This window comes from Alligator mississippiensis, chromosome 5 (assembly GCF_030867095.1).
Source record: "Alligator mississippiensis isolate rAllMis1 chromosome 5, rAllMis1, whole genome shotgun sequence".
NCBI lineage: Eukaryota > Metazoa > Chordata > Crocodylia > Alligatoridae > Alligator > Alligator mississippiensis.
The window spans coordinates 23,995,428-24,067,516 of NC_081828.1; the positions used below are offsets into that span (position 1 = coordinate 23,995,428).

Consider the following 72,089-nt stretch of genomic DNA (forward strand, 5'->3'; position numbering starts at 1 on the left):
TCTTGAAGTGAAGCAGGAATGCTTTCTCATGCAGTCAGACAAAATATTTGATGAAGCCACTAGTTTAGCAGGATCAAAAAAAAATAGAAAGCCTTCCCACCACTAATACAAATTTTGAACATGCATAAAGGCCACACAGTTCAGAACGTACTTAGGTGTCTAACTATGCAACTAAATATCCAGGTACTCTTGAAAAACGTCACTGAAAACCTATTCATGTTGGCAGGCACTAAAGAGCCGTTAAAAAGCTGTGCCTGAATGATTTGGGCCTTGCATATGCTGCCTCTCTGGTACTAATGCTAAGGCTAAGGAAGCCTGCCCTGTACACTCACTCCCACTCTGTGCATGCCTAAGCCACAGCTGGGCAGTGATTATGCCTTAGAACAAAACAGTTCAGAGAATGTGCTCTGTCATTTTAGGGTTTGCTGTTTTGGGAAGCCCTGAGAGTGGTGCTGAGGCACATGTTCAAGGCTGCTGATAACTGTCTACATCACCAAATTGTTGGGCTTGGGCAGCTGCAGTGTAGGAGCAAGTGGATGACCCTTACTACTTTGGCAGTGGTTCTGAGTTCATCAGGGAGGTAATAATTAAGCCTTTATCCCCTCTACAGTGATTAGAGAGCTATGTCAGTGAAAGTAAATGGGATACTTCTGAACACTCCACTCAGTGCCATGGCGCAGAGTTATAGTAGAAGATACTAAAATGCAACTTCCCCCATCCATCCCAAAAGAATTCTGGCAAGTGCATCAAACCCTCATGCATCAAAGCTGAATCTAACTTCAAAGTATTGAAAGTTAGGGGAAAGTTGTACCATAACTGCTTTCTATTCTGCCCTGGTTATTTATTCCATCACAGGGTGTCTGCCTTGCAAGATCTCTGCATTTTATGTCAAACATTGATGTCAAATCTCTACTCTTAACTAAACTGAAACTCCTCAAACACTCACCTACAAGCAGGTTGAATCCTTTGGATTAGTACAAGTGGCCTGGTAACTTTGCAGTGTGAAAGCAGACAGTCCTCCCAGTTTCAGTCCCAACTGTCTCCCGTCGGTGTTCCGTTAGTGACCTGTACTAGCATACTCTAGTCCTTCTGCCTACATGTTCTCTCTACTATAGATGCACCTGAAACTACCTGTTAATGTGCATAGATCTTTTTTTGTAGGGCTAGAGTGTTGTAACTGTGATGGTCCAGGAGATGTCAACTGGCAAGGCTTTTTTGTGATCTTTTATTGGACTAACTGTTCAGTTTGGAAAGTTGTTGGACAGGCTTTTGGGTATTAGATGCTTTTTCCAGTCAACTAATGCACCTGAGAGAGGGCACACAATACCCAAAAACTTGTCCAACAGCTTTCCCCAATTATAGTCTTGATCCAATAAAAGATATAAAAAAAAAAATATCTTGCTTCATAGATTTTTTTTTTTTTTTTGGCATTTAATTCTTCACTTTGATGTGGCTTGCTCCTACTTAAACAGCTCAATAGGTCTGTTCCAAATTAAACTAAAGATGTGCACAAAACATGGTGCTAGCTGGCCACAAGAGGATACCAGAGTCCTAGTTAATCTCTGGCATGAGTACTTCCAGATCATGGTTTTTAGCAAATGCCCTGTTAATAATTATTTCCAGGCAATTGTTTTGAAGAGGCTGATAGGGTTATGTTTTAGGGAAGGGAAAAAGGCAAGAACTAGTGGTGTGCAGTCCAGGTACTTGATGCAGTTTTCCTCCAAGATGAAGGATATGAACCATAGGTCTGAAAACTTGTGCTCTTGCTGCCTTTGCTTTGAGGAGCTTTACCAGGTGCTTGCTACTTCGCTTCCCTGAGCACATCCGAAGATGCCTTCCTGGATGATCTTATTTTTACACTGAAGGAAAAGAGCTGAGATAGCCGCAGACGATACCCCTGGAGAGTTCTGGTATCAGCAACTGCTACAAAGCTAAAAGCCCATCTTGTCCTGCTTACCTGGTACAGCCTGATGGGAGTCAGGTAAATTCTGTGAAAAGATGGTTGGGGATAAACCTGAAGAAGGAGAGAGAACAGCTCTGGATCAGGAACTGGTTCTGTAGCATGGTAAGTGCTGTCTTTTGTGTTCATTTTTGTCTTGTTTTCATTGTTTTAATGCGAAGAGGTTTCTGTGTTAATACCAATTATCGTATTAGGTAGCACTTGTGGTCTGGGCGAAGTGGAAGCTCTGACTTCTGGTTTCTGGCTGCAATCATGAATGTGAACACACAGCTGCCATCAGCCACCACACTTTTGCCCCTGCTCCTATTCCCTGCCCCCAAGTTGGCACCTGGGACAGTTTCCCCCCCTTTCACTTAGTTATGCGACTGTGTTAGTGAAGTGTTTTAGCTTCAGGTGAGAATGAGGCTAAGCTACAGCCTGCTTACGGAATAGCCCTCCTGTTCCTCTTTGGAGCCTTCCCATGACTACGTGTCATCCAAGATGAACGCCAAATAGGAGGAAAAAAGCAACTTGAGCACACAATTTGTTAATCTTTCAAACTATCACCCATTATATGTTACAAAAAGTGAAATCACATAAGAGTTGGAAGCCTAGAAAGCAGGACTGTATGTCTTTGCAGTACTGTTTTGTGACTGCTATGCTAATGTAATGATACGGTTGCTGGAGAACTCCTTGTCCTTGTTTTGTTTGTTCATGGGAAATTGGCTAGAGTGGCATAGAAAAAGGAGGATGCATGCTACTACTAGCAAGCCTCTGCATCCTAGTTCAGCAGTCAGTTAATTTTCCTTCACTATTGGTTACACTTGCAAGCTTTTAATTCAGCAGGTTCTCTAGTAGGTTGCCTTGCCCAGGAATATACTTGGACTTTCTGGAACTACCTTTTGGGAACTTATTAACCTCTTTGTTCACTGACAAAGACACAGTTAGCTATGTTAGTCTGAAGTCAAGTAGAAGGCAGGGTAGATTTGTACCTTATAGAGTAACCCAGTGCCATAGCAAGGGGGGAGGGGAGAGCGAGCAGGGCGACCACCCCAGGTGCCAAAGCGAAGGGGTGCCAACAGGCACTGCCCAGCTGGGGTGGGGCACAGGACAGAGCTGCAAGTGGTTTGTCTGGGGGGGTTACACGCAGGGAATGGGGGAAGGGCAGCTCCTGCCACTGCATGCACTCTTGGGCAAGCATGGGGGGGGTCGAGTACCTCCCGAATTTGTGTGTGGGACAAGGGTGGGCTGCCACTGTGGGCTTTGCCCTGGGTGGCAAACTTTGTTGCTACAGCACTGGATTAACCAAACTGGGGGGTGTATGTGCGTGCCTTGTTCCATACATAGCATAAGCTTTTGTGGACTGAAGCTCACTTCATCAGATGCTGTGAAAGGATGTGCACAAAGCTGTATATAAGAGAGAAATTTGAATACAAAAGCAGAAGTGGGCAATACTGGGAGAGGCAAACATCCCATAGGAACAAAGGAGTCACAAGAACTAATCCAGGTAATGGGATAAGAATCCATAGTCCCTGTTTAAACCATATTTACCACAATCCAGTCTGTGGATGATTTGTTTCACAATTGCCAATTCTAATCGGCTTTTAAAGGTTTGCTGCTTGAGAATAGCTACCCTCAGGTCAGTCTACAGACAATGAAAAATCTCCTTGGTTTAGACTGAATCCCACCACTGGCATGGAAAACGCTTACCATGCTGGTGCAGTAGAACCTGGATCATTCCTGTTTAAGTGCCTTGCAACCCACTTCATTCACAATTGAAGAATGAAGGCTCATCTGTGCAACTGTTTGCTGTGGCTTTTACTTCAAAGAGTGCTGTTTCTCCACTCAGCTGGAGCACATCACTATCTTGTGCAGCTGATTGGAGAAGCAGCACCCTTTATAGTAAAAGCTGTCAGAATCAGCTGGAGCAAGCACAATTCAGGAACCCTATTCCCCGAAAGCTGGGGCATTTTTTGCCAGAGAATGAATCTCTTAATAAGCTTCAACAGCCCAACGATTTGCTTGCCATTTCCAAACTGGTTTGCAATGACCTGGTGGCAGTCTGGAGTACCCAGCTTCCAGAAACTGGTTTTGATTCTGTTGATTGAGTGTTCTAACATGGGAAGGGTGGGAAAAGCTTCTTGATGTAGCTCTAAGAAATTCTTTCCTCATGCATACATTTTCGAACCACTGCTGAATCTCCCACATCTGGATGGCTGTGATCCCAGCAAACCTTGCCTTTTCTCCTATAATGCCAAAGGCACTGGTTTTGCAACACTGAATCTGCAACAGTGGCTACATTCAGTATGTGTCCAGTCTTCCACCCTTTCGGTCCTGCATTTCAAAAAGAAAAAAAAACTTTCCAGAATGCCATCCAACCTCTTGATGAATGTTCATCCACTACGTAAACAATTTAGCTGCAGACAGGAACAGCTTATCCAACATATCTGTAGCCTGTCCACAGAAGTTTGGAGCATAGAGTCAAAAAAGCTAGATATAAGGGTAAGTTAAAATCTCTTCTGCACAGAGGTCTAGGAAAGATAGACAAATACTTCCACAGTCTGCCACAAACCAGTTCCTAGAGTAGCTGAGAGTAAGAAACTAATTCTGACATTTGCCCAGTACTAATCCTGCTACCAAAAGGGTAGCTGCACCCTTGGCAGGTAGGATATGAGTATATAGGATGTGTCCAGCCCTGTAACCTGAACTTTTAGAGAAAGGTTCAGCTAACTTATGCCTGCATGTACATGAGCTAGGACGGATATAAATAACCTTCCAAAATGTTAGAAGGAACATGGGACCAGAAAAAACATCCTGGGTTATTGAGGTCAGTCTTCTACTGTGGACAGCTATGCCATACAGTCCTATTTATTAGACTATCTCAAAATGAGTTAGATCAGTATGAATATAAATGCTACTGAAAGGCTGTCTTTCAAAATGTATTCCTTGAAGGGTTACAAACCTTAATTTCAGCCTAAAATTCATGGTCTGTTTATATTTACTTATTTTTGTGCCTGCATTGTCCTTTTGCTTAAATAGCTCTTAGCTCTCCATTGTGTTTAGCGTCCCCCTACCCCTACTCCCCACTTTCTTATCAGAAGAAATCCAAGTTGCCTTTAGCCTTCACTTTCATGCCATGATTTTGGCATGTCTAAAACACTGCAGCTGCAAAGCCAAGCAACAGGCTGTTGGCTGCCCGGTGGCATGTACCACATGATGTTAAGCTGAAACACTATTAATAAGCAACTTCTGTTCTCTTGCCTCCTCTAAAACAGAGCAAATATTAAAAAAGATAAATTAGGATTTATTTAAATATAGAAATTCATATTCTAAACTAATGAGAAATACTTGTCAAACTGTGTGATTTTTTTTTTTTTTCATTGCTTTTTGGACCCAAACTTTCCTGAAGTTCTGAATTCAGGTTTCTGATCCAGCTAAAAAGTATTTATGCCAACATTATATTACTGCTGTTTTCCTATTAACTACACATCTAAATAAATCTAAGAATGAATTGTTATAATCATTTTCAATTTTGATCCACTAATGTAATTACTTGTTTGGACTCCCATTGCCCTCATATTAGAGATGACTAAATCCAGATTGTTTTCCTCTGCTGATTACTTACAATGAAACTGTCAATGAACTGCATGAACACAGAAACTAACAAGTTTATGGAATATACAGCATGATAGGAGAGAGGAGTTCTTGACCAATAATCAGAGCATATGATATATGGTCTCAGGTATGTAGTATCCCCATTATGGGGATACCAAAGAAACTCGATCTCTGTGCAGGAGGTATCTGGCAATCCATATTTGAGGTCTTTTGCGGGTCAACTGCAGGGGTCAGGAAATCCACCCCACCCCCAATAATGCATTATTTTGCTTCTTCCTCACTTTCCTCTGAAATATTGGACATTAACAACAACTAGAGGTTGGAGTTTGACTGAAATGTGTTGGTCCTGGAACTCAGACGTGCTGGGCCAGACCATCTCATGCACTCTTTTGTACGAAGGATTCTCTGTCAGTTCTGGGGACTGGACTTGATGGACCAGGAGACTTCTTCCAGTTCTTAGTCTTTAACAGACTGGTTTTTATTCTTTTGATTCTGACATATATGGATGTACTGTATTTTATTCATCTGGATTTGCTATAACTGATGCAGGGGAATACTGTGTCTCACTGTTTTAATTCTATCAACAGCTTTACCCTGTGGTCCAATATCACACCGCAACATTTTGACAAGCTGTCACCCTTTTTTTGTGGATTGAATAGAATCCATGATCTGTACGTTCCCTGGTGTTACTACTAGTTTAGCATCACATGCTCATGTGAGGTCCATAAATCTAGTTGTCTTCTAAGGAATTAGAATCTCAGATAAAGTATTTACATTATCAAAGCAACAGGTATGCTAAGCAGAAAATTTTCAGTTTTTCAAACCAATATGTAGCTCTTGGAACAATCCTACCAGAGAAGAGATTTGTCAGGCTTTCCAATGTCATTTTGTTACTTGAAAGGGAATTGATATGATAATGGTGATTTGCAGGTTTCTTGATTTATAGCTAAGGTGTAACAAATGAGTCTTCTCTGTCTTAAATAGGAAAGATAAAGGCAAACTAAAATTATAGGGCTCCACATTATTTGCAGGCTTAAGACAGTGCTAGATACAACTCACTGGATTTTTGCTGCAATGCTTTTCCTTTCTCCACATGAAGCATTCAGTTTCACAGATTTCATAGACATTAGAGACTGGAAGGGACCTCACAAAATCGAGTCCAGTCCCCCTGCCATAGGTAGGAAGTCTGCTGGGGTCAAATGATCCCAGCAAGATAAACATCCAGACTGTACGTTAATGATTGTTTTATTTGTTCTAAATATGTCTGCTGAGGCAGAATAAATCATACAGTTGTTCCATTTCTCTGATTCATAGTGAAGAGAGCTCAACATTGACACCTTGCACACTAGGTTGGGGATAAAGTGGTAAGATCCAGTCCCCAGGATCCCTTTTGTTACCTGTGAAGACAGCCTGAGAGGTGGACTGGTTAGGGTGGCAGTGGATTGGAAGAAACCTGGACTTAGAATAAGGGTTTTTGTGGCATGGGGTTTGTGGAAAAAACCCTAGAGTGCTCCCAGAGATAGACCCTGGTTTGTGTCAGCTTATCACTCCCCTATTTTGTTGAATGGATACCCCCAAGTTATTAATTTTGCCTGGAAATAATGGCTTAAAGCAACAGAAAAACAGAAGGGCTTATTTACAGGAAGAACACATGGGATACAAAGAAGTGATCAAATGCTTTGACAACCAAGTATGGTAAAACAAAAATTGACTAAATCCTTCCCCTTGGTTATGCTACCACCTAGCCCTCAAAAATTCCTGTGAAAACCCCCTATGGATCAACCTCCCCTCCCTACAGTCACCGCTACCTTCTCGCAACTGGGGACCTCCATTCCCCACTTCACAGGGAGCCTCACCCCCTAATGGTCCCTGCCTCAGGAGTGTTATGGACAGTCCCCCTCCAGCTACCTTCAAGGGAGCCAGAGAGAGTTTGCAGGGTGCTCCTGCCTGTGGATCTGTGACCGAGTTCGTGCCGTCTTGTCTTGGAATGGGTTGATCTTACTGTGGCTGGACAATTATGGCACCCCTGTGTTCGGTCTCAGTGGACTTTTACACTGCCAGTGTTTGTGGCAAGGAACTGACAGAGGACTTGGCACCTACATTTGTGTCTCCCGAGATTTCCTAGACTAAACTTTAAGGTCAGCAGTGTTGAGACCGTTTGCCATGGCACTGCCTCCCAATTATCCACTTCCTCTTGTGCTCCTGCCTGGGACTGCTGTTCTTTTCCAGACACCCTGTTTTCTCTCTTCTCAGCGAGGTGGTTTCTTGAGTGTAATTGGTGTAATGCTGTCTCTAGCCATAACCCTACAGGTGGGTCCTGATAGTGTGCAGGGCTGCTGCACGGAAAACCTACCCTTTTGCACTCGGGAATGGAATCCATTATACTGGATTATACAAAATGGGAAGCAACTCCATTGAAGTCGATGTGATTTTACTTGTGAGAGAGGAAAGCCAGACTTTGTACTGGAAAAGCGTTACAGGAGCAGTATGGAATATTTTTTGCTAATATTTAGGTAATGCATTAATGTATTCTTACTCTTTATTCACTGAGCTCATACTTCCATTTTTGCTTCAGACTGATGTTAAGCCTTTGAAGCAGTGCATGTTAAAGACCTTGGATGGCATAAGAATTGCATTGCCTCCATTTGAGGATAAATGATTTATGTAAGCAAGGGCTGGCAGGAATCCTGGTCAGCACTAGTCTTTATTCTTGCTATATCCAGAAGCCCGATATATTTTGCTCGATACAAGTATTTCATTTTAAAAGGAGGAACCGAAAGCTCTTGCCAAATGGCTTGGAAGACAGTCTGCCTGCCCTCTCTGCAGAAGCTAAAAGTGGAAGATGTGCAGGCTGAGGGCAGGCGTTCCCGTTTCAGGCCACGGAGATCTTTGGATCTGTTTTTCGTATGTCCCCTTGCTCTTTTAATGTGGCTGGCTTTTAAGTGGCATTCAGCTTCTGCCGCTTTCCTCTCAAGACCATGCCATGCTGGGCAGCGGTGTTAGGACGAGCTTTCACGCAAGGAGTGGGCCAAAGAGGATGGACACGTAGAAAGTGTTACTGCCTGCCAGGAGGAGTTCCCTATCTATCGGCTCCCCTGTGAACTCCTGTGGAACATGAACTTTCATTTCTACCCAGGAGAACTTTTACAGTCTCTTCTCCAGTGCCTGAAGACGGGTGTTTGTGCCCAAAAGCTTGCAATGAAAGAATTTTGGTTGTTGCTGCTGTTGCAAAAAAATCCTGTTGGGCTAATAAAAACTATCATCTCTACTACGAGTCCTGATTGCCTTTTCCTCTAGCCCAATACGGCTCCAACCTGGCCGGCTTCAGGGGACAGCCCTCGGCTCCTCTGGCCCGTGCCCCTCGCCGCCCCGGGCCGTTCCCTGCGCAGCGTCGCGTTTCACGGGGCCGGGCGGGGCGCGCGGCTGCCATTGGCCCCGGGTGCCACCACCTGGCGGCGCGGGAGGGGCAGAGCCCAGGCCGCGGAGAAGCCGCAGGTGGCCGGCGCCGGCGGGGAAGATGCCGCTGGGACTGCGGGGCAAGAAGAAGGCCAAGTCCAAGGACACGTCCAAGCTGGTGGAGAGCGAGGAGGCGGCGGCGGCAGCAGCGGCCTCCAGCGCGGCGGCGCAGCCCCGGGCGCGCCTGCACTTCCACACGCAGCTGGCGCACGGCAGCCCCACGGGCCGCGTGGAGGGCTTCTCCAGCGTGCGCGAGCTCTACGAGCGCATCGCCCACGCCTTCCACATCGCCCCCGCCGAGGTGAGAGCGGGCCCCCGTGCGGCACCGGCACGGCACGGCACGGCACGGGACCGGCCGGGCGGGCGGCGTCCCCCCTCCGCGGCTCGCGCCCGGGCGGTAACCGGACTCGCCGGGATCCTCTTACCGCCGCGCTGCTGCTCGCCGCGAAAGTCCCTGCTGCTTGTGGACGGGGACGAGGACCGCGGCGCCCGCCGTCCTGCATCTGGTGTCGCCGCGCCGGGAGCGCCGGCACCGACACCCCCTCCAGCCGGCCCGGGGCAGCGCGGAGCCCCCTCCCCTGCCACTCCTAACAGGATGGTGGTTTCTGCCTTGGGGCGGTGGAAACGCTGTTTCTCCCCGTGGCCGCTTCGGCAGTCTCAGGAAAGCCAAAGAAACGCGTGGGTGGCTCCGGCTGCGATGTTCAACGTGGCCCCAAACTTGTGTGACTCTGGCTTGTCACCTGTTGTGGGGAGCAGGGGGGAATTGTGCTTGGCAGGCTTGATTTTTTTTTTTTTTTTTTAATTGGTTTTTGCATCCTGCAGTAGGAGATCTCCCTGGGCAGGAGTTACTGATTCTTTGCGGCCTCGCAATCAGTAGGCCGTGCAAGGGGCAAAGGCCGCAGAGAATGCTACGCCAGACTTGAGCTTTGGTTTTAACTTTGAATTTAGGGACTTGGTGACAGGTTAGAAAATGCTTTCCAGCCGGATAATAGTAGGCCCTTTAAAACGGCATCTCTCAACCCGTGAGTCGCGATGCAGAAGTGGGTCTCAAGGCTAATGTGAAAGGGGCCTGAGCAAACTTTAAAAATGGATTCTCCTTTCAAGGAGGGAAACCCTGGCGTTTCTCTTGCAGGCTGGCAGATTTCCTGGTTGCAAGGGTTGCTTGGAGCCTCCCCTCGCTCCACGCACACTGGGGGTGTCGGGCAGCAGGTTGTGAGTGAGGGGCATTGGGTCAGGACTGGCCAATGATGTTTGCAAATAGGACCGGGTACAAAAAAGGTTGAAAACCACTGATTTAGAGTCCTAAATCAAACCTGCAGTTAGAAGGTCTGACTTTCCTTTAACAGCAAGCCATTCATTCCTATTTCGAGCCAAGCTGAAAATGGATTTGTTTAGATTATGGTTTGTTTGTCAACTCAGTTTTCCTCTTAGTTACAACATGGTGGTCTATCTACCCAGTTTCTCCATGTATCTGTGAATATGAAGCTGTAAATAGCAGAGCAAGTGCAAATATTTCAGATACCTGCATTTGATATCTTACACTTACCATTTTAATTTACTTGAATATGTAAAGTTCCAACTTTATGACTTATCATGTTTCTCTGGTTCCTTTAAAACTAGTGTAGTGGAACAAATAGTAGGCTGATCTAGAGTGAGTGAGCAGGAGACCTAGCAACGTTTCAAACACTGCATTAAATTATCAGGAAGGTATGTGGTCCTCATTCAGTTTAATTAGATAATGAAGAGCCTCTCTTAAATTTAGTTTCTCTCTCTCCTTAGACAGTTTCATCCTCTCATCCCCAGGGTTCTCATATTTGCTGGATCTCTTTCCTGTTCTATTGTTTCCTGCCTTCAGTTTTGCAACTGATTTCTCTCATCCTGTCTGTGACCTGAGAGAGAACAGCAAAAGGCCCTGACTTCCCTGCACAGAGCCACCTGCCCAGAAAGAAACACCGTTTTGATTAAGGACTTTGCTTACTAATCTTTTGCAGCGCTTCCCATTCTTCCTGTAAACATGGATGATCAAAAGGACCCCACTGTTGCCTGTCCAGGTGCAGCAAATCTTGCACTACGGCTAGAAAACAACTGTGTTTCTCTGGATGTTGAATTTCTACAAGAATAGTGATTTATTTGCAGGAAGGGGGATGGACGGTATTGTGTTGAGGGCTCTATGTTTATTTTTACAAGTCAGCTTCATTTCCAGAAGGACGGATTTCAGCTAAATTGTGTAGAATTCAAACAGCAATAAAATGACTTTCTGGTGTAAACCTGGAAAAAACTTTGATGAATTGGCCTCTGAAAGACTTGTAGAAGCATTTTGAACAGGGGATGAGTAGAATGGGTTGGTAAGAAGCACATATTAATTTGTAGCCAAAGCTGCAGGTCCTATCAAAAGGTATGATTTAATTCTGAAACATGGTTATATAAAATTAGGACAAATAAGGTCTTACCTGTATCATAAATTTGCACCATTTAAACGTAAGCTGGTATAAATTGCTGCTGAGCTTTGTGTAGACATTCCTTTTTCCATCTGAGAAGTACATCAGTTCAGCTTAATTTACTAAAGAATACACCCGGATATTTCTCTCATTCCTGAAAGTGATGTTCCTCCATAATCAACCTAAGGACATTTTCCATGTCCCTCTTATCTTGCAGTGAAGGTGCTTCTAATATTTTAGGATAGCAGTTACTGGTTCATGAACATGGTTCACATAATGCCATTATCTTTTGTTTGTATTTCATCTGCTTTGGATTTTTGCAAAGCAAAAATTGTTTGTTTTCCTGCAGGGTTTGGAATAGCCAGGTCACTAAATCAGCTAATGCTGCATTCACTCAGTCAGTTTGCAGGTATAAATAAAAGGACACCAAAATCATTCATCAAGCATTAGGAATACTGAAAAAAATAAGTCAACTTTAGAGAGAAAAGACTACTGTGGCAGCAGGCCCAAAATGTATATGTAGGATTCTGCTTGAGGATCAAGCCACCACCCTGTTCGTGAGCCATGAACATGAGTGAGTTAGCACTGTGGAGTGCTGAGACTGCTGAATATGTCCATAATTCAATGATTTTAAATGTCATTGTCAATCACAACTGGTACTGGACTGGTTGGTGCACCAGAATGCACAAGCTTGCTCCTCTGCAAACTTGAAGCCACAGAAGTATTTGAGTGCTGCAGTGAAAGTGTTACTGATCTAAGAAAGTCAGTGGAGTCTCAAGTAGGATGGTAGGTAAGGCATTCTTCAAAATGAGTATGGTTCCCTGACCTAATGCCTGTGGAAAAAAGACTTTTTGTTGTTGGAAATTCCTTTTCTGGAGTGGTCAGGATGACAAATGTGAAAAAGTTTAATGTGATGGGTATATGGAAAATGAGTACAGAAATCTGAATTTACTCTTTCCTATGGAATTTAATTGTCAGGGGATTCAGACCAAAGAGCATTGATTAGGACTAAGTTCCTCATGAAAACCATTGTCATGGCTCAAGGGTGAACTACACTTGGACTCTGTCACTCCATTAGCACTCCTTTCAAGTGAATACCTTCCCTTTTATCCAAGTGAATTCATCCTACTTCTAACAGGACCATTGGGTTCTATTTCTGAATTGCATAACTGCCCGTGGGGTTGGCTCTTTCCATGCAATCCTCTCCAGGAGCCGTGACCCAGCGACAAACAGCTTCTGAACAAAGCACTAAATCCATAGAAATAGGACAGGCACAAAGAAAACAGTTCAAAGTAACAAAGATCTTACACATCTTACTCTTTCTTTATGTGCCCCAGTCGCTGCTTGTGGGTTTGAGGTTCAACCTACATCTCTCCAGACCATCTTTTTGTCAATGTGCCTCTGAGTTCTCAGGTAGTCTCTTTTCTTTCTTCTTTCTGTGCTGGGATCTTGAACTTGCTTCAAGCTGAATTATGTTTCTTCAGAAGGGATGGGAGAGAGCTTTCCAGCAATAGAGTAAGTTCCTGATCGATCTCTCTGAGCACTATGCATGTAGAAGCTGACATTAAGTTGGTTCTTGAAAGCCAAGGCTAACTAAAATTGAATGTATATCTGTGTGTGTGAGATGTACAGTTGTAAAATTAAAATTAGCACTGGTATCTTCACGTTCTGCAGATGGGGAATGAAGTGTGTGCACTTACAGGAAAGCATTCCCTTGATTTGGTAGAATGATATCACGTAGGTGACTTCTGGCAAAGGATGTGTTGACCCTCTTTTGTGATTCTTGACCAGGTGACAAGTCTGACAGATAATGACAGACTGAAATGGTTTATGGGTCCACCTGATGATTTACTGATATACTCCCTTGGAACTGCCCAGAAAAGTGATTCTGGTCAGTATAACTAATTATCACCAGAAATGTGGACGCCGAAGCATGACGAACTCAAAGAACTTCTACCTTGTTCAGTAAATGAGGGAACTGCGAATAATAATGCTATTTCCTTCTGAACAGCAGTTGCCGGTATGTTGGGCTTGGACTTTGGCTCATAGATTGTATTGTCATAGTTGATTCTTAAGATTATTTTGTTTATGTTGTAGACACAAGGTTGTGTAGGAACTGTTAATAGTTGGGTGAGCAGCTGTTGCTTAGCCTGCCTATTACCTCCAGGGTGTGACTATTCTCATTCATGTAGGAAGACTCCCTCTCTTAGGAAGTAACACAAAGAAAGTTCAGAGATATGTTTGTTTTCTGCAACGGAAGTGGGGAAAGTATACTGGTAGTACTAACAGTGGGAGGGGGGCTGCCTCTGTACCTTCTTGTATTAATAGATACAGGACTGAACTTATTCCAGGGGTTCTGCAATGGACTGGTGCTCAGGAAACCAGGTGTCTCTTTCTGATTGCCACTGACCAGAGAGAACTCACTTCTGTGCCTCAGGTGCCCCTCTATAAAGTTGAAACTGGCCTTCTATAAAATGCTCTGAGCTCTAATAATGAAAACTGCTAGATTAAAATGGTACCGGTGAAAAGGATTAGATCTTATTTCACTATTTACTTAATTACATGATCTGTCAGTTACTTGGGTTAAATTTTGGAAAGTGTCCACTGAGGTTTTTTAGATGCCTCCATTTGCTTCACATTCTGTGACTTGAACTTGCGATCCTAGGATCACAAGGCTGGAAGGGGCCACATGGAATCATCTGATCCAGCCCCCTGCTTGAGTCCTTAATAAGGTGATTAATAAGGTTCATTTTGATAACTATTTGAGGAACACTTTTTTTTCCCTTGGCAACTATCACTTCTGTAGCCCTGGAATTTCTAAGAAGGGAATATTCTATTTTAGTAAGACTATCTAGATCATCTATATTTTATAGAGTTTATACATCAGCCCATAGTGTCTTCCAGCCAAATGGGATTTTCTTCTGTTCCTGGAAGCTGTATAAGATAACCCTGTTAGCAAAAGAAGGATCCTAGATACCTGCTGGCTGATGTTGCTGCTCCAATTTATAATGCTGTTAGTAAAGCTGGCATGAGAAGTCTGCTATGTAATACTATGCTGGCTGAAAATCGGATGCTTTTAAGAGATGGGCAGGAAAAGTGCAGGGTAAGGAGAGAGTAGAAGAACTAACAGGAAAGTTTGTACCTTTTGATTTGTTTTTTTAACATTTCCCCCCTATCGAGAAACTCAGGAAAACCATTTTAAGTTGCATTATTGGTTTTGATTAAACTTATGTGAATATGATGGGAAAGCTGTAATCATTTTTAACATAATAGTATTTTTCATTGGAAGTACTTCATGGTGTAGGTATACAAGTGCACTTTAATTGATATGTGGTGACAGCACACATTATCTTATCTAGATGAACCTTCATTATTTTAGTGTTTTCCATGAAGCTGTACTGAATACAGCAGTTGTTCGCAAACAAGGAAAGAGTGTAAAGGTTGATGCAAGTTTTATTTTTGATTAGATGATGCTCTTCCAGGCTGGTAGCTAGTGACTCATACATACCTAAGTTCTCCAGTCTTATAGGCTGTGGTGGGAAATACCACCCAGATGAAGGTCTAAAAAGAGAAGCTCTGGATCGTGTTTCTAAATATCACATTTCTGTTCTGTTGCCAATTTTATCTACTCAAAGGTGCAAAACTAGTTTCTAGATGACTGTCCGTGTTTGACAAGGTCAAAATAAGGGAACTGTTTTGTAAAGTAAAAATTCAATAACATTTCCTTTACTTTGCACTGGAAGAACAAGAACAGAATCGCAGTTGAACTGAATGAATTATCTACGTTAAGACACAAAGTTGGGGACCTATCAAAATGCTTTTAGAATTGCATTCCCTTGGGAAATCACTTCTTTGCTGATGAGTTGAAAAGAATTTAGATTATTGGTTAATGGAGTTTTGGTAGTTGGTGTGATGTTAACCCACAAAATATGTGGGTTACACAATAGAATAAAATGTTAAACCAGAACGTTAGATGAGTAGTCACTGGCTAGCTGATGTGAAAGACTTTGACTCTGGCTGCTAAAATAGGACATTCAAATATAGCAGTTGTTTGGCCTATGTGAAAAGATTTAAATAAAGCTCACAAAAAACCCAAAACAAACAAACAAAGAAACCCCCTTCCCTTTTGCAAAAAAAATAAAAATAACAGTTTTAAAAACAATCATCCTGACTCTGGATCAGGGGTGTGCAAAATACAGGCCATGGACCAGATTTGGCTTTCTGGCTCACGGCCGGTCCCTCAGTCCTGCCTGGCCCAAGTACGTCATGCAGCCCTTTGGGGACACAGCGGGGCTGGCTCAGCTCCGCAGCTGGACTGCCTTTATAGGCAGACCAGGAGGCAGCAACTTCTTCCATTTGACACCGCCGCCTGGTCTGTGTAGAAAGGCAGGTCAGCCGCGGAGCTGCCCCAGCCTTGCTGCATGCCCAGGGGGTGGCAGGATGTGCCGCAAGTGAGTGGTACAGAGCAGGTGTAGGGCAGGCTGGTGTCAGGGTTGTGGCGTGGGTTCCAGCTGGTTTGCTTCCTCCGGAGTGAGGCTGGAGTAGGTGCAAGTTGGGGCTGTACACTGTTGGCAGTGGCGGGGAGATGCTGCAGGGCACGTGGGCTTTGGGTTGTTGTGGGGCGGGTGCTGACCAGCTCAGGGCTGGGCACCAGGAGGGGGGCCTCCCATGCACAGCCTACCATACACACAAACCCTTCCCCTCAAACACTGCATCCACTCACACCTTCACCCACATCCCCCACAAGCCCCAGATGCCTGTGCGCATCTGTGGGGAGCCTCGCTCACTGCTATGCATACACACTCCACTACACACGTACCCCCAGCCACCCTTCCCCTCCACAAACCCCAAACCTGCCCATGCACACACCCACATATTCCCACAAACATCCCCCTCTGCAATCCTGCCATACCCCCCCAAAATCCCCTGCAATATATGAGTAAGGCTTCATTTTGACCTATTATGCAGTCACCTCTACATACATGATGCAAACAGACAAATCAGGACAAAAAATATATATTTTAAATAAAATTAAAATGTATTATTGTGGATGTTTTATTTTTAATATGTAACTTGGTTTGTTTTTTTTCCAGGTCCAATATGGCACCCCCCACTTCCCAAATGGAGTAGTTCCAGGGTGAGGGGAGGGACTTCTGATGGCAAAGGTCAGGGGTTAGGGGGTGAGAGTTCTGGTCCAAAGTTAGTGACCAGGGGGTGGGTCACCTGTCAAAAGGCAGGGATACTCTTGTGGACCTCAACAGCTCATCAAAACTTGTTAAGCGGCTCTCTAGCTGAAATAATTGCCTGCCCCTGCTGTGGATGAAAGGTGAAATATTGGATTTGTTGTGCAGGATCGACATTCTAAAAGAATCTATTTCACAAACAGACATTTCATGTTTTGAATATAAAATGAACTATTTGACCTCGAACAGGAAATGTCCTTGTGGCCACTTTCATTTGAATTTCATGGTATTGCTTATAGTTGAGAAGACAGGAGTTCAAGTGACTTACTGAGTTGGGGGGAATAACCTCTAAACTTTAATAAATTCAGTAGTTGGGTATGAAGGGGAAGAAGGAAAAGTGGTGACTATAGAGAGGGGAGTATCAGGAAGGCTCCTGTGGGTTTTTCCAAAGGTGGCTTTAGCAGTCTAAAATCTTGGGAGCAAATCAGCTTGGTAGGAGGGAGCTATATCCGTCTACCAACCATGTTGAAATCCCACCCGATACACTTAAGTCTTGAGGTGTCCCAGATTCTGTCCACCCTGCTAACTTGCACATTGTTATTTGTCTCCTGTTTTGGAGTAGGAATAGGTATGGCTGTAGGTGAGCACGTGTGCCCTTTGCAGTGAAGGCGGACAGAATCCATGGTCCTGGACTTGACAAAATCATTGGAAAGCACTTAGGTATATTGCAGTAAAAGTTTACTCTGCAGCAGATTCCATGTCTCCCTTATTAAAAGGGCATTTAACTAAATGGTAGCAAGATGTACAGGCAACTCCAGCTTAACACTATTTCGCTTAGCACTATTTCGCTATAATGCTCATTTAAAATTGATACCTGATTTCACTTGGTGCTCAGCGAGTTTTGTTATAACACTCATGGTAGTCACCTTGGATGATTAAAAACAATTGTGGTTGCCATCTTGGGTCATCACATACTTCTGGTTTTGCTTAACGCTTGTTTTGCTTAATGCTGAGTTTCTCAGGAACCGATTAAAAGTGCTAAGCAGGGGTTGCCTGTTCTGGCAAAGTGGGGCTCCCCAACTGGCCACAGCACTAGATTCCCCACCTGCCTTTGGGCACACCACCCACCTGTCTTGTCTGTCATGCCTTGTTGTTAATTAATTAGGATATTAAGGCGGGAGGCTGCCCATTCTTGCCCCGATGCCAGGGGGCGCTATCTGCAGCTCTGATCCTCCCCTACACCACAGCCCAAGCCTCGCAGATGGCATCCAGATGACAATGCTCCTGGCTTACAGCTGAACCAAGCTTAGGCCTCGTTGTCAGGCCTCAGGCACACACACATTCATACCGCCCTTCTCTCACTAGGGCCTCACATACTCCATCCCCTCTCTCAGGGTCTCTTTCACGCATCAACAACTTATACTGCCTTGCTCCCTCTTGGAGCGGGCCCCTTAGGCCATGGGCTTTAGCTAGTTCATACCTTGGGTGGCAGACGTACCATCTTTTGGGTCTCTCCCATGACCCTCACCAGGGTAGTGGCCAGCCAATTACTTGACCAGGTCTAAGCTTGCCCTGGGTCCTTCTGGGGCAACACTATATACTCAAACATACTGGGCTCCCAGCCCTCTGGTTTTTCTCCCTTCACTGGGGCTCCATGCCACCCCCTCACTAGGGCTTCTCATCTCTGTTCCCTCACTGGGGCCATAGGGCTTCCCTCCCCAGTGGGCTCAGGTGACTGTAGCCATGCCCAGCCCCAACTGCCTCTCTTTGGGGTCCTATACTGCACAGGGCTCAGGTGTCTGCACCCATGCCTGGCCCCAACTCTCACTCCTTGGGGTCTTGCACCCCACAGGGCTCAGGTGGCCGCAGTCATGCCAGGGCCACAGTCATGCCTGGCTCCACTACCTCCAATCACAAATGGTATTTCCTGGGGGCTCCTGCACCACTGGGAGCACCACCACGGCACCCACTCCCAGCAGGGTGCCGTTTTAGGTCGTGCCTAGGACCAGGAGCCTCCAAACCATCCCGCACAGCTCCTGCCCTTACCTCCAGGATGTTGCATGGAGCCTTGCAGCTAAGCTATGTTATTGCCTGGCCTGCCAGCAGCGAACTGCCCTGTTTATAGAGGCCGCCAGAGATCTAAAATGGCCGTTGCAATCAAGCACCTGCTGACTGCTTGGCTCCACTCAAAGTGGCAGGCACCAACAGTGTCCTGCCACACCTGCATACAGGTTTCCCTCACCAACCATGGTTTTGACTATTCATACTTGATATTCTATATACCATTTTGGATACTATGGTATATGGTTTTGAGTAACCACGGTTTTCCATGGCCATACACCAGCCTGCCACCTGCCATTTTTCCCATAAGCCTTTTGTCTGGGCATCCACGGTTTTGCCAACCACGGGAACTTTCAGGAACCTAGCCCCAATGGTTGGTGAGAGAACCTGTACTTTGTGACTGTGATCATGATCAGAGTGTTTTGTAGTCTTTCAGTAACTCTGTTCACAGGGATGGAAAATAGCACTAATGCTGTCCTCAGTACAACTGGAAATGTTGATGACTCTGCCTGTTTCATTTTGCAGAAAGGGCTTAGGGAATTGTGGCTGATGGAGACTCTTGCTTCTGAGAAATGCAGTGTGGTACCTGTTTTTCTCCCACCATGTCCAGAGCAGGTGGAGGCTGTGGCTTTGCCCCTTATCTGGGAGCTGTAACTAATAATGTTAAAAATATCCTTTCTAGAAGTAGAACAAAGTTTTAGAAGAAACTGATGCCAGAGTTATTTCATTGAGTCTTAGCTTCTTCAAGAACAACTTCTTTAAGTACTAGATTTCTCATTATTTGTCCTCTGAGTTGCTGACTGTAATTCTGTGGATGTATCTCTTCAGAAGATCAAGCAGTGTCAGTCAAAGTGGATTTTGCTGGTCTTACTTTGACCGTGTCTGAAATCTTGTTTTTTTTTTTTCCTCCCTCTCTCATGGTGGAGCCTCCCCTCCCTGGTTTGCCCTCCTGTGCTGGGTCCCACCCACTGGGCTCCCGCCCCCTGGGGGGAAGAAGGCTGGGCAGGGAGCCCCGAGACTGCAGTGGACCCCCTCCTGCCCCTCCTCCTTCTCCCCCTGATGAGCTCTGCTCTGGCCATGGTGCCCATCGGGGGAGGAGGCATTGATTTTGTGTGCATCATTTTGAGGTTGCAAAAAAAGTTCCAGTGTTTAAATGACAGACAAGGTTCTTTGGGGAAATATGATATCTTTTATTAAGCCCACTAAATAGTTGGAATAAATTTTCTTAGCAAGCTTTTGGGTTTAAAAACCCTTCATCAGGCTGAGGAGATGCTTTCTCAGCTTGACAAAGGGTTTTTAAACCCTTGCTAAGAATTTTTTCCCACTATTTAGTTGGTCTAATAAAAGATATCAGATACACCCAAAGAACCTTGTCTGCCTATGTCCTTAAACCAGCATGGCTACAACCTACACCAGTGTTTAAATGAGGTGATGCAGAGGAAGAGGTTGGAAAGCACTATCCTAGGAGCTCTGCTGACATGCTGGTGAGCACTGAGAGCTCATTGTGCACGCTACTCACAGTCGAAGAGGGTTGTGGTCGCAGCATTGTACTGCTTCTGATTCTGTCCTTGTTTTGCTTAGGGTAGTTCCCAACCAGAAGCAATATAGTTGTATTTCCACCAGGCTGCAAATGTGGTTTTTCCTCTTCTGGTTCAGGAAGTAATGCCTGTAGAGCACTGCAGGGTTGTGGCCACCCACAATGCTTGTGGCCCAGGAGCAGCAGCAAGTTTGAAAACTGCGCTTCCTGACACAGCGAGTTTTTGGTACGCCGCTTCACACAATACAAGACCACATGAGGCAAATGTGGAAAACTACCTAGAGTCTAGAACTGAAATCCTGAATGGGGAAAAACAGGAAATCTTCAATAAAATAACTGTAAACTCCTTGTTTTTTTTTTTCTCCAAGTGGTTCAAACCTTTTTAATTGATTTCAACAACATATGGTTTTGATGAAACACCGTTTTTTGGCAAAAACTTTTCATCCAGCACTACTTTAAACCATTCCTACTAATGTAAAATCTCTTACAGCAGTAGAGAGGTGCTCGAATTGCAAATCAAAATGAATGAGGGATAATGCATTAAATGGGGCTGACTGAAGTTTGCTCATTCAAACCCTTGTTAGCTTGCAGGTGCTAATGAGGTAAAAACAGCAAAAACAATTTGTCTGAATACAGTAAGCATGTTCTGACTCAATACCCACAGGGAGCACACTGACTGAATAAGATGTAATTACTTTTCAGGGTCGAATTTTTTTTTTAAAGATTCAACTCAATTTTGTTATAAGGCAAGGAGTACCTCTACTGATTACCGTATGCATTTTAAATTATAATTATCTTTTGTAAAACTGAGTGCCTGAGTAACTCTGTTACAGGGGTGTAGATTGTAGCCATGTTGGTGTAAGGACATAGGCAGACAAGGTTCTTTGGGTAAATTCGATATCTTTGTCAGACTGAGAAAAGCACCAACTGCAGATGCTTCCTCAGCCTGATGAAGGGTATTTAAACCTGAAAGCTTGCTAAGAATAATTTTTCCAACTATTTGAGTTAGTCTAATAAAAGATATCAGATTTACCCAAAGAACTTCGTCTTTCTATCACTCTCTCTCTTTCCAGAGTATTTTCAAGATAGATCTAGTCTTTACTTTGTAACTGATTTTAAATTAGGAATTAGGCAGAAAGGTTCTTTGGCTAGAAGTGATATCTTTTATTAAACCAACTGAGTAGTTACATTCTTATGACACAGTCCAAAGGATCTTATTTCATAGGTATTTTTTAGGCTGGGCTCCCAATAGTTAACTTCTTCCTGAAGAGTCACAGCTTGTGCTTGCTTAAGTTGATCTGAATTCCTGGGTAACATTCTTGCTGTGTAACAAGTTAGGCATCTGATTCTGATCTGACAGTTTAATTTGGCTGACCTGCTGGAGTTATTCCTTACTTATGCCTGTGAAACCAAAATCTAAATTAGCCTGAAGGGCTGCTATCAGAATAAGGAAGTACAAAGTCTGCTGGAGATCAAAGGTGATTTTGTGAATGGGCTGTCAGTCAGCGCTAAACTCCAGAGTAGTTAGGGCTTATGGGCTTTTCATTTTTAATTCACACTTCCAAAGGGTTTACTAGTTTCACTGACTTCTCGGCAGCAATTCTCTGCAAACTGGCATATTTCAGCGACTGATTCTAGTTGGTGCATACTAAGAATTTAATGCATATTCTTGATTCTTTGAAGACGTGATACATAAATGTACAAAGGTTGTGTTGCTAAAACAAAAGTTGTCTTTTGTTTTCTTTAACTTTTTAGCAGGCTGCTGGCTTTTAACATTTGATATTTATGGATATTTGAGAACAAAAAGGTTTCTAGCCTGATATTGTGCTAGTAAAACAATTCAGAGATATCGCTGCTATTTTGATATAGCAAAATGATTGTCCCCAAAATCTTTTTGTTTCCCTCCCCAACAGTATCCATTTTTGCATGAGAAGAAAGCCTAAATTCCACTTTACATAGTGGACAATATATTCTTCCATTGATTTGTTTTTTAATGGGAGTGCCTGGGGAAATGTGACTGCATAATAGAGCAAAATACATATTGGTATGAATAAAAGAAAATGGACTGCGCCCAGTTTGTTCTTGGAGCCTGATGGAACTTATTTCAAATTCCTTTAGGGCAGTGGGGCTGACCTTTTTTTTTTTTTTCAGCAGGTGTTTCACTTTATTCACAAATAAAGTCTCTTGCTCTTCCTGAGTGCCACTTTGATCTCCTTCCTGTTCACGATCAGCCACTTTGATTTGTGCTCTCTGCCCTATCTGCTACTCCGTCTACTGCCTCCCCAATCTGTCGCGTGCCACACACACAGGCTGCTAGTGCTACTAGTAGCAGTTATATTGTACGTTGGCCACCCCTGCTGTATGGAGCAAGAGGAAATGCAGTTAAGCCAAAGCTCCACTCTTGAGAGAACCTGACTGGATGTTGATGTTCGTTTATTTGCACTTCTGGAAATACTCCCACCCATATCGGATTATCTTGGTGGGCATATGGCAGGTGAAGTGGGATAGGAGATGCTGACCAGTTGCATCTTGTGATTGATTGGAACCTAATGAAGCTGGTAGCTGGTTTGGATGGGAAAGGATTCACTACCATAAGTGCAGCATCTGTAATGTATTGATCAGAAAATAAATTCTGAATAACATGCAGCTTGGGATGCTTTAGTCTTGGCCCCGAATTTTGAACCCTGATTAATAGAAGCGCTGAGATGGGAGGGAAGCTGGGTTGATAGTTGGTTAAGACTGCCAGGAGCTCTTAAATAAGAAATTGCTACACTCCTGCTTAGGACACTTGCTGTTAGTGCTGATGAATCTTCCCAGATTAATTTACCCTATTCAGCTCAGCCTTCTCATAGAGGCCATGGAGAGAGACTGTCGGAAAACAAGTTCTCTCTTTCTTCTCTGCGTCTTGCTGACTGATCTCTGCAGAATTGTGTGGGGTTTTTTTGGTATGGTACCTGTCATGTAAGTGGATGTCAGCACACACAGCCAGTAGTGCAGGTGATTTTATGTGAAAAATGAGAATCCTCACTGAAGATCATAAATATATATTTATTTTAAACTTATTTTGAAGTTGTGACAGAAATTCAGAGAAACCAGAATGCTTTCTGCCCTTTATTTTCCTGTCGTTTACATTTGGGTTTACCAGGGCTGGTGCAACACTGAACTTGGACATAATTTCTTTTTTTTCTCCTCCCCTCCTTTCTTTATAGATCATGTTTTGCACTTTGAATACACATAGAATTGACATGGACAAGCTCTTAGGAGGGCAAATTGGCCTTGAAGATTTCATATTTGCACACATAAAAGGACCAAAAAAGGAAGTGGATATTCTTAAATCCGAAGAGTCACTCGGGCTTACGATTACAGACAATGGAACTGGCTGTGCCTTCATAAAGGTAAATTTAATTACTAATGGGATGCTTTTGTTCTGGGCAAGGGTCTAATGACACTTTTGCCAGATTAGTTATTATTTGAATGGTCCTTTAGAATGGGTGTCTTTGTTCCTATTGGGCATGTTTCAGAAGTAAAAAAAGAGAGCATCAGTCACTTCTCTGAAGGAATGTTGCAGATTGTAGTGTAATATAAAGATGGAAAGCATTGTAGCTAGCACCTGTGCTGCCGTATTAATGTAGCAACAGTGGGAGTCCTAAGTGTAGATATATCACCCATAACTGCTGGTACCTTTAATAACGTGTCAGCTGGCTGGAACATTTTCTAACAATTGTAAAAGTATTTATGTTTTAAACTGAGTCAGCAAAGCAAGCAGTTTTAAAAGATACTGTTTAATCAGTGGGTGTATTAAATAAGAGAGAAGACCTAAATATACAAAAGGAAAGAGTTGTATCTTGCTACAGTTCAGTGCCACTCGGATTAAAAAAATGTAGTCCCAGGTATATTACAAAGCAGAGACTGTATCTGGTTGAATAAACAGCTGTATTTAGGGGAATCACTTTTGTCATGTATAGTCTTTTCATTTAAACTTAATTATTTCATTATTAATGAATAAGCACTTGTATTAGGTAATCTGATAGTTATAAGCCCTTGCACCTGTTTATAATTTTAACACTTGGTATAATAAAGTTCTAAGGCTATAACTTGCTCAGATTTTTACAGATGAAGTTGAAATTGCAACTTTCAACTTTTGTTCGGTCACAAGTCATCTTCCTTATTTCAGTTTTCTATGATTTCACAAGTTTTGTCATAAGTTCTATTATGCAGTCCTAGGGCTCCTATACACATGCAGGGAGGATGCTCCGACGCACTGTAATTACTCAATTAATCAAGTCTGCTGGAGTGTGATGATTACCATGTTCCAGCAGCCTCTAGTGTCATGTGTATCATCATCCCCGCATTGAAAAATGGTGGTCGAACATTTTAAAATTAAAGCTTGTTCAATGAGCTTTAGTTCCAAGTGCCTTGCTGCCATTTTTCAGCATGGGGATGCTGATACATATGACACTCTGGGTGCTTTAATTAGCATGGGTCTAGAGCTGCGCTAATTGAAGCTCCCACCTCCCTGAGCACGTCTATAATAAATGCCCTTATTTTCTGGGTTTATAGCTAGGATGTAAAGCTTTAGTCTTGAATGAAATGAATGATCCAAGGAGTAATGACTTGGGGTGGGGAGGAGGAGATTATTTTGTAAATGCGTAGGAGAATGTTGTCATAATGTCGTGTATTACAAATCTGGTAATCAGAAATTGGAGTGGTGCAATAAATTTCCTGTATGCTGCACAATAAATGCATTTCCTAGCCTTGAAATAGACAGTGAACTAAGCCTTGCTGGCATCACTAGAATTTTACTTGCTTGTAGGAGCAGTGAATTTGGCCCCCAACTTCCCCCCCCCACCTAATTTTGTTCCTAATTTTTTCTTTCAATCCAACAGCGTATTAAAGAAGGCAGCCTTATTGACCAAATCAAAATGGTATGTGTGGGTGATCATATAGAATCTATAAATGGGAAAAATGTGGTGGGTTATCGTCATTATGAAGTTGCCAAGCTACTAAAAGCACTGGAGAAGGGACAGACATTTAAGCTACAGTTGATAGAGCCTATGAAAGCATTTGGTAAGTGATATGTATTGTTTGCACCATGTATCTGGATGTTAAAATACTGTGGCTGCTTTGTTTTGTAGATTTAGTTTTTAAAAGGAACAATATTTGTCCCAGATGACTGCCCAAGGAAGCCTAGTTGTCAAGGTGCTTAGTTTTTCTTCTGAAGATGGAAATGAATTAATCCACTTTTGCTATTATGTGTTCAGCCCTTTCAAACATTGTGCCTAGAATTCTAGGTATCTGTCAGTAGTCCAGTGTCGGATCAGACCGCTCCTATCAGTTCCACTGGGAGACTCACCTAACGTCAGCCACTTGTCTCTTTCCCTGCCCACAGGTGCTGGCAGAATCGGTATAGATTTGTTTCACAGACCGCATTCACAGGGAGCATGGAGGCCCTGTGATGCATGATTTGTATGCTCAGCAGGGTCCCCTCTTCCTCAAACCCCTGCCAATACAATCTGTTTAGTCTGTGCTGTCAACGCTTTCCCAACTGGTAGGGTTTCGTAATGTAAATATTTAATTAAAAATGCTAACAGACTGAGATTCCATCCCTAGCTACTTCTCCCTGCATAAAAATCTCTTGCCCCTCAGCAGACAGCTGAAAAAAAACATGTGGCAGTGATCCATTTTGGGTCTTTATATAGAAAAGAATCATTCGTATCGCTAATCATTTGCGTGTTACTTTTTTAAAAAAATGGGATTGAAATGCAAGTCCTTTGTTTAAGCTAAAATTTCAAAATAGGAATAAAAACTGGAATTATTTAAAAAGTTATTCTTTCCTATGAATTATTTTTCTGTAACAGTAAATAATTCAGCATCCGGTATTTAAGATCAGTATTAGAATTGATACATGCAAACCCTGAAACTCTAGAAAATTCCCTTCCTCTGCCTCATTTCATCAGCGAGTTGAAAAGTTTATTTTCCAAATCATTGCAATCTGCAATCAGTTTGGGAAGACCTGTAGTACCTCACTGTGAACACTTGGTGTCAGAATAAGTGCAGTAATTAGAAAGGATGAGAGAAACTGGAAGGCATTTTATGTTGGCTGCTGCAGGCTAAAATGAGGGGTGTGGGTGAAGTGCTGCTTCTGGCATGTGTATCCGTGTGTGGTACATCATATGTGCATACATATGAATCTGAGTGATGCTGAGCCCTGTATAATGTGTATTTGGGAAGATGGAAACAATAGGCTTCTTACTCATTGTGTTTGATGTTCAAATTATTTCAATAAGATTAAAAAAAAAATATTCCAGGATACACTCAGGTACTTTATGACGCTTTTAGTAGATTACCATCCCTCCTCCCTCCACAATTTTTAAAATAAAGTTCTATTAGAAAATATGCTAAGTTGTTATGGGGAAACTGGTTTATGGAGGTTTTTTGGCAATCGTAAACCTAAAAGGATTAAATTTTTACTACAGCTCATAATTACTTTCTTCTTCATGCTGTATACAGATGTTGGGGGGGGGGGTTGTTTTTGTTTTGTTTTGTTTTATTAAAAGTAAGTCAGAATAGTCTGCTGCCTCAAAGGTAAGAATCCAGACATATTTTCAAGTTAAACTGGAACATAAGGCTGTCAAGCAAGCGGGTGTTTAAACTGCAGCTCTCCCAGGGTAGCTCCGGGAGACGTTTTGACTAAGAGACAAATTGCGGATTCACAGTTGTTCACCTGCTGCTTCTTTGTTCCCTGGACATCATAGAAGAGTAATGTTTACTCGTTGGAATAGGCCTTTCCTCTCCTCCCCCAGTGCATACCAAGTCATCTGCTCTGATCAGCGTATAGAACTATGGACACAAAGCTTTGCCTGAGTAAGGATGGGGTAATTACTCTCCTCTTTGAGCATATCATCACACGCTGGCCCTCTTTGAAATGAAGCAGCATCCACAAAGCTAGTTGAAGAAAGTGTGGCACAAATTTTTTATTTGAATCATGGTTGAAATAATAAGGCCTGTTCTGGCCAAGATAATTCTTGCAGGCAGTTTGGCCATGTTGTTGGGTGCCTATTGCAAATCCCCAACAAAGAGCCTATGTCGGTCATAAGTAAACAATTACTGCTATAGAGCTGGTGTGTATGTTGAGAATGAGTATAATGATTAAGAACTTGAATTCTCAATGAGGATGAAATTATTCCTTTATAGCTAGAACATGAATCCAACAATATACATAGGGTTATGGAAAATACAGTGATGCTGGATATATATGAGAGTAGTAGTAGACTGTGGTAAGGTTGTATTAATATGAGGAAATTTATTTTAAAATACAGTATTCCAAAAGTGAATTTTAAATCTGAGCAAAAAAAGAAAGCCTTCCTCAAATTGTCTCAGTATTTTGACTTCTAAAGCAGCTGCCACCAATTGTAACCCAGCTGAACAAAACACATATAAAATACTAAAGACCTATCTTTAAAAGATAGTTTACTAAGAGAATCTTACAGAGAAGGAATTCTTTTGAGGGGTAACCCCTGGAAAGGTTATGGTCCATTTAAAAAACCTGAGATTGTATCTTTATAGTTCACAGTTCTGAGTACTATGACTCTGTGACAATGGCTTTCATAGTTTGATTATTTTAAAAAAATGTTTTACAACTTCTAAAAAGATAAACCTGTTTTCCACTGTGTTGCCTTATAAAAGTTATGGGTAATAATTGTAAAATAAATAATGCAGTCCTTTAGGAAGACTGGTCACTACTTTTATAAATCGGTTTTCAAAAGAATATACAAATGCACTATTTATTTTTTTTTTAATTCATGGCCAGGTTATTTTTATGCTTTTGCTACTTGTATAATATGGATGAAAAGCAGGAATAAAAGGGTGGCAGCATAAACCTCACAATTGAAAGAATGTGTTCAGTACAGTTTATTAAATACCAGACTATTAAAGTCCTCTAAAGACAATAAAATACATATTAGATTACTTTCTAGCTATGAACCAAATGTTTTTGTTTTACTATGTCTTAATTCAGGGGTTTTCAGCCCTTTTAAAGAAGTGTACCCCTTCTGGTGGCAGCAGCCAGAGACAGAGCAGGGGTGACTGGCACACAGTGGTGGCGGCGGGGGATGGTGGATGGCAGTGGCCTGTCCCTTCCTGCATGTATCCCCTAGCACCTTTCCAAGTACCCCTGGGGTACGCGTATCCACACTTGACAACCCCAGTCTTATATTTTTATTAGCTTATCCATATACTGAAGTCATTTATTTTGAAAGAAGGTATCAACATGGTAATAGCTGAAGGAACGCTTTCCTAGCAATAACTGTTACCTAGAAATTGCATTAGATCAAGAATAGAAATTTTCTTCAGAGCATTTAGGTACTGGTAATGATCTCAGCATGGAGCTCAGCTAGGCTGAAAAACCTGCTCAAGAAGCAGAGTAAATACTCGGGTGGTTAGCCTGTGCTGAAGTCTGATTTATTGCACAGGGTCACATCATCCAGCCATTGGGCTCCCCACGGGGCTGGAAATTCGCTAGCAGGGGAGCAACAATTAATGCTGCCACTGCTTTCTATCTGTCAAATTTCCAAACCTATGGGCCAGTTAACACTGTTTTGCAGGCCAGAAGGTGAGCACCTCTGTATTAAGGCACGCAGAACTTGTGATATTTACATACGCAAGCACATTTTGCATGTGTATCTGTATAAGTATATAGATGTCCTCCAAATAACTCATTAATCTGGAGTTAAAGTTTGTCATACCCATTTTCTCACAATGTAGTCCTTTCAAAATTTAAACAAAAAAATTGCCTTCACATTGAAAACAGTGCCAGTCCACAAGCAATAGCTGACTACAGGACAGTCATAAGGTATGCAAACTAACTCGGGCTCTCATTCTGCTGTTGATAGCACATGGCCAGATTGCAAATTGCTCTTAATGAACCATATAAAACAGGCTCATTGTGGATTGGGAATATAGCCGAAGACAAAACAGACACTGATAATGAACCATGGTTTAGTAGGCTCTGGGCTTTTGGGATTCTTCTCACTGTTAGCTCTCATCAGTACCAAGAAGAGGACTAGTAGGCAGGGTATAGAACAGTGGTTCTCAACCTATTTGCCATAGTGGGCCACACTTGCAGCTCTCAATGTGTTGTGGGCTGCACTCGCACAATTTACTCCTTGTGTAGCCATTTAAAAAATGCTTGAACAGGATGTCACATGGGCTGCAGCAGTCTGTAGATTGGGCTGCATGCTACCAATCAGGCTGTGGGTTGAGAACCACTGGTATAGAGTAACAAATTTTTACAGAAATAGTTTCCCATATTGGCCGCACACAGCACACTCTGCAACCCCACACAGATTAAGGCCAGCTCAGCTGAAAATGAATCGAGAAATTGAAATAGCGTTGTAAACTTTACCTGTAAAAATCTGTCCCAGGGACAGCAATGCCAAATTTTAGGTCTGAGACTCTTACCTATCAGAATGAAGCTCAAAACTTTCTCCAGGTTAGACAAGAAGACCCAATACTAATCGTGTAACTAATGGACAATGTCACTAGTGATAAATGTAAAATCTTGACTTCACTGAAGTCCATGTTAAAACTCCTATTGATTTCATAATGGCATGCACTAAGTGTACATCTATGCATTTGTCCATGTAAGTCTCAATTTTATTATATGGTAATAGTATTTTAAAAGGTTTGTGGTCCATGCCAGAGCCTTTCAATGTCTGATTGCTGCACTGTAAATTGCACTTCATTTTTAGGTCAATCTAGATTTTAATTTAGACCTAAATTCTGATCTAGATGAGATAGTCAATGAAAGCATATTGATTTAATTGTAACTGAACTGTGTATTTAACAATTCTACTTTTGTTTATAGAAATGATTGAACCAAGGCTTAAAGGTGGAAATCTATCAGAGACTAAAATCTCAAGGGGAAGAGAAACACTTCGACTGAGATCTAAAGGCCCCGCCACTCTGGAGGAAATGGTATGTTTATATAGGCAGAATATAGTATTTGAAACTTTTAGGACCATATACGACTGCAAAATATCAGACTTGCCATTCTACAGAAGTGATAAAACAGAATTTTAATGAAAAATGTTTCATATTTTGTTAAATATCATATGGTCTTGTGGATGCAGAGATAATAAATAACAAATTTAAAAGCTCAAATATCAGAAGACAAATTTAAAGGATTCCAAATATATATATTTTAAAAAGCTTGTGATTTTTAAAACCAATCCCCTCTCTTCCCCCCAGGCTTTGGTTTGTGGATTTTCTTTTTCTTTGAATGCAGGAGTTGATAACACCAATGCGTACACATAATTTACAAATAACTGACTCTTTAGATCCCACAGAATGTACATTATTCTGTGTTTGTACAGTGCCTAGCAGAATGCTCCATGATTAGACCTTCTAAGCGTTATTTGCAATACAAATAATAGAAGTTTCAGTAACAGATTTATTAGCTTCCTTTTGTGGAGCTGTATTAGCATATTAAACTATCTTTGACCAAGGAAACACCTCTCTCTGCATTAACCTTCATCACTTTCAGTTATAGCTTTTTGCTGATAACTCAAAATGGTGAATGATGACTTACCCATGAGGCATTGTCAGTAAAATGAAAGACACAACACACCATTCCCTCCCTGCCACATGCATCATGCACAAGCAAGATGGAATGCAATTAGCCAAAAAATGGAATGTGCCACGCATTTCATTAAATTGACATACATGACATTAAATGTTTAAGTACTTGCATGCATATGTCAGCTGGAGAGAATTCAGATTTATGTATTCTGCTCTACTTGCATAGGGTGTCACCATAGATTCATAGATGCTAGGGTCGGAAGGGACCTCAAAAGATCATCGAGTCCGACCCCCTGCATAAGCAAGAAAGAGCGCTGGGTCTAGACGACCCAGCTAGATACTCATCTAACCTCCTCTTGAAAACCCCCAGGGTAGGGGAGAGCACCACCTCCCTTGGGAGCCCATTCCAGACCTTGGCCACTCGAACTGTGAAGAAGTTCCTCCTAATGTCCAATCTAAATCTGCTCTCTGCTAGCTTGTGGCCATTGTTTCTTGTAACCCCCGGGGGCGCCTTGGTGAATAAATCCTCACCAATTCCCTTCTGTGCCCCTGTGATGAACTTATAGGCAGCCACAAGGTCGCCTCTCAACCTTCTCTTGCGGAGGCTGAAAAGGTCCAGTTTCTCTAGTCTCTCCTCGTAGGGCTTGGTCTGCAGGCCCTTAACCATATGAGTGGCCCTTCTCTGGACCCTCTCCAGGTTATCTGCATCCTTCTTGAAGTGTGGCGCCCAGAATTGCACGCAGTACTCCAACTGCGGTCTGACCAGCGCCCGATAGAGGGGAAGTATCACCTCCTTGGACCTATTCGTCATGCATCTGCTGATGCACGATAAAGTGCCATTGGCTTTTCTGATGGCTTCGTCACACTGCCGACTCATGTTCATCTTGGAGTCCGCTAGGACTCCAAGATCCCTTTCCACTTCCGTGCCACCCAGCAGGTCATTTCCTAGGCTGTAGGTGTGCTGGACATTTTTCCTCCCTAGGTGCAGCACTTTGCATTTCTCCTTGTTGAACTGCATCCTGTTGTTTTCTGCCCACTTGTCCAACCTATCCAGGTCTGCCTGCAGCTGTTCCCTGCCCTCCAGCGTGTCCACTTCTCCCCATAGCTTTGTGTCATCTGCAAACTTGGACAAGACCTCTAATCATTCGCTTTACCAGATAAAACTGCGGAGACAGACGAGTGCCAGCTATCCTGAGGGAAACTTCGGAGGGAAGCAGCTACTAGATGGTTCGATTAGTCTTTCGCCCCTGTACCCAGGTCGGATGACCGATTTGCACGTCAGGACCGCTACGGACCTCCACCAGAGTTTCCTCTGGCCTCGCCCTGCCCAGGCATAGTTCAACATCTTTTGGGTCCTAGCACGTACACTCATGCTCCACCTCCCCGACGGGGCGGGCGAGACGGGCCGGTGGTGCGCCCTCCGCAAACGGTGGCCTCGGGATCCCACCTCAGCCGGCGCGCACCGGCCCTCACCTTCATTGCGCCACGGGCTTTCGTTCGAGCCTCTGACTCGTGCACGTGTTAGACTCCTTGGTCTGTGTTTCAACCAAGAAAGCCAATTTTTTCTTGTTAACTCTGACTTTGTCTTGCTACAGGTTCACCCTTGGTTTTCTTCTTAAATCTTAACTAAAGACCAAAATAGTAAGATAGAGTTACTTAATATATATTAGTTGGCTAGGGATAAGTCAGTTATCCTAACTATAAAACTTCTATTGATTTGAGTGCCTTTGTAACCACAGCATTTCATTTTGGGTTTATAAGATTCATTCTTATCTTTTTCCTTTAATAAAGCCCTCTGATGTTGAAGAAAAAGCAATAAAGAAAGTTGATGACCTTCTTGAAATGTATATGGGAATACGAGATATTGAGTTAGGTGAGTATTTAGCTCTATTGTTATATGATTAAATCATTCTCTTGCTTGCTTGATTTCATTTATCCATGCTGAATCCTTCCTTTTGTGTGATTATATATTAGTGTGTGTGCATATGGTATAAAAATTCTAGTAGTGTATGTCATTAGCACTTTATATATAATTCTAAGAGTTCATATAACTATATATACATAGTATTGGAATGTGCACATGTAAACAGGCTACTACCACTTGAGAGAGGAACCTGCAAGACCTCTTAGTTTTTCAAAACTATTCGCATCCGTGCAGTAAGTAGATGTGAGAAATTTCACTCTGAAGTTAACATTTCCAGAATATATTTTAAAATGATTAATGTGATTCTGGTTTTAATAATTTAAACATTGTAATAGTATAAATACTTTGTTAATTGGCAAAAGCCTATCTTTGCAGCCAAAGATCAAACAAGATACCCCCATTATGACAGATTCTGTGCCTCTGTGCAGTAGTATGCAGTTTCTGCCTCAAATGTCAAAAGGAATGGATAATACACATACACAGGGCCTATCTACATGTGATGCAATGTCACTAGCAATGTGCTACAACAGTGTAGCATTGCAAGGCAAAAACCATGAGGCTGCAGTGACATTGCCATAGCAAATGCTCCCTCAGTATAGTGCACTGCTATGGCAATGTAGCAGCTAAAAATAACCATGCATGGCATAGTGCAGCCTGTGCTCCAAAAGGAAGCACTAAATGATGGTGCAGTAACAATGGTGCTGTATGGGCATGTGTAGACTCACCCAGAGTGAAGAAAATGGTGGGAAGCGTGCAAGTCAGTCCACCATGGTTGTTTTTTGAGGTTGGAGGGATGTTTAAAGGGAAGTGACAGGGACAGGATGGGGAAGAAGAGGCTAAGGTGGCAGGTGTGGAGAGAAGCTGAAAAGAAGAGACTCTAAAGGGAGGAGAGGGAAATGGTTGAAACAAATGATCATCCCAGAGGAGAGTGTGTAGTTGGAAATATAGCAGGTTATCCAAATGACTGAATGTCTTTTTGGCTGCTTTGGTAGTTGCTCCTGTCACCTGGAGTATGTGGTTCATTCCGTGCTGCAAAGCTGGTTCCTTTTTCCTCCAAAGCCACTAGGAAGGGGTAGGGGGGTGGAGGCACGAGAGAAGTATTATCTAGGTCAGGACTGTCCAACTTCTAAGTGGTCAGGGGCTGCATGCTGCTTAGATGCCCACCTGTTGCACTGTATGCTCACACCCCTCACCCTGCTGCAGCTCATGCCTGTGTGGGCACATCCTTCTCTCCTTTCTTCCTCCCCCACAACTGTTGCAGTGAAGCCACGTGGACACTTCCCCCTTCCCCACCCTCCATTCCCTGCTGCTGCACTGCACACAGCATAGTCCCAGCCTCAGCCTGAGTGCTGCTTGCTGTGTTGTACCATCCCCTGGGGCATGTGCAGAATACAAAAGCTGGAGGGAAATCCCAGAGATTCTGGCTGCTCTTGCTGCCAGAGTGATAGGGGGTCGTGGCTGGGCAGAAACCTGTGTAAGCTTCATGTGGCCCCCAGGCTGCCAGTTGGACAGCCCTGATATATAGGTCTTAGTACCTTCAGAGTATTGAGGCACTTGCATAGAAGTCAGATTAAAACTGACTGGGCCTTACAATATGCTTCTCTCTGGGCTGGGAATTCCCAAGGCAGCTGGCTCCTCCCAGAAACCCACCATAATACTTCCAGGCTTCCTGACATCAGCATAGGACTCTGGAAGTCCTGAGAGTCCTTCCTTGGTTTGCAGTTCTCTGGACTTCCAGACCTTCTGGGTTACCATTGGGGCTCCAACAGCATTGGGATGGAATGGCCTCATAGCTAAAACTTCTGGGGCACCTGGCTGTGGGGCAGTCTTCATTGCAAACCTGCATTGCAGTTGTGACACTTAATGTCTGCTGCAAAACAGTGGAACTGGTTCCAGTGAAATTGTCATTGATTTGATGAATGCTGAGCCTAAGACTTTCTGTGTAATATTTTGGATTCTACAAATTGACATTTTTCCAATGAAACTCTTCAGAAAACTTTTGCCCAGTTCCAGTTAATATGGCTATGAGCAGAGTATGTTAAATATTCTCATTGATCTGCTTTGAGGCTTTTTTTAAGGTTTTATGCCTTTGGATCCTCCTGTACCTGGTTTAGTAAAGTTCAAACAACTCTGAAGTTGTCTTGAGCGCTGCATGCTGTGGAACCCCATCTTCCTTTCGTTCATAGCTAAGCAAATACCCATTTTTTACCTACAGGCCCAAGGACTAATCCTCATCTCCTCGAAAATGTTCCCATCCACAGTTAGAATGTATTGAACACTAACCACAAAACAGTAATTCCTTTCAGGTCTGCTCTCATTTCCTCTTACTCACCCCTCTCTGTGCTCCTCCAAATCTTTTTGCCTTACTGCTGTATTCAGCTACTCTTTTCATGTCATTCTACTAAGGCTAGAAGAATAAATAAGAAAAAGGTTTTGTGGGCTAAATCCTATAAGGTTCATCTAGCTCTGATTTGCACTACTACACCATCTCCTTCAAAGAAAAGCAGTATGTGTCAAGGGTCAGTGGTAAAAGGAGATGAAAAACAGCATTATCTTTGTTAAACAGTTAGAGCCTTGTTAATTTTAGGTGGCTCCTGGAGCTCTTAACCCCTGGATTGTGCCCACACTAACAACTGGAACTAGTTTTAAGCACACTTTATGTGGCTTGAAGTTATGCCACAGGATAGGTTTCTCTTTGATCAGTGTTGCCTAGCTCATTTTCCATTAATGTTTGTCCACTCCCCCCCGCCCCCCCAGATGAACCACCCAAGTTGTAGTCCTCCAGCATCCCAGGATGCTGTGTGCCCCCCACTCCTCCCCCTGTTCAGCATGGACAAACTTTCCACCCCTGGATTCTACTCCCCAGGGGGCAGTTCTGGCACCAAACCAAAGCCCCTTCCAGCCTCTGGGTGTGTGACCATCCCACCCCCCAGAGATGCAACCCTGTGCAAATAGCCTGCAGAACACATGCCAGCTAGCCAGGTCACAGGGCATGCATAGGTCCAGGAGTGGGGTTGGGGGCTGGGAAAGGGGGAGAACAAGGTAGGGGGCCAGATTGGGCTGGGTCTTCATTCCTGGGGCAGGGGCAGTAGCTCCCCGAAAGTGCCTTCCCTCACTGCCACTTCACAGCCACCCTGGGAAGCATGACCAGAATCCCCCAGACCTAAATCCGAATTTATTAAAACATGTGACATTCCTTATATTACTTTCTCTTTATTTCTTTTTAAATTCTTTCTTAATTTTTACTTTATCTCCCATCCCCACTTCCTTTCCACCCGCATCCCATTTAATACTCTGCCTCCCTGATCCATGTCCCACGCTCCCTCCTCTCTCCCAACCCATTTCTCTTACACCCTCACCTGGAGCAGGGGTAGAAGCCTGTCCTGGCAACTCACAGCTGTAGTTCCTAGGTAGGCCCCTGCTCCCAGCCCTCTAGTGAGAAGTCACAGCAGTGCAGGTGGGGAACGGTGGGAGAAGGTTGTTAGCCTTAATGTGTAACTGCTTCAAACTTGACCTAGCGTTAACACCAATCAACATTGTGAGCAGCTCAAATTGCAATGTATAACAAGGCCCTAACAGCTTTAAGTATGTAAAATTCCTCAGGAATGCCAAGTTAATCATCTATCACAATTCTTCTACAATTAACCTATGTTAGTTGTTGTTCTCATATGTTATTAGTGTGATCAGCTCCTTGTGGAAGTAAAATCTGAGGAATGATTTATTCAGAGAATGCCAGTCATTGTTGAGTTAATAATTTTTCTCATTACTCAAATTAGATGAGCTGAAAAAACAAATTGCCACAAGTGTAACAACAGATGAATGATTAAGATCTTAGTAATTGTTCACTTACATTTTGTTCTATTCATCAGAGGCTTTTTCATGTTGGATTACATTGCCTGGTATTCTCTTTTAAAATGACATAATTTGTATTGTGAATGAATTGAATTGTAAGCACAAACCCAGAAGCTTAAAAAAATGAAAAGTATGTAACGGACAAACTTTAAATTAAGACATATACAGTTAGTATCATTAAGTTTCCATACTTACTCAGTTTTCACTTAAAACACGACGTAGCTGCAGTGCTTTGAATTCATCGACAATATATCTGATTTACACTAGGCTGAAGTTTAGGGATTTTTTTTTTTTATTTAGGAGAATACTTTCAAAGCCACAAAGGACCCAGTTTCCGTAGGCTTTCAGTGGCAGACGCACAACTCTTATTTGGGTCCGAGAATCTCTCTTGTATTGTTTTACTATCTCCTTAAATGTAGAATGCATCCCTTGGTTTGAGCACATTCAGTACCCTTAACAGTGTTAAGGGAATGCTAGCTGTTGAGCCAATAAACTCTGATTCTGCATAATTTACATAATAAATGAGCCATTTAAGGTCAATGTGAATGAAACTTAATGGGTGGCATCTGCTAATTAAGTGGAGGTAATCTTTAATTGTGGTGGGGTCAAGAAAGACTAATTCCTGGATATTGTCAGTGAATGCCAATTATGGGATTTATCCTCTAAAGAAGAGCACAAGGATGCAGGCCTGTGTGAGACCCTTTTTGCACTGGTAGTTGTGTTTGAATCATGGCAAACAGAAGGCAAGAAAGAATGCTAACCGTAGGTCAATGGAACCCAATCCCAGAGAAATGTAATACAAGTGCGGAGTAACTGAGGAGTCCTTCTCACTTACCAATCTGATGTGCACTGAATGAGCCCTGGCTTACCGTTACACATGCAAGTACCTCGGTGGTACATGGTGAGGATTTAGCCTCCCACAACCTTCAATTTAATATATTTAATGTGGTAATTCAGCTGTACTGACACTAGAGGTCAGTACCAAACTATTGTAATGAAAAGTTATGTACTGTACACTACTGTCACTGCAATATCTTTCATAAAATGTATCTGATCAGGAGTGCTTTAAGAAGCAGTATATCAGGGTGGCAGTGAAAGTATAGCTCCAATAGAGATTAACATGTCGTCAGAAACCCATGCTTTCAAATGCTTATCATGGAAATTTTACTTGACTGCTAAAATTTCTTATGATTGTTTTAGTGGCATTTTTTTTAAGTGTGGCTAATGCCTGGGTGCTGTTTTGTTCCACTTGAAAAACTGTTTTTTGTTTTGTGTTTTGTTTTGCTTTGTTTTTTCTTTTTCTTAAATAAGTACATTTTGGATCAGTGACAGTTCCAGACCATTGATTTCCCATGTAACCTGGAGGCATAAACAGGGCAGTTTTACCTTCAAGAAGATAATCAGGGATCCTGGTCCTCCCTGAAAAAAATTAAATAAATCACAAATTCTCTAATTAAAAACCCTAAAACCCATGGTTAAAATGAAAGGCCCCCCACAGCCCCCTGCTCCATCAGGCCTGATGGAAGGGGCCTGTGCCAGAGATGACCCGAGCAGGGTGCGGGGCCCAGGGCAAATTGGCCTGTGCGGGGCCTCACCCCAAGATGTGAGGAAGCTGGTGGTGGATTCGGTTAGGCGGGGGAGGCTGCTGAGCAGCTGGCAGCAGTGTGGAGTTGCTGAGGTCTCTCTGCCTGGCTCTGCAGGGCTCCCCAAAGTGTGGGGCCCAGGGTGGTTGCCCTGATCCTCTGTCCCCTAGGGACAGCCCTGCCCTCAGCTCCCAGGGCTACAGGGCCAGGGACCTGGGTCCACAGCCCTCTGCCTCTGGCAGGAGGCGGCGGCAGCAGGTGCTGCAATGGAGCAGAGCCTGGAGCCTGGCTCCCCCCTGCTGCCTGCTGTGGGCTTTGGCAGGTGGGGCCAGCTCCTTGCCACAGCATGCACTCCCGGGAGCCAGCGGGGACCCCTGTCCCCCAAATCTGTGCGTAGAGCTGCCTGCTTCAGGCTCAGGCTCCTGTCCTGCCGCTCTCCCAGTATGTATGACCCGGCACTGCGGGGAACAGAGCCGCACAGGAAAGCTGCCTGCTGTAGAGAGCTCCATGCTGCCCTGGGGACACGTCCCCTGCCTGCGTGGCTGCAGCAGGGGCAGTGGCACAGGGTTGCATGCAGGGGACGCATCACCAGGCCAGCACAGAGCTCACAGCAGCAAGCAGTTTTCCTGTTCAGCTCTGCTGTTCCCTGCAGCACTGGGTTGTACATGTCAGGCTGTGGAGGCCCTGGGGGAGAGCAGCAGGGGTGAAGCAGGCAGCTTAAAACCCCATGCCCTGCACACAAATTTGGGGGGCATGGGTCCCCCCTGTCCCCCAGGTGTGCGCACAGTGGTGAGGAGCAGACCTCCAAACCCACAGCCTGCCCCACCTCCATCCCACACATAGATCTGGGGGTCGCAGGTCCCCGCCCCCCACAGGAGTCTATGCAGCAGCAGGGATCTAGCCCCAGCCCCCCGGATTTGCTGCTCATGGCTCCATCCCCCTCCCTGCCAGGGTCTTGCAGCCATACATTGCAGCCCTGGACCAAGCTGTAGGCACTGCCCGGCTAGGCAGCATCCCCAGGCCCAGCCCTGCCCAACTCCTGCCTTCCCTCCCTCCGTATGGCAGCTTCAATTCTCTGTTCCCATACCCACCCTCCCTCCCCCCCCCCCCCCCCCCCCCCGCAGGAGCTGCTCTCCAGGCTACCTGATACCCCCTGCCTGACTGCCCTCCTTCCGCTCCCTCCCCTCCCTCCCAGCCCCTTGCAGGCTGGAGCTTTGCCAGCCTGCAAAGAGCTTTTTGCAAACTGCAAAGTCTGCAGGTTTCTCCAGTAAAATGAGAAATTTACATTTGCCTCTGGTAAAAGGTAAAATCTACAGTTTATTCCGTTTTTCCATGGGAAACATAATACCTAGATCCCTGGAGATAACTGATCTGATCTAAAACCTAAGATAGACTAGTGGTTTGCAACACATAGCCTGCAGGCTAGATCTGGTTCACGAAGCTACTGGATGCAGCCTGTGGAACCAGAAGGCTTTGCCTGTGCTAGTGTCCATGCTGCACCAGTGCCACTGCCACTTCTTCCTTACCACCCCCTTGCAAGACTGGCGTTGGGTGTATCTTCCATCTGGCAGGGAGCTGCATCAGGACCGGGCAGTTTCCAGCTGCACTCATGCTGCAACTGGAAGGTCGAGTGGAGTGTGAGTGGGGAGAAGCAGGAACATGGATGCAGTTTCCAGCTGTCCAGCTGTGGTGCATCTCTTCACTGGCTAGAAGCTATTCAAATTCTTGCACTCCAGCTGGGGAGTGGAGGATGAGGAGAAGTGGCAGCAGTACAGGCACAGCTGCCATCTGCTTGACCCTGGCCCTGGTGTAAGTGCAAGGAAAGCCCCACCATTAATGTGGGTTGGGTGGTGCAGAGCCAGGTTGTTTTGGCACATGGCTTGTAAAAGGTTGCTGGCTGCTGAGATAGAGGACTGAGAAGGGAACTCATCTGTCACTGAGATTGGTACCCTGCTAATGTGGGCAATGGTGTTTATACAATCTTTTTAGTAAATTTACCAAGTTCTATCTTGATACCAGTTAAGTGTCTGTTGTTTCCCCTTCCCCCGCCAGTTCTCATTGGAAGGCTGTCACTGCTCTGGTGGCTAGAAGCTTTTTTTAAATTTCTAGGCTAAATTAATTCATAGACAGCTATGCCTATTTTTCTTCCAACATTGCTTTTTAAATTAAAAAACTCTGAAGTTTACACCCTTAATGCACTGTAGAGAATGTATTTATATGCTGCCTCAAGCTTTCTTAAAAGAAGCTAAATCTTGCATCTGGATCTAATATTTCACAAATTACTATCGTAGGTTCTCCTTATTTCATGGTTTCAGGGGGTAGTGGAAGGTTTTGCTGCCAATGTGATCCAGGTAGATCCAGTAGTGTAACTAAGGGTGGGGGGGGATGAGACAGGGGGACAAATAGCACCAGCCGCTGGGGCCTAAAAATAGAGGTTGCCACCTCTGCTAGCCTGTTGCTGCTGCCCAGTGTTCCCCTGCACCACTGCAGTGCAGGGCACAAAACTGCACCGCTGTACCTCTGGGTAGAGCTCTCTTCACCAGAAGCTTTGCTTGACCACTATTGCTAGCTCATCTTTAAAGAAGCTTGTACCCACAGCTTCATGGTTTAGCTGCTACTTGGTACCTAATACAGGGGCATCTAGTCCAAAAGATCTTAGGCAGCTGCCTATATAGCTAATGCTTAAGTTGAGCACTAAAGTTCATTAACAAAAACATTGAATCAATTGATACATACAGAAATACAGCTATTAATATAGTACAATGGGGATTTTTAGCCGTTTCTCTCTTGTAGTGCCATGTTTCATATAATTTTCCTCCGAGAATATTTTGTGCCAATAACCCTGGTGCTTTACAGTAGGGGTCTTAGGAGTCAGCACAGTGTTATAAGGGAAACTTTTGGCAGTGTCAACATTTTTTTTCAAGAACCCCCCAGAATCCTGCCATCCTGTCTTGCCCCAGAGACCCCTTTCATGTCTGCTACACCAGATCAAGGACAACTAGAAACATGAATCTCAGCAATTTCAGTTAGCCAGGACTTATACAAGCTTTTGTTGGCCTTGGATACTTAATTTGATGCCCTGAAATTTTGTTTTGAACTTCCCGTTTGAGTGCACTTAATTTTGAACAAATTTTGCTTTAAGTTACTGATTTTTTTTTTTTGCCTGAAACCATGAAATTTTCCAAGTTTTCTCACAATTTACAAGAAGTTGTGAGTTCACATGTAAGTCAGACATTTGTTTATAAGAAATTCATAAATATGAGTGAACTTGGGCTGTGCATCACGTTAAGAATACTTGGAAGCCAGAGAAGTTCACCAGACTGTGATCAAAAGGTTTTTATGTTATGTCTGATGGCACAATGAACCGGCTTACTTGTTGAAGACTAGGTTGGCTCTCTTTACATACATACATAGAATTATGTCATACAGACTTATTCTTGGAAGCCTGTCTAGGCCAGGGCATAGAAGTTATTCATTCTGAGGTGACTTCTTTTTTAATATTGTTACTCTTTTCAGCATCTCTAGCATGTTACTGTTTTCATTCTTCTGAGAGGAAAATTTATAGGTGTTATCAGATCCTTCCAAGTGTGCATGTAGAGTTTGGCCACGTGCTTAGGAAGAAATTGGATTTATAACAAAGTTGAAATGAATACCAGCTTGCAATTTAGGACAGACACATGAGGTAACTCTCAGTACTTCAGCTTTTAGTGTTGATTCTGGGCTGTAATGTTCTTTGCTGTTGGAAACATACAGATGCTATGAAACACAGACATGGATCTTGGCCAACAAGCTGTGTTCAAAGTCCTGATCATTGGCATTGGTGAATCTGTAATCTCAGGTTACTGTAGGATTCTCTAGAAGTGGTGCAGAGCTAGTCTTGTGACTTGTATACAGCACCTCAAACCTTCAGGCTACCGGTGGCATGGTCATGGCATCCTAGTCCTTTGCCATATAAGAGCTTATTGGCAGCCAGCATAAATTATAATAGCCATCTGAATCATCATCACCCAGGTGGCCCTTTTGCTGAGCTTCAGTGCACACTTTGGGACAGCAGTTGATTATCAGGTCCTAAATAATTGCCATAAATTATTATTATTATTTTTCCCCCTCAGACTTAGGCAATGCATTCTTCTTCAGGTCTAACTCAACCATGCAGTTGGTCCAATAAAAGATATCACCCACAAAAATTCTTGCCTCTACCATAAGTATCAATTTCCATACTGAAAGTCTAGAGACAGAGAAAAATAGGGCTGGAGGCGACTTCAGGAGATCATCTACTCTAACGTCCTGTGCAAGACAGTAATAATAATAATGATAATAATAATAATATGCCTTAACTAATATATAGGGCTTTTCATCTACAAATCTGAAAACTCGTTATGAACAAGTATTATTCTCATTTTTACATATGGAAAAACTAAGGCATAGAGAGGTAAAATAAATTGCCCAATGTTGCATAACTGATAAAAAATTAGTTTAGACCAGTGGTGCTCAACCTTTTTCCCTGGTGGGCCAGATGGACAGTACCTAGTCTGGCCATGGGCTGAATGGTGGTTCTGATCTAGCACTCAAGGTCGGCGTGGCAGGCACCATCAGCCCACAAAGATGGGGGTAGGGCCTGAGCCTGGGCCTGACCCCATAGGGAGGGGAAGAGGGCTTCACCTGGTCCCTGGGCCTGGGGGGGAGGCACAGCTTAGCCTTGCAGGAGGAAGGGGCTTAAGCCAGCCCTACAGTGGGGAAAGGGGAACTTGGCCTCATGTGGGGGTGTGGGGGGAGGGAGAGGAAGGAAGAGGGTGTGGCCTGGCTCTGATCTGGCACATGGGGCTTGGGATTTGAGAATTTGGCAGTGGGGGAAGGTGGTTATATTAATGGCCACTGCTCCCCTGCTTCCAAATTTCCCAATCCACAAGAAACCCTGCGGGCCAGATATGATGGCCTGTGGGGTGCAGTTTGAGCACCCCTGGTCTAGACTCCTTAGTTCCTGTCTTATACCCTTTCTTTTGGGGCTCCCAACATTTTTGTCATGTTCATCTATACCCTTTTCTTGATCAAACTGGAATTCTTGCAATGTGCTTGTGTCCTGCCTCTTACAAAAGCAGATGGATTTACTTATTTTTTCCCTGTCCAGGCTTTAAATTAATTTATCCCCAAATGGCCATGTTTTTATGAAATGCTTTTTCATATCACATTTACAATATTTCTTTCTAAGTGAAAGTAAAACTGAGTATATAAAAGGGATCTGATCCAGCATAACCTCTGAAAGTGTTCTGAAATCCATTCTGTTTTTAATTGCATGTCTCTTGTCTTGTTTTTCATATTCAGGGCCTTGAGCTGTTTAAGTTCTGGCTTGATAGAACTGTACTTTGATGCCTGGTTGATTAAAAATTTTACACAATTTGCATTTTGATCTCTCAGTTCAAACACTACATCTGTGGAGTAGTTGCTGCCACAAAGGGGAATAAAAATTCTGTCCTAGACAACACAGTGAAGCATTGTGCCATATCACACTTGGTTTTTCAGCCCATATCTAAATGTACTTCCATGAAATACAACAATTAATGGTTAGGATACAGAATGTGCATAGAAGAAAAAAAGGTAGGAGAATTAATTAGATGCAAGACAAGTAGGATAATTTCTTACTAGGACATCAAAAGAACTCTCATACATAGCAGCATAGGTGTTGGAAGGCCGGGGCTTACCCCCTCCCCCCTGCCCAAATGCAGACAGCCTGGGCGCAGGCTCCGGGTGGCTGCAGTGGAGGGGAGGGGGGACACACAGACAGATACAAGCTGCTGGAGCCTGCAGGCTTGTGTGGAGCAGCACCCAGCAAGTAAATGTGTGGACAGGAAGGGCATCAGGGGAGGAAAGGGGCATGAGGGGGCATATTGAGGCTTTCATGGGGTGGGGGGGGAGGGTGTTAATGGGGCCCCAGGGTGGATCATTGGATGCTGCCTGGATGGGTCGTCCAGGGGCATGGGGGGGCTCCAGCTTCTGTGTGCACCCCCGAGACAGGCACAGGGGGCACATGCCCTTCCAATCTATGCACAGGGTAGAGGTGAGCTGCTGCTGAGGTCTGCACCTCACTGCTGGCGCCCCGGGAGTGGCACAATGCCACGTGCCTCCAGTCGCCAGGCAGGCAAAGGTTTGGCATAGCTAGCGCACAGGAGGCACGTGGTGTCATGCTGCTTCCGAGACACCAGCAGCAAGGTGCAGAGTCCAGCCCACAGCGGCAGCCCATCTCCGCCCTGTGCATAGATCAGGGAGCATATTTCCCCCTGTGCCTGCCCTGGGGGTGCATGCAGAGGTGGGAGCCCCCTGTGTCCCTGGATGAACTGCCTGGGCAGCAAGCTTCCTGTGACCTGCCCCTGTCTCTGCCCCCACTCCCTTGATCTGCCATCCCTCCCTCGCCCCTTTCCCATGACAGACTTACTTGCTGGGGGGAGGCACATGTGTACTTGCATGCGTGCATGCTCGGCCCCCACAATTGTATTTTCTTCCTCTGTCTATGCATAGCAGAGCAGAATGTTAGCTATTAGGGAGGAGATTTAGGTGCGTAATTTTTCTTGCTTTTCGTTATTCTCAGTCAGTAATGTAACTGGGTAAGTGAGGACCAGCTGTGGGTGCCAGCCTAGAGGGATGCAAGGTTGCTGGTGGTGGCTGCTGCTGTTGCTGTTCTGACCCCAACTACTGCTGCTGCTTAGTGAACAGTGCACAGAAACTGCTTGTTACACCTCTGTTCAGTGTTGTAAAGCAATACTTTGAAATACTTCCCCGGGCATATTATTTGACTATCATTTTCTTTCTTATTTGTTAAATTTATGTGTTCTGAGTTGGGAATTTTTGTTTGTTTTTTAGCTGCCACAATGGTAGAAGCTGGAAGAGACAAAAAAAATCCAGATGAATTTGCAGTGGCACTTGATGAAGCTCTGGGAGACTTTGCATTTCCAGACGAGTTTGTCTTTGATGTATGGGGAGCCATAGGTGATGCTAAGGAAGGACGATTTTAATGAGAATTGTTCATTAATCCTTGTTTGAAGGTAGCAGGTTTTTAAAGAAGTATTAGAACAGAATTTAAATAGCTTGATTGATGTCAACTCTGAACTAAGTTTGTATGTATTTAAAATATTTCTACTGAAAATCTTTTGCAAATAATATTTTTTGGGTATGCATTTTGAAAAATCTTGGTATACTGTCTCAATTAACTGAAAGCTACACATCTGAAAAAATATTTTATATACTTTCATAGATGAATATGTGGGGCAGTTTAAGGATACACTTTGCATTCCATGAAAATTGATCTTGTATTTTGTTTTCCAGACATGTAGCATAATACCAATACTTTGAAACTCTGAAAAGGTATTAGCTACACTAGCTGTAGAAGTTGGTTGATTTTTATCTCTTTTAATGAAAAGACTTACAAAACTTGATAAAATAAAAAAAAAATACTTGACTATTATAATGCAATTATGCTTTCTTTTCTCATGTACATTTTGTAGATACAAGTCTGTGGTACTGTTAGACATGGAAAAGTTGCCTTTATTAAAGAAAATTGCGTAGCAACTAAAGTTTCTGCGTAGGGGTTAGGTTAAGAAAAAACATTTTTCTGAGACACTTTGTTTGAAACCAATTTGATTTTAATGTGGTGTACAACATATAATTCCTAATCTGTTGCTGGGTGGAAAGATTCATTAGAAATGTTTAAAACAAGATCATGAGCTGCTACTTAATTTCTTTGCCATATTGTTGTATAAAAGGTCTCTGATCAGCTAAAGAATAAGCAAAAGTTAGTTGCTTCTATTTTATACACCGTTATGCATAATGGCAGTGATCTGGTGCTGAGTGCTGTACTCTAGTCATGGACTTGTTTAACTTAGCATGAGCACTTTGTTGAATAAAGGCCTTAGTTTCCTTTTTTTGCTTGTATGCATCTTTCATGTAGCTGTGGTGGTCGAGTGGTAGGCCGGGCTGTGGCCAGTAGCCCAAAACGGCAGGTGGGTACTTTTCCGTGACGGAGCAGAATTAGGCATGGAAGCATATTGGTTAAACTAAGACTGCTTTACTTACACTGTTGATGGATACAGCGTAGGCAGAAAGTTAACTTCTGTTACAGTTGCAAACCGAACGAGAGCTCTAGAAACCGAGGTGAGATGTCCGTGAACAATTCAACGAGCATGCAGGGCACGGGGTACATCAGGAAGGTCGATGACGGGGAGTCGTTGGTGGGTGATCAGTCCACCAAGTTCACTCCGAGATGGGTGCGGAGTTCTTCGACTTGGGCAGAAACTGCTGTAACTTTTATACGGCTAGAGAGCCAATTGCTAGTCGCCATGTAGGAATAATTTAGAACTGGCCAATAATGGTGTGCGTATTTGCATACGGATGGCGGGAACTTTTCTGCACCGGGGTTCTCCACCGTAGCAGAAAATTCCACCGTGCCGAGAAACTTCATTGTGCTGGAAAATTCCACTGTGCCGAGGCACTTAACTACTGGGTTCTGACAGTAGCAATATGGGAAAGACATTTAAAAAATCTCAAAAAAGGTAGAAAAAAGGGCAAAGTGAATAAAAACATTTTCATGGAACCTCATTTTTTTTAAACTTCTTTTTTTGGTTATTGCTTGAACTTCGTGTTGAAAATATGTCCTTTTAAAAACACAATTCTTTCTTACACACTAATAAAATCTCATACTATTAATAATGATTTTTCTAAATGACCTAAATTTATCCATTTGTTTTAACAATTTCCTGTTCAAATAATGGATTCAGTTTTAGTTTTGTGTACAATTGGTTTCATTTTCAGATGCTTAGTGTAACTTCTGTTGGGTTTAAAAAAGGAAGAAAGCTGTTTGTTTTAGAAACAGCTTTCTCATCACATCTTTAAAATGTGTTAGTTTGTATGTTGATCTTAAAACATATAAAAGATTGTTTTACACCATTTAAATTTGGGCCAGTCGGCAGGTGACCTTATCCTTTTAAGACCAACCAGGAAGAGAATGTGGGACCCGAGCTGTGCAAACACTATGTACTTTCACGTGCTTGTAAAATAATAGTTATTCCAAAAATGATATTTTCTAAATTATGATTTTTTTTCTTAACCCCCTCCCCTTTTCCCCACTGTGAACTGTCTGTGGAAAAGGTTCTTTTGCTATCTTACTGACACAGGTTGGTATAAATATGGGTTATAACAAATTCTTATGTATACATGCTAATGACTTATATCATTTTTATGCATCACATTTTTTAATAAAAATATAAGATGTTCCAAAAACTACAATGCCTGATGTTGGGAGGTGACTTGTAGCTCTCTGTTAAAAAGTGAAAGGGAAGTAAATGATAAAGATGACTCATTTAGCTTCTAGGCTAGTTTCTTTCAATCTTTTTTTCATTTGTGGACCCCTAAAATTTTTCTAATGGAGGTGCAGACCCCTTTGAATAGTAAGTGTGGGTATTCACATACTTTTGATTGATGATAGTCATCTTTTGTGGACCCCTTAGATATAATCTATGGAACCCTAGGGGTCTGTGGACTACAAGTTGAAAACTAGGAGTGTGCAAAATGGACCCTGTTTGATTCGGATTTGGCCCAAATCAGGGACAGTGATTCGATTAGTTGATTCGGATCACTGTCCCCAATTCGATTCAGCGAATCCAGATCTGAAGATTTGATGCTGATTCAGAGAATCAGCAATTCGGACATAGACATAGTTTTAAATGTTTTTGCTACATACCTCGAGGTACCAGGTGCGGCTCATGAATGCTGGGATGGGAGGAGGTCCCCCATGTCCTCAGTGGTGTACTTCCGTTCCACTTCCAGGTTCTTCCGGGTCTGCCAGGGAGCATGCTGGGGGCCCCCCTCTGTGCCCCCCCTAGCTCTGTGATCAGCCACAGGGGGACCCCAGGTGCCCCCCCAGACTCAGGAGGCAACAGTTGCTGCGTGTGGGGGGGGGCCCTGCATGCTCTCTGGTGGACCTGGAAGTGGACCGGAAGTGCTTCTGGTCCACTTCTGGGTCTGCTGCCAAGTGCGCAGGGCCCCACCCTGCGCTCCTGTGGGATGTTCCATGTACCTGAGCATCGCAGCATTCACGAGCTGCCTGCTACCTAGAGGCATGTAGAAAAAACATTTAAAGTTGTGTCTGTCTGAATCATCAAATCTTTCCGAATGTCTCTGAATTGATTCAGAGGGTTCCGATTCAATTCAGATAAATTAAAGGGTCTCCTGATTTGATTCGGATTTGGAGATGCGGCCACAGAATTGGGCCAAATCTCTGCTGAATTGAATCGGGTACCGAAGGTTTGCATAGCCCTATTGAAAACCACTGCTTTAGACCATGGCTGTCCAACTTCAAAGCCACCAGGGGCCACACTCTGCAAAGGTCTCTGGCCTTGGGCCACACACACTATGGGCTGCATGCTATCCCTGCTGTACAGTCTCCCTGTGCTTACTGGAACTTGCCTCCTGCCAGCCTGTCCTGCCCCAGAAACCCCTTTCATGTTTGCTACAGCAGATCAAGGGCAGCCAGACATGAGTATTGGGGGTTCTGTATTATAACTGCTCACAGGTGAGATGCAGCCTGTGGACTGCTAGTTGGAGAGCGCTGCTTTAGGTGAACGGGCACTGTTTTGTAATGGGCTATGAAAACACCACAGTGACTATGCACTTCAGCCTTCCCTTCAGAGGTATTGGATAGGTACAATGCCACATCTGCAAGAGGGAGAATGAAATAAATTTGAAGAACAAAAGAAACTATGCCAGTGATCTTACATGGATATTTTCTGTTTTTTGTTTTTTTCATTTGACTCTTCCTTCAAACAATAGTAGCATTTAATCTATAGACAGTGCCTATATACTATACTTTTTGCTTCATACAGGTTACCTATTAAATGCCAGGTGGAATTAAAGCTGCTGTTTTTGACTTATTAAGCTCTGGGACCTATTTATCTGAATGAATGAGTCAATGGAGGTGTCTGAACTGGAGCCTTGCTCATAAGGCAGTGAATTGAAAGGAGCTCACACAGGAACCTCTGGGAGCTCTCTTGAATTTTGAAATATGCTCAGTGCTTTGCTTGGACTAGTTTCAGTATGTTAGTTGTAAGGGCATAGGGAAATTACTCTACCGTAATTATGGAGCATTAGAAAAACTCTGGGAAATTATGAACTCTTATATGTTTTTGGCTGATGGGTTTTTAATATGTGCTTTGGTGTGGTTTGTTTTTCTTTTTTTCTTAAGGCACTTTTATATTGTTTGTAAAGTGATCTTGACATGGAAGTAAATTAAAGCTTTATAAAAGATACTGTGAGTGTGTTTTTTTCCATATATTTATAATCAGAAAGCACTAAGAGCAGGGTTCAGCAACATTTAGGAGCAGAGGGCTGCTTTAACAGAGTTTTGCTTCAAGTTGGGGCTGCTTCCGTACCGGCCTGTGCTGTGGTAGCTGCACCCACCGTCACTGCTCTCCCTCCTTAGTGCTGCCACTGCTGCTTCTCTGTGCTGCTTGGCCAGTGAAATGTCACAGAAGTCCCTGCTGCCAAAATGCCACAGAATGTGCCTCCTGACTCCACAAGCCAGATAAAATGGTTCAGCAGACTGTTGGTTGCTGACCCAGACCTAGGACAAACAATTTTTTCTTTGTAAAAAGTCAGTAGAAAAATAAAAACATTTTATATATATAATTTTAAGTATTTCTTCACTGTTCTAGTACTAAATGTAGTTAGTTTGAGACCTTGGACAAATGTGTTTCTCAACCCAGAGAGTCTTTCATCAAACATACCAATTTTTAATTGAAAGGTATATAAAGATAATGTAGGCAGTAAAATGTAGGTGTAGTAAAAACTATTCATGAAAGAAAACACATTGCTTTAAAATAAGAATTTTCTTCCTGGTAGCAATATGGGGGGGGGGGGAGTCTCCAGTTGCAAACTAGAATGTATTGCAAGTGCTTCCACAAAAGAATATAGCCTCATGACGGAAAGTATAACCTTGAGCAGCTTTCCTCTGTATTAACATTTAGTAACCACAAGCCTAACCCCACAAATATTTACTCTAATGTGAAGTTAATTGATTTTGCTTTGACTAATACATGCTTGGTATTAAAGATTCACATGATTCAGGTCTATTTTAACTCAATTTACCTTCTCATTTGGTGTGTGTGGAAACCATGTCAAAAGTGAAGCGAAGATTTTAATTTTGTTTCATACATTTCCAAATTATTTACACTTTGTTTAAAAGCTCAAATGGAAAACTGTGGAAAGATGACTTATGTCTGGAAGTAGATGTTTATGTACAGTATCCAAAGTAACCATCATGCCATATAACAGGGGTTTTCAACCTTTTTTGGTTGGTGTACCCCCAGTGGCTAGTTGAGAAGGGGGAGTCCCCGGCAGCCGATCGACGATTGGGGGGTCTCCTTTATGCAGTGGTGAAACAGGGTGTGCCAGCGGCAGAACCAGAAGTGACCCCCACTTCTCCGCGCCACTGCTGCGTACCCCCTGGGTGCTTCCTCAAGTATTCCCAGGGGTACGTGTACTCCTGGTTGACACCCCCTGCCATATACTGTAATGCCACTGAAACTTGAGTATTGTGTCTAGTTAATAGATCATGAAGTAAATGTTTTATTTGACTAAACTAATAATGGAAGTTTCTTATCCTTAAAACAAATAACAGTGTAAAACAATACTTATATAATTATATACTGCAAATAGTTGTATTTGCTTTTCCATGCATCTTAGTGTGGCTGAAGGTCTACATTTCTATTTTATTTAAAATTAATTGAAATGCATTAGATGACAAACTTAAAATTCTTGTGGAAAATCATTTTATGAAGACATGGTTGTTTGTGTGTATGACATTATATACATGGCAAAGATATAGCCTTTTTTTTCAGCTGTATGTAAATAAGTGGCATTACATGAAAATCAAGGTACCTTATCTTAACACCACCCCCCCAAAAAAAAAAAACCCACAGAAAAAAAACAGGGTAAAGTGTTATTGTTTGACACTTCGTAATGAGAAATGTAGTAAAATAATGTAGTTGTGCCTGCCTGGCCTTGAACATCTTGTCCCACGCAGCTTTGATACGGGTGCTCACCAGTATCCATCCCGCCGTCGCAGGTGGTCCTTCGAGGAGGTGTTTACTCATGATGCAGTCCGCCCTTTTCTCGCCTGCCATGACTTTGAATCTTCTTCAGTGGCAGGGCTCAGTACTGCTCAGGCTCCCTCGCTGGCCACTCTGGCAGTCTTCTGTGAGGCTCCACCTCCCCTCTACCCCTCCCTATACCCAGCCTGGTGGGCCACTGTTGGTTCTGCGGCCACTCTCCCGCATGATGGATGCCTCCTAATCTTTAGGCACACCTCTCCCCTCGGGTCTTCTCTCTCCCCTCTACACTCAACCCCTCCTGACTTTGGGAAACACAAAATACTTTACAAAAAAACCCCTCCACCAGCACCGTTTTCCCGCTTAGGGGCTATCTAAAACTCCCCTCTGTGGTTGCGAGACCTCAGGGTCATCCCTGGTTTTTCCCATCTTGGCCCCTTTGGTCCAGCATAATATTGCCCTCTCTCTGGGCCTTCTCAATATTGTCGCTCTCTCTGGGGCGCACCCTTGGGTCCCACAGGTCCCTCCACTGTCCCACCTGTTTGGAAGCTGGAGGGAGGGTCAGTGCCTCCCCCTTCTCTGTGGAGGCTGCTGGGCTCGGGGTCTCTCCAGCCTCTTTCTTCCTTCCCCTCCTTTCTTTGCACCAGAGCTCCTGCCCCGAGTGCGAGTTTACCTTCCCTGCTGTCAGCGGCTCCACCCTCGCCACTTGAGGCGTCGGATCTTCTTCTGTTGGGGATTGCCATTTCTTGCTCTGCTCCGGGCCTCCGGCAGACCTGTCTGGCTGGGGTTTCTCCTGGCGTCTGTCCCCCCGCCTCTTTGGGGGCTGCTCTCTTTATTCCCGCTGACTGGTAATTGCCGCTGACGTCACTGGCCGGCTGCAGCTGTATGAAAGCGCGGCTGATGGCTCACGCAGGTTCCTCCCGGTGCTCCTGCCTCGCCGCGGGTTTCGCTGCAGGTCAGTACTCTTTCTTAATTTCACTTGTTTCCCTCAGTTCGTCCCCCAACCTCTGCTCCTGGGGTTTCCTCAAAAAAAGGTTCTAATTAAAGAAGGCAAGAGGCAAGGATTTTTGTGCATGATATTTTGTATTGGACCAACTGTACAGCTGGGAGAGCTATATACAGGTTTCCCTCACCAACCAGTTTTCCCAACCATGGTTTTGAGTACCCACACTTCAGAGAAGGGGGATACAGTAAAAAAATGCCCCCCTGGCCCTGCTGGTGTCTCTCACTTTCTCCCCCTCCTCCACCCCAGGCTTGCTAATGCCCCTGCTTCCTCCAGCCCTGCTAGTTTTACCAGCTACGGTTTTGCCAACCACGGGAACTTTCAGGAACCTAACCCCTGCGGTTGGCGAGGGAAACCTGTATCCCAACTTTTACAGTTGGTCCAGTAAAAGATATCACATACAGAAATCCTTGACTCTTGCATTTTTCTTGGATAGTTTCATAGTTTCATAGTAGCTAGGGTCAGGAGGGACCTGAACAGATCATCTAGCCTGACCTCTGAAACCCCAGGGATCATCACTATTACAACATCACAAATCACAAAAAGACCTTATTGAACTGATTATAAGTTGACCTTAAGATGTGGTCCATTGTATGGAAAAAATGAGTCCCTGTTGTACATATAGAGCAAATCAGAGGGAAAAAAAAGGGGGGGGGAGCTAGAAATATTCTCACGTTTCATTTTAATAGAAAGCTGAAGATTTGTGAGCTCATTAACTGTCATGGGGCTCCATTCTGTTTCCATTGAAGTCAACAGATTGAGCATATGGTGTGCAAAATGCATCAGGCAAGGAATATTTTACACTTTTACAGGAGAGAATATTTTGTGATTTACAGTTAGGCTTATTGAGAAACCTTTACGTTCTAGTTGTTTCGGTGACAGGGCAGGTGATTTTTATGGGATTCATTATAACGTAATTCGGCATAAGTTTGAGGATTTAGAATTGGAGTCACAAGCACAACCTTCAGGGAGTAGGTAATGTCACCTGAAAATATGAATATAATTAAGGTACTGAGCTGACTTATAAAGTGAGAATAAATAAATACGAAAATAATGAATAACTCTAGGATCACCCTAAAATCTATAGTGAGCCATTCTCCCTGAATCTCTCAAGTCTCATAAGCCATCTAGTATGACTGAATCAACATAGAATGGTATGGACAAATGCACGTTTGTGGCTGCTTCAAAAGGGTGCCTGCAGCAGCTGTTGTGCTGTAACTCTGCCTGTGTGATCCTGTAGCCATACAGGCAAGCTAAATTGCCCTAACATTGACTCTGGACAAGGCAGGAGCAGTTTTTGATATGCTTGTAAGGCTACCAAATCAACTGTTGTCATAACAGCTTGTATCAGTTTCCTTTGATAGTGATGCAACTGGTATATACCCAGAATGCTAATATGACATCAGTAAGTCTAACTTCAGTATTGCATACCACCTAAAAGTTGATGGGCTGATGTGTTCTTTGTAGCAAAAAATATTTCAGCATCAGGAGGGATGCCTAGATAGCTATTTATTTAGTCAATGTATCTGAGGACAGATGGGAAATGAAATGATAACATTCATGTGATGTGCCCAAATTTGCCTCCTGATTTGATTATTTCATACATATTCAATGGTACAATTAATCATATCATTTTCAATATGGTATTGCATGCTCACTTATTTGTTTCAGTGCAGATATATCAAGCAAAAGTATGAAAACCTAGCCCCCTTTGTCTTAGATTTGAATGTTAATAGCCAAACAATGAGTTTTTTATAAAAGGTGAAGTCAATAGACAACTGCAAAAGCAGGAAAAAGAAGTGATGAAAGTAAACATTATTAATAAATAAAATTCTAGGACATTTCAGCATTTTAATTGTGCCTATGATCACAGTAAAAATGAACTGTACAATTTTCTGATTGTAAAATGCTTCTAATTATGCTGTACTTCTGTTTAAATTGCATGCAGCTTTGGATAGAAGCAGATACAAATTAAAATTTTTAGCCCAAGAAGCCTGGCAAATATAATGAAGAGGTGCATTGATGTTAGTTTTGTTTTTGCCAAGACTTCTTCCAGTACAATTATAATAACCAGGGAATCGAAATCTATGGAATTGTTGCCATTATCCGCAGTGGAGCTCAGATTTCATCCTAAAACACCAGCTGCTTTTTTTTCTCCCCGGATAATGTGTGCCCCCCCCCCCCCCCCCCCCCCCCCCCCACACACACACACAATTCTTTCTTCTCTACATTAAGTAAATGTTGAGTCTCTAAGGTCTCCTTTGAATAAAGTTGAGACTCCTTTTAGAGATGAATATGGAAGAATTTGATGACGATGGAAAATTAAGAATAAGTAATCATACTTGCAAGAAGGCAAAATTAACATGTACAATCATTAGAACAGTTGCTTGCATTTGAGTTTTCTGAGAATACCTATAAATAACAGCATTTCACTAAGTGTTTGGCCCTGAAGTATTCAATCTGTCCTTGATGCAGAATGATCACATAGGTGTCTGAGCACGTGAGATGTTCAGCAACATAAGTTGAAAGGAAGAAGGCCCTGAGACAATGTAGTTGTTGAAAAGGCAGCTCACTTCAATAGAAACACTCAGAGTTTGGACCTGAATCACAAAAACAGATCGATGTAATGCAGAGGCATAACTCCAGGTTCTTGGCTTCTGCTGCTGTGATGTGGTCTGCCTGCCCCAGTTGTTGTTACAGCAGCAGCATGGTGTCCATGCACGTGGCTCCTGCTGGTTCTCTTGTTGCAGTGCAGACTACCAGGGGAGGAGGGGACTAAGTGCCTATGACTGGTGCCCTGCTTCCCCCTCCCCCCAACTTATGCTGTTGATGCAATGAACTGGGGAAACCTCAGGAGGTTGTTTTTGGGTACACTGTCCCAATGCTCAGAAATGTTTTTAACAGCCTCTGTAGCAGTGGCCTAAAATAACTGGGGTCCTTAACAGGCCCGGATTATTGAGTTAGTATGTTTTTCAGGAAGAATGTGCCTCTTGCTTTTTTTAGCTGATTCATGAGTTTGGAGGTTCTCATCTTTTTCCTGACTAAAAACTAAGCTCTGGAATCATTGTAAACCTAATGTTGCTGCATGGTGTTAGAATGAGGAAGAAAATCGGAGAAGATAAAATAACAGCTTACTATAACTGGCTGGTTTGTCTTTGTTCACTAAAATAAAGCTACAGATCTGTTGTGTGCGCCATATCTGGTACACTGAACCCAATTATTTCCCTTCCAATTCACATGCAAATAACACTAGACCTAGTGCAGAGATTCAATTTCCTGAATTATAGAAAGCATTTGTTTTCCATCTGCTATAGTCATAGAGTTTTCACAGTTTTGGAAACCTTATGCTGTTGGTGTGCACATTTGCATGCTACAAAATATTTACGAGTTTTCTCAAATGTATTATGGCTAATTACTATCTCTGAATATTAATACAGGAATAAAGCTGTTTGGTGCATAAATCTGTAAATTGTAATTTTTACTTAAACTTTAATCTTTACTTAAGCCAACCAAGTAAAATCTTTCTGTGCTTTAAGTCAGCCTATGTAACTTGTCAGTTGAACCACTAAAAGTCAATTTTGAAAGCTGTCCATTAAAGTTAGGCACAAGAAAAGAAGGTCATATATAAGCACCTGATTAAAAAGTGACCTGACCTTCAGTTGGGCATAAGCCCTACCACTGGTGTCTAATCTTAGAGATAGTTTTGAAAAATTGGGCCTAAGGTAGCATAACTCATTGTCAACAATATAATGGAACAGTAGAACTCTGCAGAAGGTGAGAATTCTGTATTTAAAGGCTTGTTGACCTGTTACTTCATTCTAAACATGAAAGAAGCATTAAAATTCTGAAATTCTCTGCAGGCTGTACCCTTTAAATATTTACTTTTGATTAAAAGGTTCTTGTGATAACATTGAGAAGTTTCCTTCTGATTTTTGACTTTTAAAGAATGTTTTTGTAATAGCAAATTTTAAAATGAAATGTCACTTGGTATAGAAATGCAACATTGGAACATCGCAACATTGGAATTTAGTTTGTTTTCAAAATGAAATATTGGTTAAAAAGGCATGATTTTGTAAATAAATAACGAAATAAATTCAATTTCAGCAAAACATAAATTTTCAATTAAGAGATTCCAGCAATGCTTTTCTTATCAGCCTTATGAAAAAAGTAAGCTTGGGTTTCATAGTTGTAGGTGGCACCTTCTTAAAAATATATTTTAAAATAAATTCATTGCAACCCCTCCCCCTCCCCCACTCCTTCCCCCCCTCTGTTGGTTGTCACCTGCCTGAAATGGCTGCTCTCCTCAAAGGTAGGCAGGACTATGTGTCCCTGGGCATTTTGAGATGCCGTTGGGACAGGGAGAGGGGCAGTGTGGCTAGGAAGGACCTGTGGAACTAGAAGTGTGGGAGGCGCTATGTGGGGTCCTTTCCAGGGAGGGCAGGGCAGGGTTTGACCATGGGCCTGTATCTAACTGTTTGGGGGTCATTTTTAGGCTGGTGGAAGTGATAGAGCCTTAGATGACAGCCCTGGGGGAGTCTCCCTTCCTAAAGGAGTGGTAGCTCACTTGGGTTGGTTTGCTAGTGTCAAATACTATTGACTGTGAGGTTCACTTAATGCTTAATGTTTAAGGTTTTCTTTAAGGTTGTGATTTATCCCATTTCTCCTGTAATAAACCCTGTTTTAGTTGGATGTTGTTTGCAAGTGCGGAAGAATGAAATGGAATTAGAATTCTCTGGGGTGGAGTGAGCAAGTTCTGTTTGCGTAGTACAACTCTGCCTCCCATGAATATTCCCGTAAGGAAGGAAACAGTGCAGTTCACGAGCAATAAGAGAGCTGTGTATTAGAGTGTGATTTAGAGAGGAGAGTTGGGTAATGAACAGATGTAACTTAACTGCTTTAAAAGTGGAGGGAGAGATGCTGCTGCTCTTCCTGCATTAGCTGTTGCAATGCTGGAACTGTTACATCTGACTATTCCTTGTGGCAATAGCATTGAGCCAAATCACTGTAGCTGTAAGCCTGAATGAAAGGGTTAAAGTAGAATCATAGAAAAACAGGACTAGAGGGAACATTAGATTATCTTCTAATGCAGCCTTGTGCTCGAGGCAGGATCCTCCCTGTTTAAACTATCCTAGGCAAGTGTTTGTCTAATCTGTTCTTAAAAATGTCAAGGTTGAAGATTCCACAGCTTTAAGTAGCCTGTTCCAATGCTTAACTACCCTCATAATGAGAGAGTTCTTTTACAACCTAAATCTCCCCTGCTGCAATTTGAGAACATTGCTTTTTGTCCTGAACTGCAGAGAGAAGTCTTTATCTTCCTTATAACTACCCTTCAAGTACTTGAAGACTGTTATAAAAGCCCCCTTTATCTTCTCCAAACTAAATAATCCTAGTTCTTTCAGCCTTTCTTTGTACATCATATTTCCCAGACCTCTAATCATTTCTTTTGCTCTCTGCTAGACTCTTTCCAATTTGTCCTCATCTTGAAGTGTTGTGTCCAAAACTGGACCGAGTGCTCCAACCAAGGCCTCACCAATGCTGAAATAAAGCAGAAGAATCACTTCCCTCAATTTATTCATATTGATAGTTTAGTATGCTATTGGCTTTGTTTGGAACAAGAGGATGTTGTTGACTCATCTTATGGTCTACTATAGCCCGAGGTCTTTTTTTTTTTGCAATATTGCAGACTACCCAATCATCCTCCAGTGTGTATTTATACACTTGATTGTTCTGTTTTATGTCCAGGACTTTGCACTAGCAATATGGCCAAGTTTCCATTTCTTGTTGGCATAGGTGGCAGAAGGCGGAGCTGATGGGGATTATTCCCCTGAAATGCTGGGCAGTGGTAGGGCCGCAAGGCAGCCCAGCTGAGGGCCTCTGGCACAGGAGGGGTGGGGAGGGAGTGGGGCTAGGGCTAAGGGAGAGGCAGACACTGCACAGCTGGCAGGGCGTGGGACTGAGCTACAAGCAGTTCATCCAGGGGGCATGGCTCCTGCTGCTACCTGCACCCCGGGAGGCACAGGGGGTGCGTGCCCATGATCAGCATGGGACAGGGCAGGCTGCTGCTGAGGGCTGGGGCTATGCCGCACTGTTTCCAGTGGAGAGGGCCAGGCTGGGAAGAGCCGCATGCAGCCTCCACCCCAGTCCACAGTTGCACCTGGCCCTGCTCTGCACAGATTTGGGGACACCCCCCACCATGCACTCCCAGGATGCGTGCAGTGGTAGGAGCTTGCACCCCCTCCCTGTGCCCCCCCCCTAAAAAAAAACAACTACTTGGGTGGGCTGGAGTGGGTATGGGGGTCCAGGGCTCCATCCCCTCTGGCCCGCGGGCAGTGTGGGGCCAGTGTGGGGAGGCAGCCAGGGCTGATGCAGGGCTGAGGGGTGCCAGTGCCAGGCAATGACCCTGGGTGCAGGAGAAGGGGCGGCCACATGGACTCAGTGGGCCCTGTCCCTGATCCCAGGCCTGGCTCGGCTCAGTTCCCTCCTGATCCCTGCCCAGTCCCAGGCCCACTCGCTCCCTTTCCTCCCTCCCCCCGCCCTTCCCTGCAGACTTTTCTGCCTGGGGGGCACGTGCATGTGCTCATCTCCCTCCCCCCCAATTTTTTTTCTCCCTCTGCCTATGCTTGTAAGATTCCTTTTTGCATTTGAACTCATTGAAGAGTTTGCTTTTTAGCTTGGGGTCTCCTGCTACACTTTCTATCCTTTACATTGAAGAAGGCAGGTCATGGTTGCACCTTTAGAAACTCACTGGTTCAGAGAGAGAGAGAGAGAGACAGAGACAAGAGAGAGAAAGAGAAACTTTCATAGATAACAGTTGGCTGTCACCTACAAAAGCTTATGCTTCTGAACCAAGTAGCCTTAAGGTGCTTTCCTATCCTGTCTTCTACCTGACTTCAGATTAATGAGGCTAATGTATAATGGCTTTGTAAATAGGTGGCTTACATTTTTATAATAATAAATATTAATGTGCCCTCTAATTTCTAAATTTATTATCACAGTCTTTTTATTGCAGTGAGCATTGGTATGCTAGATATTGAAATGTAACAGAGGTGTAATGATACCTGATATAATTTGCCCAAATTATTTGTCAAAAATCATGTTTTAACAGATCTATGAATTCAGTTATGACCCTTGTATTCAGGTCCATTGGCATATCTCCATTCATTCTGTGGCCAGATTTTTATTGGGATGTGTACTGAGGATGTTCTCTAGGAACAGATGACTCCTTTTTATTTTGGCTTCGGACCATCTGGTCTTTTGTACCTGTCAGAGACTGTGGCATTGTCTGCATGGTAAATTAATGATGTCTGGCAGTGGCACCCTCAAGTACATTGCCATTTTGCATGGGCTGCTTTCAAAACGGGAAGCAATGTAGTTAAGTCTGAATGGTGCAGCAGGACACTAATTAACACAAGACTGGGATAATTACCACTTTCACTCATCAGTATTACTCTGCTTGCCTGAAGTATTGTATGAAAGAAGCTATATTGTCTCTAGGTAAGGATGTGGCCAACAAAGAGCTGTGCAGCATACTAGTGGATGCTGTTCTGGGAATGGGTATGTTTACTGTGTAGACACGCCCTCTGATTCACAAAGGCAGCTCTGCAAGAGAAGTGTTTAATTATGTGTCTATGCTTAAAGAAAAATGTGAACCAAAAGTTCCAATGAATGCAATTGACTTAAGTAATGTTTGGCTTCAAGCACATTTGAGCACTGTCCTGAATAAGGAAGAATTCAAATACGTGCCTGTTTTTTTAAACTAAGGCGTGAGTTTTTCCACAGAGTGAACAGTGTTGGAACCAACTTCAAGTAGGCCAAATGAGTAAAACTGGCTTCTTTGGTAGGCTATCTTCCTGACTACTGCTGTTATGAGAGAGTGGAGAAACACTATCTTTGGTCTACCTGAGGAGTTGATTATCCTTTTTTCTCCCCCTTTTCCCATCTGTTGCATCTATCGTGTAGACTGGTTGGGTCTAAGTGGATGAACTGGCATGGCAGAGCATTGTGGCACTAACTGACTACCTTCACAGCTAATTTCTAAAGATTCCAGCATACCAGATGTTGTCTCCATGAGGAAAGTAGTGTGCAGTTAACTATGTGTGAATTCACTGAAAGCTAGCTGCTCCACACCAACTTGTACATGGCAGGTGTACTTTACTAGACAACAGCACCCTCACACATGTTGCCTTGGCTGCCTTCTGAACCAGTAGTGAAGCTGTGTCTGCATGGTGCTTGAGTGACTAATTATCATTGCTGTGTAACAGTGCCAGTTATCCCAACCCATTATTAATTAGCCCGCTTACAGCACTGTGAAAACAGGGCTACAGTTCCCGGAGATCAGTGTTGAAGGGCACTGTATCGTCTGGTATGGTAAACTCGCCAGGATGACATGACTTTAGTCTACATTATGAGTGTCCACACAGGAAGTTAAGATTCTTGCATACAATACATTCTTCTGTTCCCAGAAATCAGCTGTTGAAAATTTGGATGTGTGTTATAAGCAAGGAAATACTGATGGGCTCCCTAGCTGCTGTTACTCAGTATTTTCAAGGAAAGATTTTTTTCCTTTTCATTCTACCCTTCAGACCAAGGTATGTATCTTATTCAGGGGGTATTGCATGCAAGAAAATATTGTATTCTGATTCATTATGACTTCGAAATAAAGAGATTTTGCTCTTTATTAAACTAGCTTTCTGTTGTCCCATTTTCTTTTTTCTGTCTAATGGAAGCAAGGGATTGAATAACTTATTATGAATATTTCTTTGAGGAATGTGAGAGACTTTTTTTGAAGTGGCTCATTAAGGTATTTGAATTTCAGAGTGACTTTAATTGCACAATGCTTTAGAAGACATTTTTTTTCCTGTCTCATAAGAGGACGGCCTAATTAATTTAACTGTACCTCATTCATTTATTTTGTGTTATAAAAAGATGTGAACATACAATATAGTTGGGCATAGTCCACCATGTTCTAGAGGAGAACCTTCAGTAATGCACATAATTTATAAGTTCTGTTTTGTGTCCTCTGGGATGTAGCAGTGCCTTGTTTGATGCTATTAAACAGGTGATTATCAAGTAATGAAAAATATTCTTGTACTGTCTTTGGGAGAATGAGTGGAAAGCTGCCTCAGGTCCTTGACAGACATTACACTTAAGATGTAATTAACTGGTTAATTGTGTCTAAAATGGCTACATGTTCAATCAATTAATGGCATGATAAGATGGTGAATGAGCCCTGCAGTTATTGTAATGAGGCCAGGCCAAAAACCTGGCCCTAGCTGGTCCCAGTCAAGAGATCAGGGCAAGTCATCCCCAGAACAAGTGCCATCTGCAGCAAGCCCAGAGCAGTGCCCTGGCCCAGCTGAGCTGAGTGAAGCAATCCAGGCACCCAGTCTCCTGAAGCCACAGGCAGCAGGCCTCACCCACTCCAGCCCTTAAAAAACATAATCTCCTTGTCTGGGAAAAGGCATAATTTCTTTCTCCTGACCATCTGTATGTTTCCATGTTGATCTTCTGTTTGTCATGGTCCACCAGGCTAGCAAACGTAGTGGGTAGAGACAAGTGTGGAACTAGGGTTGCAGGGGTAGCAGTCACAAGTCAGAGGTCAAATGCTAAGCTAGGGTCAGAAGCCAGAAATCATAATCCTAGTTAACAAATCTTAAAGATAATCTACAAGGAGAAGTCTGAGAGCTAGCCAAATCAGGGCCAGGAGCCGACTAGTTACCTCAGGTGCTTGTACATGAATGCAGGGAGCCTTAGAAACAAGCAGGGAGAATTGGCAGTCCTTGCACAGTCACAGCACTATGGTGTGATCATAGTAACAGAGACTTGGTGGAATAGCTTGCATGACTGGAGCACTGTCGTGGATGGGTACAAACTGTTCAGGAAGGACAGGTGGGGAGAAGAGGAGGAATTGCACTTCATGTAAAAGAGGCATATGATTGCTCAAAGCTTCAGTAATGAAATTGGAGATTGGCCTGTTAAAAGTCTCTGGGTTAAGGTTAGAGGGATGTGGATAACCTGGAGAGGGTCCAGAGAAGGGCCACTCATATGGTTAAGGGCTTGCAGGCCAAGCCCTATGAGGAGAGACTAGGGCACCTGGACCTCTTCAGCCTTTGCAAGAGAAGGTTGAGAGGTGACCTTGTGGCTGCCTATAGATTCATCATGGGGGTGCAGAAGGGAATTGGTGAGGTTGTACTCACCAAAGCACCCCTGGGGGTTACAAGAAATAATGGCCATAAGCTAGCAGAGAGGAGATTTAGACTGGACATTAGGAAGAACTTCTTCACAGTTCGAGTGGCCAAAATCTCGAATGGGCTCCCAAGGGAGCTGGTGCTCTCTCCTACCCTGGGGGTCTTCAAGAGGAGGTTAGATAGGCATCTGGCTGGGGTCATCTGAACCCAGCACTCTTTCCTGCCTATGCAGGGGGTCGGACTCGGTGATCTATTGAGGTCCCTTCCAACCCCAACATCTACGAATTTAGAGGGGAGAGCAACAAGGGTGATGTTGTAGTAGATGTCTACTATAGACCACCACACCAGGAGGAAGTGAGAGATGAGACTTTTTTTCAAACAGCTAACGGAAGTTCCCAATCACAAGCCCTGGTTTCATGGTGCACTTCAATCACCCTGACATCTGCTGGGAGGGCAATACAGCAGTGCACAGGCAATCCAGGAAGTTTTTGGAGAGTGTTAGGGACAACTTCCTGGTGCAAGTCCTGGAGTGATCAAGTAAGGGCCATGCTCTTTTTGATCTGCTGCTCACAAACAGGGATGAATTGGTGAGGAATGTAGTAGTGGATGGTAACTTGGGTAGCAGTGACCACGAGATGATTGAGTTCAGGATCCTGAGGAAAGGAGAGATGGAGAGTAGCAAAGTAAGGAACCTGGACTTCAGGAAAGCAGACTTTGACTTGCTCAGGGAACTCATGGGCAGGATCCCCTGGGAAGCCAGTCTGAAGGGGAAGGGGGTCCAGAACAGCTGGCTGTACTTTAAAAAAGCCTTACTGAGAGTGCAGGAACATACCATCCTGATGTGCAGGAAGACTAGCAAGTATGGCAGAATACCAGCTTGGCTTAGCAGGAAACTCTTTAGGAAACTAAAACACAAGAAGTAAGCTTATAAGAAGTGGAAACTTGGACAGACAACTACAGAAGAATATAAGAGCATTGCTTTGGCATGCAGGGATGAAGTTGGGAAGGCCAAAGTACAATTGGAGTTGCAGCTAGCAAGGGACGTGAAGGGTAACAACAAGGGTTTCTACAAGTACATTGGTTGCAGGAGGATCAGGGAAAGTGTGGGTTCCTTACTGAATGGGGGAGGCAACCTTGTGGCAAAGGATGCAGAAAAGGCTGAAGTGCTCAATGCCTTTTTCACCTCAGTCTTCACAGGCAAGGTCAGCTCCCAGACTACTGCACCTGAGCACAGTTTGGGGAGGGAGGTGAGCAGCCCTCAGTGGTGAAAGAACAGGTTAGGGACTATTTAGAAAAGCTGGATATATACAAGTCCATGGGGTTGGATGGGATGTCCCTGAGGGTGTTGAGGGAGTTGGCTGATATGATTGCAGAGCCACTGGCCATAATCTTTGAAAACTCATGGCTATCAGGAGAGGTCCTGGATGATTGGAGAAGGGCAAACATAGTGCCCATATTTAAGAAAGGGAAAAAGGAGGATCCAGAGAACTACAGACCAGCCAGCCTCACCTCAGTACCTGAAAAAATCATGGAGCAGATCCTCAAGTAATCCATTTCTAAGCACTTGGAGGAGGTGGTGGTGATTAGGAACAGTCGGCATGGATCCACTGGGGGCAAGTCATGCTTGACCAACCTGATTGCCTTCTATGATGAGATTACTGGCTCTGTGGATGCAGGGAGTCCAGTGGATGTGGTGCATCTTGATTTTAGCAAGGCTTTTGATACAGTGTCTCACAACATTCTCTCAGGCAAGCTAAGCAAGTATGGGCTGGATGAATGGACTAAAGATGGATAGAAAACTGGCTGGAGCATTGGGCTCAGAGGTAGTACTCAGTGGCTTGATGTCTGGTTGGCAGCTGGGATCAAGTGGAGTGCCCCAGAGGTTGGTCCTGGGGCCAGTTTTGTTCAATGTCTTCATCAACAACCTGGAAGATGGCATAGTGTGCACCCTCAGCAAGTTTGCAGAAAACACCAAGCTGGAGGGAGTAGTAGATAGGGTGGAAAGTAGAGCTCAGATTCAGAGCGACTTAGACAAATTGGATCATTGAGCCAAAAGGAATCTCATGAGGTTCAACAAGGACAAGTGCAAAGTCCTGCACTTAAGACAGAACAATCCCATGCACCAGTACAGGCCTAGTGCTGACTTGCTTGGCAGCAGCTCTGCAGAAAAGGACCTGGGGGTTACAATAAGCTGAATATAAGCCAGCAGTGTGCCCTTGTTGCTAATGGCATACTGAGCTGCATTGGTAGGTTTGTTGCCAAGCAGGTCAAGGGAAGTGATTATTCCCCTCTATTCAGCACTGGTGAGGCCACATGTGGAGTACTGTGTTCAGTTTTGGACCCCTGCTCCCCCCACTACAGAAAGGATATGGACAGACTGGTGAGAGTCCAGTGCAGGGCAACAAAAATGGTCAGGGGGCTGGGGCACATGACTTATGAGGAGAGGCTGAGGGAACTGGATGTACTTAGTTTGGAGAAGGGAAGAGTCAGAGGGGATTTAATAGCAGCCTTTAACTCCCTGAAGGGGGTTTTGAAAGAAGATGGAGCTATACTGTTCTCAGTGGTGGCAGATGACAGAACAAGAAGCAACAGGCTCGAGTTGCAGCATGGGAAGTTTAGGTTGGATATTAGGAAGAATTTTCTCACTAGGAGGGTAGTAAAACACTGGAACAGGTTACCCAGAGGGATTGTGGAATCTCCATCCTTGGAGGTTTTCAAGACCTGGCTAGACAAAGCTTTAACTGGGATAATCTAGTTGGGGATGGTCCTGCTTTGAGCGGGAGATTAGACTAGATCAGCGGTTTTCAACTTCTTGCACCTACATAAGGTAAAAAAATCCTGGTCCCATCAGTTAATGAGTCAGGGGGGCCCCCAGAGGCCAGTCGAAAAGCTGGGGGGGGGGAGGGGTGTCCTCCCAGCAGCTGAACAAAGCATGCAAAAGCAAAACTTGGAAGTCCTGCTGTGGCACTTCTGGTTTCGCCACCGTGACCTGAGTCCCACCTAGAGGACCTTTGTGTCTCACCAGTTGAGAAACTCTGGACTAGATGATCTCCAGAGGTCCTTTCCAACCCTAATTTTCTATGATTCTATGGGTCAGGTCTGGAGGGAGACAGGTGCAGCTGTTGAACTCAGACTGGTGGGGCAGGTGGAGTGGCACAGGGGAGCGGGTGTGGGGGAGGTTGCAGCTGGCTAGGCATGGGGAGGCTGCAAACTCCCCCACTCCTGGTAGGCTGCCACCCCTGATCCTGTGCAGTGCTTCATCCACCCCACCAGTCTGAGTTCACCAGCCGTTCCTGCAGGGAGAACTAAAAGCCAAAATCCAGTAACAAGTCAAAAGCAGGGTCAGGAACCAGGGAACCTTGGACCAGACCTGTTTGCAGACTGAAGACCAGTGTGTTATGCAGCAAGGCTCAGGTGCTGGAAGAATTCCTTAAAAGCAGCTCCAGAACCAGTCAGAGGGAAGGGGCTGGGGTCAGCTGGCTTTGATTACTGTAACTGGGTCAGCTGCTCTAACAACATCTGCGTGGTAGGAGCTTACCTGAGCTTTACAGAGCTGACCCAGGCTGCAACACAGGAACCTTTCACTCATTTTGACTCCTGGCTTTGCTCCAACTTCTGACTCTGTCAAGACCCTTGGCATTCCCTGATTCCAATTCTCTGCTTATGAGTCTGGTTTGACTTTGGCTTCTGATTGTGGTTAACCCTTGCTCTATCTTGTTTTGGCTTACTCTTCTGACCCTGTCTTGTCCTGACCTTGGCTATGGCACCCAAATCCAGGTCTCATGCCTCCGGATCCCCTCCTGCTTCCTGGGGAACTAAACTGGATTGCACTTGTGCCTTGGGTGTCTTACCATACTACCCACATGCCAGTTTCCTAGAGTTATTACACAAAATATGTGTAATAACTTTGTGGCTGGTTCCTATCACACCTTTAACAGAACATGTGGCAAGTGCTGCTCCCAGCCTCTGGAGCACCCTGGAGCCCTTCAAGACTTGTGCTTGTTCCAGAAGTTGGGTACCACGATCAGCTGACAGGCACTCCCAGCTGAAGGAATGTATCAGAGCCAAAGACTTCCCTGTGTTCCTGTGGCTGGGAGCCCTACTCAGCTGACTGGTGCTCCTATCAAGGGAGTACAGGGAAGCAAGCTTGCTGGGAACCTGGGATCATGATCCTTGTAACTGCATCCTGCCATGCACACATGGTAAGGCAGGAAGCGTGATTGTTGGTATGGTGCAGCAGATCCTATCATGCCTTTAATTTACCATCTGTCAAGGGCCTCAGATGAAGTTGTAGATGAGTCAAGTGAGAGTGAAAAACAGAGAAATCTCAAAGAAGCCAATTTGGTTAACAGGCAGAGGAGGATGTATTCACATTCTTTTTTATGTGATTCAGGTAAAGGGTCTTAGTGTCCTCTCCTATGAAAAGTCATGAGAGGGGACTTAGAGGATCTTCAGAAGTATTTCCTGGTATAGACTCATATTCATTATCTTGTCATGGGGGCATGGAAGTTCATCCCCTTGGTAAAGCTCCCTCTGAATCTTGGAGATCCATCAGGAATCACACAGAGACTGGGCTGTTTGTCTTTCTACTCAGGATTTTCCCAAGCAGCTTATCCCAAAGGTCCCACCTTTTCCCTGCTTCCTGGCTGTGCATTTCCTATGCAGTTGCACTCTCTTGGCTACAGCAACTCAGGGACCCTGAAGCAATAAACAGAAAAGAGGAGGCTGGGACTGTATTAAGTTTCAGCTAACTTCTGCATCGTGAAAGAGCAGATGATGTGCATTATTTCATTTCAGCCTGACAATTTTCTCTCCCCTGCTTCTCACACAGTCTATGCCAGTTCCCAGTCTTCCCCTTGCATTTCTGTTTCCTGACTAGAAATCTTAAAGTTTTTAAATGGGGGAGAGAGAGGGGGTAATACAACGATTCATAGATTCTAAGGCCAGAAGAGGGACCATTCTTATTATCTATCCATAAGAGTCCTCTGAAATGATTCCTATTTGGGCTAGAATTTTAGAAAAATATCCAATTTTGATTTTAAATTCCCAGTGTTGGAGAATCTGCAACAACCTTTGGTAACTTGTTCCAATGCTTGATTACTTTCATTGTTAAAACTTTGCACCTTATTTCTAGTATGAATTTGTCTAGCTATTGTTATATCTGTGTCCCTTTATTGTCTGTTCTGCAGGCTGGTGCTTATAGACTGTGATCCAAGTACCCCTTAACCTTTCTTTTGTTATACCAAATCAATTAAATTCTTTGTGCCTTTCACTTGGAGACATGTTTTCTGATCTTTAGATTAGCTAGGAGCTAAGCCTGGCAATTTCCAAGGGGTGCCTTGAGTTCAAAATGGTTGAGAACTAACACACAAGGCTATCAATAGCTCTATGACTTTTTCACTGATGGGAAAAAAAACAACCTAGGCTTAGATGTCTCACCCTAAAGAGTATGTTCAAGGATTGCAGGTGAAGAGAGGTAACTACTTCATTAGACATAGACACATGTCTCTGGGCAAGCACACTGAGTAAACTGCCAAAATCCCACCTCTTTTTTCTGTATTTCACTCCTGGCTATATTAGGTGTCACCCTGACCTGCTGTACTCTGATAATACCTTTCTTAGGCACTTAACACATGAGTGTTTTATGGGTAATTGGGTACCTAGCTCAGGCTGAGCAAAAGTTACAAAAAGAAATCTGTGGCCAACAGAGAACATGAAAATAAAAACAGGAATACTTAAGTGTACATTAGGAACAATAATATTCTGGTATTGGTCTGTTACTAGACATAAATCATATAATTATCAATAATAATACAGAAAAGAGAAGTGTTGAATAACTATTTTCCCGTATGAAAGAAGAAGGCAGAAGATGCAGTTATAACTGCTACTGAAGAAGAAGATGATTATGATGATGAAAATACTTCTCATTCCAACAGTAATTAAGGTTTAGCTCCTCAAATGTACTTTTAGGCATTGCAGGGCTCAGCAATAGTTTCTACATACTCTGTGTTGTCTCATGGAATCCTCCCATTAACAATTTTTTCTAATTCTACCATCTGATTTATATTTAATACTGTCATTGTTCCGTTTCTTCATTATGTTATGTGTATATTTTTTTCTTCTGTTGTCACCTCTCATTTAAGACAGGTTTGATTCTTTTTTTAACCATTGCTGCTTTCTTTTCATTTGTGGCCATTTAGTAAAATTGTCTTAAAAAGTAAAGTGTTCCTGTTTAATTTTTTCTCTGACAGACTTGGCTATTTATTGTTTTCAGCTTTGTGAAACTCTCTCTCAAAAAAACCCAAATATGTGTGTAATTGATTTGGACTTTATTCTGTTTGCAAATAATGTATGTCATCAGGTCATAATTGTTTGTACTTAAGTTATCACAAAATTTTAGTTTTGTCTTAATTTGTCTTTTTTCAGCCTAGAAGAGATTTTGAATGTAATTCTCCCATATTGAATTCACCCTTTTTGTGTTAAGAAATTATGTAAAAATATTAGAAATTCCAAGGACATTTTGGTATTGGCAATATCACATTTCTAGTATATGTCACTCTGATTCAAGTAATCTGTGATAAAATAGCTATTTCCCTATATTTTAACATTGCAGACATGTGAGTCTTCTCACTGGGGTTTGGTAATACCATCTAAGTCAAATGACTAACTTCAGTTCCACCTGTTCGCTACTTAGGCCCTTAGCACTGCTTTGTAGGCAAATAATTTCTTCTCTTTATCTCCTTTAGTGTTTTGGTTAATTTTGTTCTTAACATCTTGATGTTGTGCTGAATGAGCACTACTTTCAATTTCCCTTTTTGTAACTAGCTCTGTGCTCTTCTGTTATGGTAGCAATTCCACCCCATAGAATATGGGTTCTTCTACTGAGATAAGATCCATCCAAACTATCTCACTTCCCTCTCCCCATAAAAGATGGAACAATGTTCCCTAAAACCAAAACATTTTCTCAGAAAATACTGTTTTAGTTTATGGTTGACTAGATTCTGCTTGTAAATAGTGCCACTGATTCTTGGTATCACTCATGGGAATGGGAATTGGACTTGAATAATGTACAACCATCTATGAAACAATAATATATTACTATTTCTATTGAAAAAAAGAGGTTGTATATACTGCCTGCTTATAGAATTGTTGTGACCTGTGGAGGTACCTTTGTAGTACACATATGAAAATAATTAGAATAGTTTTACAGGAAAACATAGAGTTGGTTACCCTCACAGAATTAATTAAAACCACTCTCCATGGCTCTTGAAAGAGAATATCAACTTTCTTCAGCAACTCTGCTTGCAAAGATAGTCCTGAAAATATCATCTGATCACTTGTATGGAAGGCACCAACAGACAGACTTCACTCCCAGTCTCTTGATAATCCCTTGCCTTCCCACGTACCCTTTGGATGGAAAATTAGTTAATTGTTCTGGCTATGTCTAAAAGAGTAATCTTTCGTATCCTTTCCCAAGACCTTAGTGTGGCCCTGTCTGTAGTGCTGGGGTGATGTGGGGGTTAGGGCAGGTTTGGGGCTGAAAGGCCACAAAATTCTGTTTCAAGGATTGAAGCAAAAACCCAATTTTGATTATTGGGCATGAGAACACATTTTGAAATGTTGGAATTTCCCACAGGGCAGCAAAATTCTGGTTCTGCTCAGCTTTCTTTACTCAGTTTTAAATGGAACAATACCTTGAAAAAAAGTGCATCAGGGAAACAATGTGTGTGGTCAGAGCCAGATGGCCCAGCACTTAGTTAGAATACATTACTCCCAGGTCTATCTAGGTAATCTGTAATGGTAGTTAGCAAATAAAGAAATCAATGAAGAAATTTACCAATAGAGTTGCATCAATTTTAGTTCCCAGGGCAATAGGGAACATCCCAAATGTTCAGTGAACATTTGCCAGCTGGCAAGAACAAAATCAGTAGGGAATTAATTCTATTTGTTTAGCTATAAATGTAAATTATGATGCAAAATAAAAGGCTGACCTTGTCCTTTCAATATTAACAAAATCAAGATAAAGCGTCATTGCATACTTGGCATCTTTTTCGATTAATGAAGTGAACAATGGGAGAAAAAAGGAAGGTAACCATTTAAAAAGTCAAATAAAGACTCTTAGAAACCAAATGTGGTCTCCATTTAGGAAGAGTGATGTTGAAAATCAAGGTGGTACTACTTAGCTCTTGATTTGTACGACTCCCCTGGGGATGTTTTCTCCATTCTCTTTTTTGTAAGTGATATATTCCTACATTGCCATTTTGTTCTCTCTCTGTCATTCCTTACTTGGCACTTCTATTATGATAAATGTTTGATCACAAATTTTATTTCTTTTCACCCCCCCCAGAAAAAACAACCCCCCCCCCCCAAAAAAAAACAACCAAAACCAACCCTGGAAAAAAGAAGACTGTAATATTCACTAATTCACTTGAGTCTCAAGAGAAAATCGACATTTAGAAACTCCTCAGCTAGGGACAGACATTACACGTAAACCAGTTTAAGTGATCAGAAACTGGTTTAAACCTATAACAGAACAGATGTTCAGTGCACATAAACCAGTTTGAAAATGGCTGAAACTGGTTTGTGATAGTACATTCAACCAGATTTATCAGACTTATCAGATTTGGCTCAAGCTGGTTTATGCAAATATCTGTCCCAGACCACTTGCTGGTTTAGGATAAATCAGATTTCCCCAGCATCCTGGCATATTCTCTGGGCTGGGCAGGGCTTTCTGCTCCACAGCAGAGCTGGCCCCTCCCCTCTGCTCCTTGGCTGCAGCTCCAGTAAAGACTGCAGGTACAGCAGCGTTTGTCTGGCTTCGCCCTGCCCTACCCCACCTAGATGCTGGCTGCTCAAGCAGGAATTCCTCCCCCCCCCCATCTCCCACAGCACAGCCCCCAGCCCCATGGCCTCTAAGTACATGATATGCTAGCTAATGCCACGAGATGGTTGTTTTTGCATGTCTCCAATTTCACCGGGACAGGAAGAGAACAGTGACTGCTTGGGGCTTTTTAGAGCTAATCAGCAGGTCAGCTGGTAAGCTGTTTAAGAAGAGTTTGAACTAATAGAGGGAGACTATTGTTTAGCTGATGGGGTGATAAACTGTTATTAGCTCCCTGATGGCTTGCTTGCCTGTCAGTTTGCTGCAGACAGTACAAAGAAGCAGCGAGAGGGAGATTGAAAAGCTCCGTATCATTAACAGATGCATGTGCTGCACATCCCCTTCCTCCCTTTGCCTCAGAGTGCTAGCAAGGGGCTGGCAACGCTCCTGCCCCTTGAGCAGCCATCTGGGAAAAGCCTGGGATGGTGCAGGCAGACCTCCCTATCAGAGGTCCTGCTGGGGCCTGGCCATGCCCCTCCTCATCTCAGCACTTGGGAAGGGAAGGGAGGGCTGCTCTCGTACCCCCCGGCTTCTAGCCTGAGCCACTGCAGGCATGTGCCTGAATTTCCTCAGTCCAGAGAGAATGTCTGTCTGGTTACAAACCGGTTCAGCCTAGCCAGGTTAGACTAACCTGCAATGATTGAATCAATTCAGGCTCAGGTTTTTTGAATGTTTGTTCCTAGCCCTCATGTCCAAGGCTGCTGTCTCAGGACTTGAGCCTACATAGATTTAGGCATCTGCTTAAGGTTAAGCATGTGAAT

At 43.5% G+C, this 72,089-nt stretch overlaps 1 protein-coding gene across 3 annotated transcripts; it reads left to right on the forward strand.

Annotated features, from left to right (window-relative positions):
* Positions 1–1,974: 1,974 nt before the first annotated feature.
* Positions 1,975–49,457, forward strand: GIPC2 (GIPC PDZ domain containing family member 2). 3 transcript variants are annotated; one of them, XM_019489168.2, is made up of 6 exons: positions 1,975–2,065; positions 23,439–23,624; positions 25,116–25,296; positions 30,095–30,204; positions 32,599–32,680; positions 45,022–49,457. In XM_019489168.2, the coding sequence occupies exons 1-6, from the start codon at positions 2,063–2,065 to the stop codon at positions 45,171–45,173; spliced, it is 714 nt and encodes a 237-aa protein (XP_019344713.1). In that variant the 5' UTR covers positions 1,975–2,062; the 3' UTR covers positions 45,174–49,457. The 3 variants fall into 3 exon arrangements, with proteins under 3 accessions (XP_019344713.1, XP_014449309.2, XP_059583967.1); XM_014593823.3 differs by lacking the exon at positions 1,975–2,065 and adding an exon at positions 9,013–9,311; XM_059727984.1 differs by lacking the exon at positions 1,975–2,065 and adding an exon at positions 17,330–17,351.
* Positions 49,458–72,089: the final 22,632 nt, after the last annotated feature.

Coding starts and splice junctions, on each gene's coding strand:
- GIPC2 (XM_014593823.3), top strand. CDS start 9,072: ATGCCGCTGGGACTGCGGGGCAAGAAGAAGGCCAAGTCCAAGGACACG. Junction 25,297..30,094: donor AGAGCCTATGAAAGCATTTG/GTAAGTGATATG, acceptor TTTTGTTTATAG/AAATGATTGAACCAAGGCTT. Junction 30,205..32,598: donor CCGCCACTCTGGAGGAAATG/GTATGTTTATAT, acceptor CCTTTAATAAAG/CCCTCTGATGTTGAAGAAAA.